Genomic DNA, 72,089 nt, shown 5'->3' on the forward strand with positions numbered 1-72,089 from the left:
AAATTTTATGATAAGAAGATATATGAGTCTAGTTTCAAGAAAAAATTATGGATTTAAATTTCAAGTTTCATAACTTGAGTTATAATTAAATTAGTGACTCTCATGCAAGTGGATAGTTTTATTGTAAATAGTAAAATAAATTAATTTGATTTGTTTAAGTATTCAGAAAATTTTTAATGTTCCCGATTTGGACCCGAACCGTTTTTGTTACATTTTTTAGGGTCTCGAGGGCCCTTTTTAGGGACATATTGATTGGACATGAGCGAATTATTTTTAAAAGAAAATTTTTATGCTCCGAACTAGTAAGTTAAGTTAAGTAACGCCTCGTGCTCGACTCTGGCAACAGTCTCGGGTAAGGGGTGTTACAACTCGAATATCAATGTATTAAATTTAAAAATATGGAGCGAAAGATTTGAGAGTTAGGGTAGATGGTGATCCTTCAAAAGCCGAATATTGGCTATTAGACACAAAGAGAGTTTTTGCAGAAATTTTATGCACCCCTAAAGATTACTTGAGATGTGCGGTGTCCTTACTAAAAGACGAGGCATATCTATGGTGGGATACCTTGGGCATGATGGTATCGAATGATTCAATTAATTGGCATTTCTTCCAGAATGAATTCAAGAAAAAGTATGTTAGCCGGTTATTTATCAACTGGAAAAAGAAAGAACTTGTCAAATTAAAATAAGGAAACCGAACTATAGCTGAGTATGAACAAGAATTTGTGTAATTAAGCAAGTATGCTTGTAACATCATATCAACTGAGGAGGAAATGTGTATCATACTTGAAGATGGGTTGAACGATGAGATCTGGTTGGCTATAGTACTACCGGTGGAAAACAAGGAAGAAGTCCCTGTGAGGTTACCAACCACGTTGATAGTTGCTGGCGATGAGATCCTGACTGGGAAAAGAACAGGAAGAAGTTGTCCAACTGTGTCCCTGGATTTGCTCGTGGTACTACCGGTGGAAAGGCTGGTGAGTTTTACATGGTCACTAACCCTATTGATAATGCTACTGACCCCAAGCATAGAACTCTGCTTCATGCTATCACCCAACCTAGATCACTTTGGATCACTTTCAAAGGGTCTATGACCATCACGCTGGAATCGGACCTCATTGTAACAAGTGATAAGACCATTAATGCAAGGGTAGCAAACGTGGAAATTTGCAATGTGCTGGTATTACTGTCCAATTTATGAAGAACGTCATTATCCATGGCCTTCAAATCCATCACAATATTCCCGCCAAGGGTGGCAAGATCAAGGATGGTGAAAACCACCATAGGTTACGGGGTGCCAGCGACGAAGACGAGGTCTCTCTTTTCAAAGATACCAACATTTCTTTCGACCATCTTTCCCTTCACCATTGCACCGATGTCATTCAAGAATTCACTGCAGTTACCATTTCTAATTGCCATTTCACTGACGACAACGATGTAATCTTACTTTCCTTTCTATTTTAAACTAGGCACAATGAGGAATTTTTTGATAGAAAAAAATAGTACAATTGAAATGAAAAAAATTCTAGGTGATGTTGTTGAACAGCGTTATTACGATCGAAACGTGAAGATGCAGGTCAATGTTGGTTTGAACCACTTCGGTAAAGGATTGGTAGAGAGGATGCCTAGGTGCCGATTTAGTTTTATTCATGTCATCAACAATGACTACAATCACTGGTTCCTGTATGCCATTGGCAGTACCAGCCACCCTACAAATATCAGCCAGGGCAATAGGTATCTGCGTGAGACACCTTCGGGGCTATGGAGGTGACCTGTAGGGGACTCTGAAAGACAACACAGTGGAAGAATTGGAACTGGGTATCACAGGGTGACCACTTCGAGAACGGTGCCTTCTTTACACCATCTAGTAATCCAAGTGCCAGCAAGCAATTTGGCGCCAACAAAATGATGCCTTTCAAACCCGGTCAAATGGTCCTCGAACTCACAAAGTATGCCGAACCACTCAGCTACACAATTGGCTGTCCTTGTTAAAAACACTATTTTTATATGCATGTGTCCTCCCTTTTTTACTTACAACATTTCATACCCAAGCATAGTACATTTGGGATTTTTTTGAATGATCGTCACTAAATTTTTTATGAAATTCCACCACATTCTCTTCTTCTCTCCTACTAATACATAATTAGAATTTTTTTCACATGCGTATCTGTGGAAATCGTAAATTTAGAATATAAATATTTGTTTGAAAATAACATTTAATGAATAATGAAATATGTGGTTTGAAACAAATTAACAATAATAACATTGATTATCATGGTGGTTTCATCGATCTTAAGTTGGTGTGGGCACCAGATCAGTCAAATACATTAATCTAACATATCTAGTATATACATTCTATTGCACGGTTTTGTTGGATTTGTGGAAACCTTCAGGCTTAAGTGAGTTTAGAATCCGCTATGTGTCACCAATCATTTCATGACAGGTATGGAAATTAATGAAAGTAAATATTTTGTTAGAATTAAAGTTGTATAATTAATTAAAGATTTTCACAATCTTGAGACCATTTAGATTTTATAAATTTTGTATGTCCCAACTTACATATTTGGGTACTCAGTCATTTTCAAAACACATCAAATCGAGAAAGAGAGAAAGAAGAATCATAAGTGTTCCTCATATAGTAATATTCCTATTAATGTAATTGCAATGGTGATTCCTCTCGGTGTTCTTACATCACCATGGATTAAGTTGATTTTTTACTACAACATATAATGGAGACATCAATTATACTTTTAAGGTGGTGTATGAGTTTGATTTCTTTAAGGCTCAGTAAGGGTCGAGGAGCCGTCCAAGGGCCCTAATACTTTTAAAAGATCTTTTTAAAGAAGTTCACTTGATAGGTTTGAGCTCCCACAAATGACGTTGCTTTTACCGGTATAGAGTCAAACACTGAAGTAAAAAAACTTGCAAAGCCGAGAGGACATAGGACTAATAATTCGACATCTATGTTTTGAGTTGATCCTTAGTTGAAGCGTGGTATCAACTTATTGAAGGGCTTAAATAATTGTATAGATGTTTATAATTGATGTAGGTAATAAAGTATGCGTGAAAAATTGAAATTCATAAAAGAATATTAATGTTTTGGAACAGTATGAAATTTAAGCTTTTACTAAACTAATAATTGATGTGGATTCAAATCCCTACAACAACATATTGTATATTCTTTTAAAATAATAAGAACTAAAATAGCCTTTAATAATATAACTTATTTTAAACATGAAAGAAAAATATTTCGAATTTCCGTAATAGGGTCGGTGCCTAATCGACTCATGTCACCGAATTAGTTAAGGACTTCTATAAAAGTTAGTGTAGATTGTAACGATAATGAAATATGCATTAAAAAGCACCATAGAGGTTCAATTTTCCCATGAATCTCAGTACTCTTTTAGACTTTTAAAATTTGAATACTTAGTACTTTTATAGTCGAAGGTAAAAGTAAAAAGTTAGAGTCCAATTCATATCAAATATTCAGAATTAAGAGAAATCAATGAACTTCCTTACCAATTGAAATTTTATTTTTTAAATTAGCCAAGTGGAAGGACTAAAATCTTGAAATTGAAAGCAGAGAGGTTTCATTTGGAAATGTTGAAGAGTAAAAGGATTGGAGGATAATTAGAGAATTTTTTTTTTGTAATTTCTGAAATTAGACGTTTAGAATGGCATAAAAAATGCAAGAAAACCTCACCTGTTTCTATCCAAAAAAAAAAAGAAAACAAAACCCAAACATTTTTTACGCACTTGCAACACTAGTAGCCAAGTGTGTTTTTGTAAATTTGGCAATTTTAATGAATCCCGGTGTACTATAAAAAGAGACATAATGATGGTGTTCCAAGAAAATTAAGCTCGAGTTCAAGTTTTTGGTGCCGTAGCTTGTCTCTTAGTTTCATAGAATTATCAATAAGTATTAATACATTGAATAAAATAGTTGATTTAACAATATTGTATAATGTGTAGTAATATTTAAACTATATTAGTCTTAAGTAATTCCATTAGCATATATAGATTCTATAAATTTAAGGCAGTCAAGAAAAAAAGACTGTTTAATTAAATTGAAGTTAAGATGATCCATAGTGACTTATAATGAATTAAATATGTTTATGAAAATATAATGGATGACATAATAAGTTGCGTAAAAATCTAAATTTTATAAGATGCATGAATTTATGGTTAATATTTAAATAATTATTTGTTCAAGCAAATTATGGTTTATAGATTAAAATACCATATGTTAAATCTCATAAGAACATATTTAATTAAAGAAAATATCATAATAATAATTTCTAATGTAAGACGGTTATTAAACTGTTTATAGATTATAATGTACAATTATAGATTTAAATCCAATTGTAATCACATAATATTACTTTAAACAAGATTAATATTAATAATTACTTATTAAATCTAAAATTTATAATTTATAATATTATCTTACAATATAAATCAATACAATTGATTTTAAAATAAAAAATGAAATGAACAAGGTTTAAATTAAAGGAAGGATTAATTAAATTTGAAATATGATTATATTAGAATGTATATATAGTTAATATCTTAGAATATTTAATATTCAATAACATTTTAACAAAAAAATAACATTTTATGAAAAAAAAATTCATTTTGTAATAAGAATGTGATATTAAGATTTTAATCTTTGAGCTTAAATATTGGTCGATAATCTTTCCAGAAATTTATCCAAGTTTTTTAGCATCTTAAAATAGTTCAAGGTCTTTGTATTAAATTCATAGGATTTCTTAATAATCACTGGTTCAATGCTTATGATCATGCATCTTTGAAGACCGAATTGGCCTATCAAGAACCTATCACATGACCAACCCGGAGGGTCATTAAATGACACTCCTGGATTAGTTTTCCAAAGGTTGGGAAACCTAAAGTCCGATTGAGAATACTCGACGTTGTTAAACGGAAGAGTGATCGATGGAAAAGGCCGGAAAGTTGCATTGCTGACTTTGCGTGATCACCGAAAGAAGTGAGTTTAGTGGCCCGATTACCAATGTACTACCCAATGCGACTGCGATTTGTCAATAGACCACTTAGATCATTCAATCGATTGACCATCAACGTGAAAGGAGTTGTTACAAGTATGCCATTGTCGAGACATATGTCGAAATTGAATGTCTGGTATCAAGTCCATTGAATATCTAAAGCTCATAATCATAAACCACGGTGCAGCATTGAAAGAATGGTGAACCATGGTTCGGTGCAATACGAATGGTTCATCTTTCAAGCAACCAACTTGTTGACCTACATGTCCTTACATGAATGCCTTTTTCGTTCAAGACAATGTCTTGTTTCTACCCCTTACCACAACGATGTACCTTTCATTTCTATTAATTTAGATATTCACATTAAAGATTTTGATGAAGAACACTTTAATTTAAATAAAAAATTGGTGATGTTGTTTGACAATGGATACATTAAAATGAAGTTGCTTGATCGATTGGTAACTGTCTATGGTACATGAAATGTTCTGGTTCTGAATGCCTTGGACAGTGAGAATCCTGTGCCATTGTCAGTGCACATATGTCAAAGGTGCCAGAGCCTTAATAGCCCACAAATAGATGGAGGTTGGGTAGGTTGCCAGAGGTGCACAATTTACAAAGCCTACTAAATGCCAGGAAATGGTACACGAAATGCTTCAACCAGTCAACACAATATGGTCTTTAAAATCCCAAGATTTGGCCATTACAGAATGTGCCAAATGATGCATTTTCATCAATGCCTCTAAGATTATTTGTCCATCTTGACGCATAATGTAACAGTAGTTTTTAAACTATATATGATTTTTGTCATTATTTTCTCTATTTTACAAATATACATTTTTTTAAATATGAAAATTTTAACATTGTTTTTGATCATAAATTTTTTAACTTGTTTAATAGATAAAATAGACATTTTATATGGAATATAAATATTGTTAGAACAAATAGAATTTTAAAATATTAATGATATGATACTTATCGTTTAGAATTTGTTACGTAAATATAAATTGTCACAATCAATTTATCAAATATTATGATCTCAAGATATTTGGATTGAAACTCATTAGTGATTTAAATTTTAGCTTTATAAAATATTTTAGTATAATGTAAATATTTAGAATAATGTGTATGAATAAATTTAACATATGAAATTAAATAATTATTTAACTAATCCATGAACATTCAAAGTTAACTAATAAAATTAAAATTATGTAACAGTGTATCGATCATTAAGGTATAATTTGTATAAACTAATGATGAATGAAAATATGCTAAGATATTGTCAAATATAAGAATTCAAGTAAGACATAATAGTGGCATTCGCCATATATTTACGCATAATATCAATATTTGAAAACATTTATATTTTTGAACACAACTAAATTGATTTTTAAAACATTTAAATAGAATAAGTATGTAAAGGTTTGTAAGTGATGAATAATTGACTTGACAAATTGAAACGAAATATCAAAAGAAGTGTCAACATCTTTCGGAATTTAATCATAATTTTGGTAATCTTAAAGGGCTATTAATTCTAACTAAGTTGATGACTCGATATTGACTTTATAACTGAAGGGTTAACATTAACGAATGTGATTCATAATGTAAGACTAATAATGTTAGAATGTACAATTTAATATCATAAAATGTTGTGTTAAATCCAACTAATATTGAGTTCATTTAATAATGACATTTGATAAAAGTAAAATTATTAATCAACAATTAAATAATCATTAATACATAATTAATTGATTTTTGATCAACATGAGGTAATCTAATTAGTATAGAGGTCTGAACACGTTGTGCACCAAATTGGAATGGATTTTTCAATGGGTCAATTACCGTTACAATGTCTAACCTTCAAGATACATTCTTTTATTAAAAAGGACAATAGAATTGATTGACCAGTCAATTGATTTATAATTATCAAAGAGGTCAAAATCCTCGGTCTTCAAGTTGACTGTTTCCTTTATAGGTTGGAATCAATGGATGTATCTCATTCATTAACATGGTGATCAATCAGTAGTATGCAGTTCTGCTTGTAGAACAAGCAAATCTTGACACAGTATTTCACTATAAATTGGGACCATGAGACCATTAATCCTAGTTCAATCAACCACCAATCATGACATGCTCCTGCACCAAGTTTCAAGCAAGTCTTGTCTATCATGGCCATGATTTGATGTACTTTAGATTGTAATTACATTACAAAAAGAATAATTGATTCCAGACGGAGTATGATTGAGTATCAATTAGATGTAGATTGTCTATTCCGTTTGTTGAACCACCAATTTTCACATAACTAAGGTCCTTGATTGACATTAAATTAGACAAGTGTAACATATTACATGTGAATTTATCGGTTATGCATTGGAGATCACAACCCTAAATTCAGATGCAATAATCATTGGGGCCAAACACTGGAGATTAAGAATCAGTGGAAGTTCACTGAACGGTGACTTGTTACGACCGTCTTTTCATGTCAAGAATTGACTAAAATGCTTCCTGCATGGTTACGAAAGTTAGTCATTTGACTTGACAATATGCATAGTAATTTAGAAACTTCTAAAATGTACGATTTGTTCTATAATTTGTACTGTGTTACATCAATTTTTGTAAATCATCATTTTATAAGTAGTACATGACCTATATTTTTTCCGTAATGGATCAATACAATTTCTGATATATTGATCAATCTAAAGTTTGACCAAAAATTATTGGATCACTACTTCAAAGGTGTTTCAATTTTACAATCAGTGACGAGGAATCATTTACAATATCTAAACTATGCAGTCAAAATTGCAATTTATAATACTTTGATAAACTGTTCTATTTTAATGAATGTTCACATACTTATTTCATGAAATTATAAATAATTGGTTGCAATATAATAATTAATAACATATCTTGCTAATGATTATGCATAATTTATTTTCATATCGCACACATTTCAATAAGTATAATTAGAAATGCCGTTCTACATATAGTTATATTTTAAATAAGAAATAATTATCTAATTTATCAATGGTGAACAAATCATGACAAATTTGTTAAATCTACATTTTATTGTTAACTAGTAGAATTTTATGATCAAAATCACAGTCAAGATTTGAATAAAAAAACTAGAATAATTAAAATTTGCAATAAGTAATTTATATACGATCAAATTTGGTCCATTCTGTTACATATGTAAAATGTAATCTAAATTGAATAAACAGATTTTAATCGTAATGAATATAAATGTTAATTGAAAGTTTAAGTATATTATTTAAAGAACATTAAATTTAGAATATTTTATCAAGTATAGTTAATTAAAAAATATTTCTATGCAAAAAGATCTAAATAAGTGAACTTAATTAAGCAATAAGTTTATTGGTATTAATTGGTTTCGATAGGATGTACCATAGCTTAAAATCTGTCACATATTTTATTGTGATAAAGCTTATTACATAATTAAATCAATGTTCATGAAATTAAGCTGTATCATAATTAATTGAACTATGTATTCACTTATATAATTATTCTATTAGTTCAATATTAATTTAAAGTATATTTGAATTATCTAATAATTAAGTTCGATAAGGACTATCGAACAAAAAACCAATTTCTCATACCGAGAAGTTCCGCATTAAATTACCATTTTAAGGCATGTATTCATAATCAAAGTTGGAATATAGCTGGTTCAAATTGAGTGCACTGTAAGGACTTGGTACATCTTGAAAGGATGCTTATACTTAAAATATAGTATCAATGGATTTATCTATGAATAGAATTCTTGTCACAATATCAAATTGCATATAACAACAGAGTCATTATCAATGTAAAGTATGAAAGGCATTGCAGAATGTGAACATTATTTTGAAAGTAATTCAGCTGAAATATCCTAATTACAATGACAAGTTAATCCATAGTTTGAAGTAGAAACATTCTTAGATAGCATTGCGTAATGAACTTTAATTCGGTCATTTGCTTAAATTTCTTACCTTAAGCAACGATATCATTGTTCTACCCTTATTCAAACACACAATGACACAAATTGATTATGAACAAATGGGAATGTGTTTAAATATATTGACATATTCAAATCTCGTTAATGTAAATTTAAGCATATAGGCGACCAAGTGGATTGTTGTCTTCTATCTAAATTGAAAAGTCAACTGGTTTGTATTACATATGGTTCAAATATCAAATTTTTCAACAGTGACCACTATGATTACGAAAAGGCCGGAGAGGTTGAGCACAACACCTCTTAACCATTAGTAAAGTTGGCATGGTTACAGTGTTCCACGAAAGCGTCCATTTACCATCATGAACCAATGCGAAGCTTGTATTCAATTCAAATCGGAAACGAATAAGATCTGACAATACAAATACGTGCAATCTTTTAGTCACATGAGTCCTCTTGCAAAATGACTTTAACTTGTCTTGTGAGCAATATTTATCCATATTTTTCGTAAATGTTATAATAACGTATATCTATTGACAATGATAAATATGCACAAGTTTCAGGATTGAATAAAGTTAATAATGTGGTTCAATAATTTGAAATAGAATGTGTGTTTCCGGGAAATCAGAATTGAACCATATTATAAATATATCCTTTTATAAAATTTGAGTACCTAAACATAATCCTTATGAAAATAATCAGTAAATTACTTTGACAATTTTCTAATTTATTCTATACATGACAATTTAGTTAAATTGACTTCAAATACGTATTGGAATTAATGTAAAAATTGATTAGAACTAAGATAGATCATTCCATTTTTTCTTCCAATTAAACTTTCCATTGTCTTAAAATATTATACAACATTATTTGTATAAACATGATAAATGGAAAGTGAACTGAATGATTATCATTGAATTACATCGAAGTGGTTACACCATCCAAGAACATACAATCATTTTTCTTAAATATAATGGAAACATAGAAATTTGCATTAATGTGTACAGCTTACAATGATAATTAATTCTTTTAATAGATATCTATTAGATTCTAATGATAAATTCATAAATCATTCTTACATCGTGACTAATAGATTAAAAATTTCAATCAAGAATAATTTAGTTAAAGTTATCATTTAAATTGATAAGAGAAAGTATTTAAATAGTAAAATATTAAATTATGGTATTTATAAGTATGGATAATCTCAAATATTATTAAACATAAAGAAATATCAATAGTTTAGATAAGTGGTCATTGAATTGTTTAAGGTTAGCATAAATTGATGACGTATGGATTTAAAAAAATAAAAGTAATTAATTAACTTTTACGAAATTCTAAAACTTGATTACATACAATGTAGAAATTAGATCAAATATAGTGAATATCTTTTAATGATTATTACGGTCTAATGAATTATAACTATGTTACAAATTTGATGATTATCACAATAGCTTTAATCAATTGTTTAAGTCATGTTTTGATTTTAAATAGGTTATTCCTATTATTGCGTGCAATCTTATTATTCAGTTATATATTCTAAAATATAAGAATATAGCATTAAATAAAACTAGTTCATCATTATGTTGAATCAGTCATTACGGAATATAACGTCCCAATCAAATCTAGATATGTATTGAAATACATTAATATCATTAAAACCAGTTTTATTTCACCATATAGGTCTACAATAATTAGGGTTCACAATTCAATGTAGTATTTTAAATAAGAATGAATGCTTATATTATTTACTGAATAGGTGAAAGTAATTGAAGCACGTCCAAGATTTATGAAAGAATAATGTATAAATCAAACGTATTCTTAATCCAACTTAGCATCAATCATGATAATGTAAATTAATATTTGAGTTACAATTGATTTATAATGGTATTTGGACTACAATCAAAGATAGTCTCAAATAAACATGTTTCGAATGAGATAAGTTGATTATAAACAATTTAGTAAAAATGAAAAGTATCTATTTGAGAAAATTCTTTACAATTTCTACATTTACTCAATTAGCAAATTCAAATCTTACATTTTTAATGTGAATTCAAGCGACTAGGTGTGTCTATAAATAGAAAGTTAATTTATGCCAATCATGGTTTATAAAAAGTTTCTTGAAGAGCTCTACAGTTACCAAGTCGTGTGTTTTTGTATGTTTAATTGTAAAAGTTGCATTGTCTCATATCTGAGTAATCTACTTCGTATCTCAGTCTAACCAAGGCTGCATTTATACCATTTCTATAGGAATTATGTACACATTGCTAAGTTATGATTATCAATTGTATGTATTGTACACTATGAAAACTAAGCCAATTGCATCGCATTCCATGGTGATTGGTGCAAAATGGAAGATTTTGAACTTCGAGAACCGCGTTTGCTCAAAATCATATTACGTCCCAACAGCATTGATTCAAGGCTGACCTAATTGGATATGATGTGACAATTGGTACTTCATTTGAGACCAGTCATTTCTTAATTTCGAATTTGCGATGCTCTAGGATCATCATAGCCATCTAATGCACTCAAGATATACATAAAAGTGCTTTAAATTCATAAAACACAGATAAATGGTTTAGTTTTGACAAATGAAACTTCACTGATTAATTCTACTATAAATCAGAGGTATGGAGTGACATCCTTGTTAATGAGTTGGAATTTGGCTTCTTACATTCTCATTAACTCTATCCATTATATGGCACAGATTTATAAAATTTCATGAGAATGTTCATAATGTTAGTGCCACTATTATACCATTAACTCTAAGAAAAATATACAATTTAAATTCTACATCCGGTGATCCAGTTGATCAAGTAACTTCGATGGACAAATTGTCTTGGGAAAATTCAACAAAGTTGTGCATGATTGGATCCTTGTTACAATATTCTAGCAAATATTACATGATCTTCGATCATTTAAGTACACCACATAGTTACAGGCATAATAGAAATTCGCAAAGTGACCTTATAGGATTCAAATCGCTCAATGATATCATTTTCAGCGTTAATTGTAAAAGATGTTGAAACTTTAATATTTAAATAGTATGTGTATAATGCTCAATGTCTTAACATTTAATCAGTTGTACAGTTTTAATATCAAATTTTTTAATTATTATTGTTCATACCTTTCATAAGATAATTAATTTTAATTAAGAACTTAATACATAATTAACATTTATCATATTGAAAATTTGTTATGAATTTTACATATATTCAGGTTAACTATTTCATGGTATTCAAAATAATAATAATATTAGATAATTGTAATTAAGTTTTATTTGGAAACTTAGTTTAAGTGCATTCACAATTTATGTATCTAATTAATTTTATGCATTAAATATGATCTAATTTTAAAATTACAATGCATTAGTTTATAATTGTTAAAATTCATTTAAATTGATGCAATAAAGAATTAGAATATCTGTGTTCTTATCAAATGGTCCCTGAACTCACAAAGTATGCCGGACCACTAAGCTGCACAATCGGCCGTCCTTGCTAAAAACGCTATTTTTATATGCATGTGTCCTGCCTTTTTTACGTACAATATTTGATACCCAAGCATAGTACATTTGGTATCTTTTCTGAATGATTGTCAGTAAATTTTCTTTTATGCGATCCCACCCTCTTCTCTTTTTCTCTCCTACTAATAGATAATCACAATTTTTTTCGCACGCGTAACTGTGGAAATCATAAATTTAGAACATAAATGTTTGTTTGAAAATAACATATAATGAATAATGAAATGTGTGGTTTGAAATAAAGTAACAATAATAACATTGATTATCATGGTGTTTTCATCAATCTTTAGTTGGTGTAGGCACCAAATCAATCAAATACATTAATCTAACATATCGTGTATATATATTCTATTGCAAGGTTTTTTTGGATTTGTGGAAACCATCAGTTTGAAGTGAGTTTAGAATTTGCTATGCGTCACCAATCATTTCATGACAGGAATGGAAATTAATGAAATAAAATATTTGGTTAGAACTAAAGTTGCGTAATTAATTAAAAATTTTAACAATCGCGGGACCATTTAGCTTCTAGAAATTTTGTATGTCCCAACTTACATATTCACGTACTTAGTCATTTGTCAAAACACATCAAAGTGAGAAAAGAAAGAAACAAGAATCATGAGCGTTCCTCATATAGTAATATTCGTAATAATGCAATTGCAACGGTGATTCCACTAGGTGTTCTTGCATCTCCAAGAACTAAATTGATTTCTTAGAACAACATTTATAATGGAGACATCAAGTATGTATTTAAGGTTGTGTATGAGTTAGATTTCTTTAAGACTCGGCTAGGGTCGGGGAGCTACCCAAGACATTACTGTTACCAATATAAAGTCAATTACCGAAGTAAAAAAACATGTAAAACCGAGAGGACATAGGATTAATAATTCGGCATCTATGTTTTGAGTTGCTCCATAGTTGACGCGTGGTATCAGCTTAGTAAGGGCTTAAATAATCGTATAAATATTTATAATTGATGGACATAATAAAGTATGTGTAACAAATTTGAAATTCATAAAAGAAAATCAATGTTTTGGTACAGTGTTAAATTTATGGTTTTACTAGCATAATAATTTATGTGGGTTCAAATCCCTTCGACAACATATTTTGTATTCTTTTAAAACAAAAAGAATTAAAATAACCTTCAATAATTTAACCTATTTTAAACATGAAAGGAAAGTATTTCTACTTTCCGTAATAGAGTCGATGCTCGATCGACTCGTGTCACCGAATTAGTTAAGGACTTCAATAAAAGTTAGTATAGATTGTAACAATAATCAAATATGCATTAAAAATCACCACAGAGGTTCAATATCCACATGAATCTCTGTACTCTTTTAGACTTTTAAAATTTGAATAAATACTACTTTTATATTCAAAGGTCCAAGTAATAAATTAGAGTCCAATTCATATCACATATTCAGATTTAAGAGAAATAAATAAACTCTCTCACCAATTGAACTTTTATTTTTTAAATCAACCAAGTGGAAGGATTAAAATCTTGAAATTGAAAGGAGAGAGGTTTCATCTAGAAATGTTGAAGAGTAAAGGGATTGGAGGATAATTAGAGAATTTTTTTTTTGTAATTTTCGAAATTAGACGTTTAGAATGGTCTAAAAAATGCAAGAAAACCTCAACTGTTTCTATCCAAAAAAAAACAAAATCCAACCATTTTTTACGCACTTGAAACACTAGTAGCCAAGTGTGTTTTGTAAATTTGGTAATTTTCATGACTTCCAGTGTACTATAAATAGTGACATACTGATGGTGTCCCAAGCAAATCAAGCTCGAGTTCAAGTTTTTGGTGCCGTAGCTTGTCTCTCCTATCCTATTAGGGTCCTGTTTGCATCCAACCAGTTGTTTCCAAGAGCTAGGCTTTGATACTTAAAATAAGAACCACTATGGGTATTTCTAGTTATAGTTTCTTTCTGTTTTTATTTGTTGTCATAATCCCAACCCTAGAAGCTCATATCGCTGAGTATGACGAGTACTGGACGGCACGAGAATTGGAAGCCATTGAGAACCTGGACAAGGCCTATCACTCCAACCCGGAGGAGGTGGTCCGCCATTACAATGACCACTTCTCTAGAACCATGCTCGAGTTTTATATCACCAAAAGGGTGTTGGCAGAATCGAAAAAGGGTCCCTGTGAGGTTACCAACCACGTTGACAGTTGCTGGAGATGTGATCCTGACTGGGAAAAGAACAGGAAGAAGTTGGCCGACTGTGCCCCTGGATTTGCTCGAGGTACTACCGGTGGAAAGGATGGTGAGTTTTACGTGGTCACTGACCCTATTGATAATGCTGCTGACCCCAAGCCTGGAACTCTGCGTCATGCTGTCACCCAAACTGGACCACTTTGGATCACTTTCAAAGGGTCCATGACCATCAAGCTGCAACAGGAGCTCATTGTTACAAGTGATAAGACCATTGATGCGAGGGGAGCCAATGTGGAAATTTGTAATGGTGCTGGTATCACTATCCAATTTGCAAAGAATATCATTATCCATGGCCTTCAAATCCATCACATTATTCCCGCCAAGGGTGGCAAGATTAAGGATGGTGAAAACCACCATGGGTTACGGGGTGACAGCGACGGAGATGGGGTGTCTATTTTCGGAGCAACCAACGTTTGGCTTGACCATCTTGCCCTTCACCATTGCGCCGATGGCCTTATCGATGTCGTTCAAGGATCAACTGCCGTTACCGTTTCTAACTGCCACTTCACTGACCACAACGATGTAAGCTTACTTTCCTTTCAATTTTAAACTACGCACGATGAGGAATTTTTTGATTGAGAAAAATAATACAATTGAAATGAAAAAAATTACAGGTGATGTTGTTTGGAGCAAGCGACTCTTACAGTGCCGACAAGAAGATGCAGGTCACTGTTGCTTTGAACCACTTCGGTAAAGGATTGGTAGAGAGGATGCCTAGGTGCCGATTTGGTTTTATTCATGTCGTCAACAATGACTACAATCACTGGTTCCTGTATGCCATTGGCGGCACCAGCAACCCTACAATTATCAGCCAGGAAATAGGTATTCAGCGCCAGGCTTTGGGGCTAAAGAGGTGACCTGTAGGGGCCTCTTAAAGCCGGGACAGTGGAAGAATTGGAATTGGGTATCACAAGGTGACCACTTCGAGAACGGTGCCTTTTTTACACCATCCGGTAGTCCAAGTGCCAGCAAGCAATTTGGTGCCGACAAAATGATGCCTTTCAAACCCGGTCAAATGGTCCCCGAACTCACAAAGTATGCTGGACCATTAAGCTGCACAATCGGCCGTAGTTGCTAAAAACACTATTTTTATATGCATGTGTCCTGCCTTTTTTACGTACAATATTTGATACCCAAGCATAGTACATTTGGTATCTTTTCTGAATGATTGTCAGTAAATTTTCTTTTATGCGATCCCACCCTCTTCTCTTTTTCTCTCCTACTAATAGATAATGACAATTTTTTTCGCACGCGTAACTGTGGAAATCATAAATTTAGAACATAAATGTTTGTTTGAAAATAACATATAATGAATAATGAAATATCTGGTTTGAAATAAAGTAACAGTAATAACATTGATTATCATGGTGTTTTCATCAATCTTTAGTTGGTGTAGGCACCAAATCAATCAAATACATTAATCTAACATATCTAGTATATATATTCTATTGCAAGGTTTTTTTGGATTTGTGGAAACCTTCACTTGGAGTGAGTTTAGAATTTGCTATGTGTCACCAATCATTTCATGACAGGAATGGAAATTAATGAAATAAAATATTTGGTTAGAACTAAAGTTGTGTAATTAATTAAAAATTTTAACAATCGCGAGACCATTTAGTTTCTATAAATTTTGTATGTCCCAACTTACATATTCACGTACTTAGTCATTTGTCAAAACACATCAAAGTGAGAAAAGAAAGAAACAAGAATCATGAGTGTTCCTCATATAGTAATATTCGTAATAATGCAATCACAACGGTGATTCCACTAGGTGTTCTTGCATCACCAAGAACTAAATTGATTTTTTAGAGCAACATTTATAATGGAGACATCAAGTATGTATTTAAGGTTGTGTATGAGTTAGATTTCTTTAAGACTCGGCGAGGGTCGGGGAGCCGCCCAAGACATTTCTGTTACCAATTTAAAGTCAATTACCGAAGCAAAAAAACTTGCAAAGCGGAGAGGACATAGGATTAATAATTCGGCATCTATGTTTTGAGTTGCTCCATAGTTGACGCGTGGTATCAACTTAGTAAGGGCTTAAATAATCGTATAAATATTTATAATTGATGGACATAATAATGTATACGTAACAAATTTGAAATTCATAAAAGAAAATCAATGTTTTGGTACAGTGTTAAATTTATGGTTTTACTAGCATAATTATTTATGTGGGTTCAAATCCCTTCGACAACATATTTTATATTCTTTTAAAACAATAAGAATTAAAATAACCTTCAATAATTTAACTTATTTTAAACATGAAAGGAAAGTATTTCTAATTTCCGTAATAGAGTCGATGCTCGATCGACTCGTGTCACTGAATTAGTTAAGGACTTCAATAAAAGTTAGTATAGATTGTAACAATAATGAAATATGCATTAAAAATCACCACAGAGGTTCAATATCCACATGAATCTCAGTACTCTTTTAGACTTTTAAAATTTGAATACATACTACTTTTATATTCAAAGGTCCAAGTAATAAATTAGATTCCAATTCATATCACATATTCAGATTTAAGAGAAATAAATAAACTCTCTTACCAATTGAACTTTTATTTTTTAAATCAACCAAGTGCAAGGATTAAAATCTTGAAATTGAAAGGAGAGAGGTTTCATCTGGAAATGTTGAAGAGTAAAGGGATTGGAGGATAATTAGAGAATTTTTTGTAATTTCTGAAATTAGACGTTTAGAATGGTCTAAAAAATGCAAGAAAACCTCAACTATTTCTATCCAAGAAAAAGGAAACAAAATCCAACCATTTTTTACGCACTTGAAACACTAGTAGCCAAGTGTGTTTTGTAAATTTGGTAATTTTCATGAATCCTGTACTATAAATAGTGACATAATGATGGTGTTCCAAGCAAATCATGCTCGAGTTTAAGTTTTTGGTGTCGTAGCTTGTCTCTCCTATCCTATTAGGTTCCTGTTTGCATCCAACCAGATGTTTCCAAGAGCTAGGCTTTGATACTTAAAATAAGAATCACTATGGGTATTTCTAGTTATAGTTTCTTTCTGTTTTTTTTGTTGTAATAATCCCAACCCTAGAAGCTCATATCGCTGAGTATGACGAGTACTGGACGGCACGAGAATTGGAAGCCATTGAGAACCTGGACAAGGCCTATCACTCCAACCCGGAGGAGGTGGTCCGCCATTACAATGACCACTTCTCTAGGACCATGCTCGAGTTTTATATCACCAAAAGGGTGTTGGCAGAATCGAAAAAGGGTCCCTGTGAGGTTACCAACCACGTTGACAGTTGCTGGAGATGTGATCCTGATTGGGAAAAGAACGGGAAGAAGTTGGCCGATTGTGCCCCTGGATTTGCTCGAGGTACAACCGGTGGAAAGGATAGTGAGTTTTACGTGGTCACTGACCCAATTGATAATGCTGCTGACCCCAAGTCTGGAACTCTGCGTCATGCTGTCACCCAAACTAGACCACTTTAGATCACTTTCAAAGGGTCCATGACCATCAAGCTGCAACAGGAGCTCATTGTTACAAGTGATAAGACCATTGATGCGAGGGGAGCCAATGTGGAAATTTGTAATGGTGCTGGTATCACTATCCAATTTGCGAAGAATATCATTATCCATAGCCTTCAAATCCATCACATTATTCCCACCAAGGGTGGCAAGATTAAGGATGGTGAAAACCACCATGGGTTACGGGGTGACAGCGACGGAGATGGGGTCTCTCTTTTCGGAGCAACCAACGTTTGGCTTGACCATCATGCCCTTCACCATTGCACCGATGGCCTTATTGATGTCGTTCAAGGATCAACTGCCGTTACTGTTTCTAACTGCCACTTCACTGACCACAACGATGTACGCTCACTTTTCTTTCAATTTTAAACTATTCACGATGAGGAATTTTTTGATTGAGAAAAATAATACAATTGAAATGAAAAAAATTACAGGTGATGTTGTTTGGAGCAAGTGACTCTTACAGTGCCGACAAGAAGATGCAGGTCACTGTTGCTTTGAACCACTTCGGTAAAGGATTGGTAGAGAGGATGCCTAGGTGCCGATTTGGTTTTATTCATGTCGTCAACAATGACTACAATCACTGGTTCCTATATGCCATTGGCGGCACTAGCAACCCTACAATTATCAGCCAGGGAAATAGGTATTCAGCGCCAGGCTTTGGGGCTAAAGAGGTGACCTGTAGGGGCCTCTTAAAGCCGGGACAGTGGAAGAATTGGAGTTGGGTATCACAGGGTGACCACTTCGAGAACGGTGCCTTTTTTACACCATCCGGCAATCCAAGTGCCGGCAAGCAATTTGGTGCCGACAAAATGATGCCTTTCAAACCCGGTCAAATGGTCCCCGAACTCACAAAGTATGCCGGACCACTAAGCTGCACAATCGGCCGTCCTTGCTAAAAACGCTATTTTTATATGCATGTGTCCTCCCTTTTTTACGTACAATATTTCATACCCAAGGATAGTACATTTGGTACCTTTTCTGAATGATTGTCAGTAAATTTTCTTTTATGTGATCCCACCCTATTCTCCTTTTCTCTCCTACTAATAGATAATTAGAATTTTTTTTCATACGCGTAACTGAGGAAATCATAAATTTAGAACATAAATGTTTGTTTGAAAATAACATATAATGAATAATGAAATGTGTGGTTTGAAATAAAGTAACAATAATAACATTGATTATCATGTTGTTTTCATCAATCTTTAGTTGGTGTAGGCACCAAATCAATGAAATACATTAATCTAACATATCTAGTATATATATTCTATTACAAGGGTTTTTTGGATTTGTTGAAACCTTCAGTTTGAAGTGAGTTTAGAATTCGCTATGCGTCACCAATCATTTTATGACAGGAATGGAAATTAATGAAATAAAATATTTGGTTAGAACTAAAGTTGCGTAATTAATTAAAAATTTTAACAATCGCGAGACCATTTAGTTTCTATAAATTTTGTATGTCCCGACTTACATATTCGGGTAATTAGTCATTTGTCAAAACACATCAAAGTGAGACAAGAAAGAAACAAGAATCATGAGCATTCCTCATATAGTAATATTCGTAATAATGCAATCGCAACGGTGATTCCACCAGGTGTTCTTGCTTCACCAAGAACTAAATTGATTTTTTAGAAGAACATTTATAATGGAGACATCAAGTATGTATTTAAGGTGGTGTATGAGTTAGATTTCTTTAAGACTCGGCGGGGGTCGGGGAGTCGCCCAAGACATTGCTTTTACCAGTATAAAGTCAAATACCGAAGCAAAAAAACTTGCAAAGCCGAGAGGACATAGGATTAATAATTCGGCATTTATATTTTGAGTTGCTCCATAGTTGACGCGTGGTATCAGCTTAGTAAGGGCTTAAATAATCGTATAGATATTTATAATTGATGGACATAACAAAGTATGTGTAACAAATTTGAAATTCATAAAAGAAAATCAATGTTTTGGTACAGTGCTAAGTTTAAGCTTTTACTAGCATAATAATTGATGTGGGTTCAAATCCCTTCGACAACATATTTTATATTCTTTTAAAACAATAAGAATTAAAATAACCTTCAATAATATAACTTATTTTATACATGAAAGGAAAGTATTTCTAATTTCCGTAATAGAGTGGATGCTCGATCGACTCGTGCCACCAAATTGAGAACCTGGACAAGGCCTATCACTCCAACCCGGAGGAGGTGTTCCGCCATTACAATGACCACTTCTCTAGGACCATGCTCGAGTTTTATATCACCAAAAGGGTGTTGGCAGAATCAAAAAAGGGTCCCTTTGAGGTTACCATCCACGTTGACAGTTGCTGGCGATGTGATCTTGACTGGGAAAAGAACAGGAAGAAGTTGGCCGACTGTGCCCCTGGTTTTGCTCGTGGAACTACAGGTGGAAAGGATGGTGACTTTTACGTGGTCACTGACCCTATTAATAATACTGTTGACCCGAAGCCTAGAACTCTACGTCATCCTGTCACCCAAAATGGACCACTTTGGATCATTTTCAAAGGGTCCATGACCATCAAGCTGGAACAGGAGCTCAATGTTACAAGTGATGAAACCATTGATGCAAGGGGAGGCAATGTGAAAATTTGTACTGGTGCTGGTATCACTATCCAATTTCCAAAGAACGTCATTATCCATGGCCATCAAGTCCATCTCATTATTCCCGCTAAGGGTGGCAAGATCAAGGATGGTGAAAACCACCACGGGTTACGAGGTGACAGCGACGGAGATGGGGTCTCTCTTTTCGGAGCAACCAACGTTTGGCTCGACCATCTTTCCCTTCACCATTGCACCGATGGCCTTATCGATGTCGTTTAGGGATCAACTGCCGTTACCATTTCTAACTGCCACTTCACTGACCACAACGATGTAAGCTTACTTTCCTTTCTATTTTAAACTAGGCACGATGAGGAATTTTTTGATTGACAAAAATAATACAATTGAAATGTAAAAAATTACAAGTGATGTTGTTTGGAGCAAGCGACTCTTACAGTGCCGACAAGAAGATGCAGGTCACTGTTGCTTTGAACCACTTCGGTAAAGGATTGGTAGAGAGGATGCCTAGGTGCCGATTTGGTTTTATTCATGTCGTCAACAATGACTACAATCACTGGTTCCTGTATGCCATTGGCGGCACTAGCAACCCTACAATTATAAGCCAGGGCAATAGGTATTCTACGCCAGGCACCTGTAGGGGCCTCTTAAAGGCAGCATAGTGGAAGAGTTGGAACTGGGTATCACAGGGTGACCACTTTGAGAACGGTGCCTTTTTTACACCATCCAGTAATCCAAGTGCCAGCAAGCAATTTGGTACTAACAAAATGATTCCTTTCAAACCCGGTCAAATGGTCTTCGAACTCAGAAAGTATGCCGGACCACTCAGCTGCACAATCAGCCGTCCTTGCTAAAAATGCTATTTTTATATGCATGTGTCCTCTCTTTTTTACGTACAATATTTGATACCCAAGCGTAGTACATTTGGTATCTTTTCTGAATGATTGTCAGTAAATTTTCTTTTATGTGATTCCACCCTATTCTCTTCTTCTCTCCTACTAATAGATAATTACAATTTTTTTCACACGCGTAAATGTGGAAATCATAAATTTAGAACATAAATGTTTGTTTGAAAATAACATATAATGAATAATGAAATGTTTGGTTTGAAACAAAGTAACAATAATAACATTGATTATCATGGTGTTTGCATCAATCTTTAGTTGGTGTAGGCACGAAATCAATGAAATACATTAATCTAACATATCTAGTATATGTATTCTATTGCAAGGTTATTTTGGATTTGTGGAAACCTTTAGTTTGACGTGAGTTTAGAATTCGCTCTGTGTCACCAATCATTTCTTGACAGGTATGGAAATTAATGAAATAAAATATATGGTTAGAACTAAAGTTTCATATTTAATTAAAAATTCTAACAATCGTGAGACCATTTAGTTTCTATAAATTTTGTATGTCCCAACTTACATAGTCGGGTACTCAGTCATTTGTCAAAACACATCAAAGTGAGAAAAGAAAGAACGAAGAATCATGAGCGTTCCTCATATAGTAATATTCCTAATAATGCAATCGCAACGGCGATTCCACTCGGTGTTCTTGCATCAGCATGAACTAAATTGATTTTTTACAACAACATTTATAATCGAGACATCAACTATGCATTTAAGGTGGTGTATGAGTTAGATTTCTTTAAGACTCTGTGAGGGTCGGGGAGCCGTCCAAGACATTGCTTTTACTAGTATAAAGTCAAATACCAAAGCAAAAAAACTTGCAAAGCCGAGAGGACATAGGATTAATAATTCGGTATCTATGTTTTGAGTTGCTCCTTAGTTGACGCGTGGTATCAGCATAGTAAGGGCTTAAATAATCGTATAGATATTTATAATTGATGGAGGTAATAAAGCATGCATAACAAATTTGAAATTCATAAAAGAAAATCAATGTTTAGGTACAGTGTTAAATTTAAGGTTTTAGTAGCATAATAATTGATGTGGGTTCAAATCCCTTCGACAACATATTTTATATTCATTTAAAGTAATAAGAATTAAAATAACCTTCAATAATATAACTTATTTCAAACATGAAAGGAAAGTATTTCTAATTTCTGTAATAGAGTGATGCTCGATCGACTCATGTCACCGAATTAGTTAAGGACATCTATAAAAGTTAGTATAGATTGTAACGATAATGGAATATGCATTAAAAGTCACCATAGAGGTTCAATTTCCCCTTGAATCTCTATACTCTTTTAGACTTTTAAAATTTGAATACATAGTACTTTTATATTCACAAGTCCAAGTAATAAATTAGAGTCCAATTCATATCACATATTCAGATTTAAGAGAAATCAATAAACTCTCTTACCAATTGAACTTATTTTTTAAATCAGCCAAGTGGAAGGATTAAAATCTTGAAATTGAAAGGAGAGAGGTTTCATATTTGAATGTTGAAAAGTAAAGGGATTGGAGGATAATTAGAGAATTTATTTTCTGTAATTTCTGAAATTAAAGGTTCAGAATGGCGTAAAAAAGGCAAGAAAAACCTCAATTGTTTCTATCTAAAAAAACAAGGAAACAAAATCCAAAATTTTTTTACGCATTTATAACACTAGTAGCCAAGTGTGTTTTGTAAATTTGGTACTTTTAATGAATCCCGGTGTACGATAAATAGCGACATAATGATCGTGTTCCAAGCAAATCATGCTCGAGTTCAAGTTTTTTGTGTTGTAGCTTGTCTCTCCTATCCTATTAGGGTCCTGTTTGCAACCAACTAATTGTTTCCAAAAGCGAGGCTTTGATACATAAAATAAGAACCACTATGGGTATTTCTAGTTATAGTTATAGTTTCTTTCTATTTTTATTTGTTGTCATAATCCCAACCCTAGAAGCTCATATCGCTGAATATGACGAGTACTGGAAGGCACGAGAATTGGAAGCCATTGAGAACCTGGACAAGGCCTATCACTCCAACCCGGAGAAGGTGGTCCGCCATTACAATGACCAGTTCTCTAGGGCCATGCTTTTGAGGTTACCAACCACATTCACAGTTGCTGGCGATATGATCCTGACTGGGAAAAGAACAGGAAGAAGTTGGTCGACTGTGCCCCTGGTTTTGCTCGTGGTACTACTGGTGGAAAGGATGGTGAGTTCTACGCTGTCCCTAACCCTATTGATAATGCTGCTGACCCCAAGCCTGGAACTCTACGTCATGCTGTCACCCAAACTGGACCACTTTGGATCACTTTCAAAGGGTCCATGACAATCAAGCTGCAACAGGAGCTCATTGTTACAAGTGATAAAACCATTAATGCAAGGGGAGCCAATGTGGAAATTTGTAATGGTGCTGGTATCACTATCCAATTTGTGAAGAACGTCATTATCCATGGCCTTCAAATCCATCACATTATTCCTGCCAATGGTGGCAAGATCAAGGATGGTGAAAACCACCATTGGTTACGGGGTGACAGCAACGGAGATGGAGTCTCTCTTTTTGGAGCAACCAACATTTCGCTCAACCATCTTTCCCTTCACCATTGCACCGATGGCCTTATCGATGTCGTTTAAAGATCAACTGCTCTTACCATTTCTAACTGCCACTTCACTGACCACAACGCTGTAAGCTTACTTTCCTTTCTATTTTAAACTAGGCACGACGAGGAATTTTTTGATTGACAAAAATAGTACAATTGAAATGAAAACAATTACAGGTGATGTTGTTTGGAGCAAGTGACTCTTACAGAGCTGACAAGAAGATGCAGGTCACTGTTGCTTTGAACCACTTCGGTAAAGGATTGGTAGAGAGGATTCCTAGGTGCCGATTTGGTTTTATTCATGTCGTCAAAAATGACTACAATCACTGGTTCCTGTATGCCATTGGCGGCACCAACAACCCTACAATTATCAGCCAGGGCAATAGGTATTCTGCACTAGGTACCTTCGGGGCTAAGGAGGTGACCTGTAGCGGCCTCTTAAATCCGGCACAATGAAAGAATTGGAACTGGGTATCACAGGGTGACCACTTCGAGAACGGTGCCTTTTTTACACCATCCAGTAATCCAAGTGCCAGCAAGCAATTTGGTGCCGACAAAATGCTGCCTTTGAAACCCGATCAAATGGTCCCCGAACTCACAAAGTATGCCAAACCACTTAGCTGCACAATTGGCCGTCCTTGCTAAAAATGCTATTTTTATATACATGTGTCCTCCCTTTTTTACGTGCAATATTTGATATCCAAGCATAGTACATTTGGGATTTTCTGTGAATTATTGTTAGTAAATTTTCTTTTATGCGATTCCACCCTATTCTCTTCTTTTCTCCTACTAATAGATAATTACAATTTTTCGCACACGCGTATCTGTAGGAATCATATATTTAGAACAGATATGTGTGTTTCAAAATAACATATAATGAATAAGGAAATGTGTGGTTTGAAACAAAGTAACAATAATAACATTGATTATCATGGTGTTTTCATCAATCTTTAGTTGGTGTAGGCACCAAATCAATCAAATACATTAATCTAACATATCTAGTTTATATATTCTACTGAAAGGTTTTGTTGGATTTGTGGAAACCTTTAGTTTTAAGTGAGTTTGGAATTCGCTATGTGTAACCAATCATTTCATGACAGGTATGGAAATTAATGAAATTAAATAATTTGTGAGAACTAAAGATGCATAATTAATTAAAAATTTTAACAATCGTGAGACCATTTAGTTTCTATAAATTTTGTATGTCCCAACATACATATTCGAGTACTCAGTCATTTTTCAAAACACATCAAAAAATCGAGAAAAGAAAGAAAGATGAAACATGAGTGTTCCTCATATAGTAATATTCTTATTACTGCAATCGCAATGGTGATTCATCCTGGGGTTATTGCATCACCATGAACTAAATCGATTTTTGACTACAACATTTATAATGGAGACATGAAGTTTGCATTTAAGGTGGTGCATGAGTTTGATTTCTTTAAGGCTTAGCGAGGCTCGGGGAGTCGTCCAAGGCCCCTAATACTTTTAAAAGATTTCGTTAAAGAAGTTCAATTTATAAGTTTGAGCTTCCACAAATATCGTTGCTTTTACCCGTATAGAGTCAAATACCGAAGCAAAAAAACTTGCAAAGCCGAGAGGACATAGGATTAATAATTCGGCATCGATTTTTGAGTTGATCATTAGTTGACGCGTGGTATCAACTTAGTCAAGTGCTTAAATAATCATATAGATATTTATAATTGATGGATTTAATAAAGTATGCGTAACAAAATTGAAATTCATAAAAGAAAATCAATGTTTTGGTACAGTGTTAAATTTAAGGTTTTATTAACATAATAATTGATGTGGGTTCAAATCCGTTTGACAGCATATTTTATATTCTTTTAAAATAATAAGAACTAAAATAGCCTTCGATAATATAACTTATTTTCAACATGACAGGAAAGTATTTCTAATTTACGTAATATAGTCGTGTCACCGATTAGTTAAGGACTTCTATAACAGTTAGTATAAATTGTAAATATATTGAAATATGCATTAAAAATCATCACAGAGGTTCAATTTCCCCTTGAATCTCTGTACTCTTTTAGCCCTTTAAAATTTCATCGTCCTATTTTTAAAATTACATGAATTTGATGCTTTACTTATTCAGTTTAATATAATTTTGGAAAAAATCAAATTGATAGCACTACAAAAAAAATTTTGTTAAATTTGAATACTTAGTACTTTTATATTCAAACGTCCAATTAAAAAATTAAAGTCCAATTCATATCACATATTCAGATTTAAGAGAAATCAATAATCGTTCTTACCAATTGACCTTTTATTTTTTAAATCAGCTAAGTGGAAGGACTAAAATCTTGAAATTGAAAGCAAAGAGGTTTCATCTGGAAATGTTGAAGAGTAGAGGGATTGGATGATAATTAGAGAATTTATTTTTCTAATTTCTGAAATTAGACGTTCAGAATGGCGTAAAAAATGCAAGAAAAACCTCAGTGGTTTCTATCGAAAAAAAGGAAAAGAAAATCCAAACATTTTTTACGCACTCAAAACACTGGTAGCCAAGTATGTGTTGTAAATTTGGTAATTTTAGTGAATCCTGGTGTAGTATAAATAGCGACATAATGATGGTGTTCTAAGCAAATCAAGCTCAAGTTCAATTTTTTTCTCGTAGCTTGTCTCTCCAATCCTATTAGGGTCTTGTTTGCATCCAACCAGTTGTTTCCAAGGGATAGGCTTTGATAGTTAAAATAAGAACCACTATGTGTATTTCTAGTTATAGTTATAGTTTCTTTCTATTGTTATTTGTTGTCATAATGCCAAAACTAGAAGCTCATCTCGCTGAATATCTCAAGGTCTATCTCCCCAACCCGGAGGAGGTGGTCTGCCATTATAATAACCATTTCTCTAGGACCATGCTCGAGTTTTATATCACCAAAAGGGTGTTGGCAAAAATGAAAAAGGGTCCCTGTGAGGTTACCAACCACGTTGATAGTTGCTGGTGATGTGATCCTAACTAGGAAAAGAATAGGAAGAAGTTGGCTGACTGTGCCCCTGGATTTGCTCGTGGTACTACCGGTGGAAAGGGTGGTAAGTTTTATGTGGTCATTGACCTTTTTGATAATGCTGCTGACCCCAAGCCTGGAACTCTGCTTCATGCTGTCACACAAACTAGACAACTTTGGATCTCTTTCAAAGGGTCCATGACCATCACGCTGAAATAAGAGCTCATTGTTACAATTCATAAGACCATTGATGCGAGGGGAACCAATGTTAAAATTTGCAATTGTGCTAGTATTACTGTCCAATTTACGGAGAACGTCGTTATCCATGACCTTCAAATCTATAACATTACTCCTGCCAAGGGTGGCATGATCAAGGATGGTGAAAACCACCATGGGTTATGGGGTGGCAGCGACGGAGATGGGGTCTTTCTTTTCGGAGCAACCATCTTTCCCTTCACCATTGTGCCGATGGCCTTATCGATGTCATTCAAGGATCCACAACCGTTGCCATTTCTAACTGCCACTTCACTGACCACAACGATGTAATCTTACTATTCTTTCTATTCTAAACTAGGCACGATGAGGAAATTTTTTATTGAGAAAAATAGTACAATTCAAATGAAAAAAATTACAGGTGATGTTTTTTGGAGCAAGGAACTCGTACAGTGCCGACCAGAAGATGCAGCTCACTGTTGGTTTGAACCACTTCAGCAAAGGATTGGAAGAGAGGATGCCTAGGTGCCGGTTTGGTTTTATTCATGTCCTCCAAAATTACTACAATCACTGGTTCTTGTATGCCATTGGCGGCACCTGCCACCCTACAATTATTAGCCAGGGCAATAAGTATTCCGTGCCAGACACCTTCGAGGCTAAGGAGGTGACCTGTAGGGGCCTCTTAAAGCTGGCACAGGCTGATCACTTCATAAAAGGTGCCTGCTTTACACTATCCGATAATCCAAGTACCAACAAGTAATTTGGTGTTGACAAAATGATGCCTTTCAGACCCGGTTAAATGGTCCCCAAACTCACAAAGTATGTCGGACCACTCAGATGCACAATCGGCTGTCCTTGCTAAAACACTATTTTTATATGCATGTGTCCTCCCTTTTTTACGTACAACATTTGATACCCAAGCATAGTACATTTGGGATTTTTCTGAATGATTGTCAGTAAATTTTCTTTTATGCGATTCCACCCTATTCTCTTCTTCTCTCCTACTAATAGATAATTACAATTTTTTTCACACGCGTATCTGTGGAAATCATAACTTTAGAACATAAATATGTGTTTGAAAATAACATATAATGAATAATGAAATGTGTGGTTTGAAACAAATTAGCAATAATAACATTGATTATCATGGTGTTTTTATCAATCTTACGTTGGTGTGGGCACTAAATCAATCAAATACATTAATGGAACATATCTAGTATATATATTCTATTGCAAGGTTTTGTTGGATTTGTGGAAACCTTTAGGTTTAAGTGAGTTTCGAATTCGCTCTGTGTCACCAATAATTTCATGACAGGTATCAAAATTAATGAAATTAAATATTTCATTAGAATTAGAGTTGGGTCATTAATTAAAAATTTTAACAATCTTGAGACCATTTAGTTTCTATAAATTTTGTATGTGCCAACTTACATATTTGGGTACTCAGTCATTTTTCAAAACATGTCAAATCGAGAAAAGAAAGAAAGAAGAATCATGAGTGTTCCTCATATAGTAATATTCCTTTGAATGCAATCGCAATGGGGATTCCTCCCGGTGTTCTTGCATCACCATGAACTAAGTTGATTTTGTAGTACAACATTTATAATGGAGACATCAAGTATACTTTTAAGGTGGTGTATCAGTTTGATTTCTTTAAGGCTCAGCGACGGTCGATGAGCCGTCCAAGGCCCCTAATACTTTTAAAATATTTCTTTAAAGAAGTTCACTTGATAGGTTTGAGCTCCCACAAATGACATTGCTTTTAGCAATATAGAGTCAAATTCTGAAGCAAAAAAACTTGGACAGCTGAGTGGACATAGGATTAATAATTCGGCATCTATGTTTTGAGTTGATCCTTAGTTAAAGCATGGTATCAACTTAGTCAAGGGCTTAAATAATCGTATAGATATTTAGAATTGATGGAGGTAATAAAGTATGCGTAACAAAATTGAAATTCATAAAAGAAAATCAATGTTTCGGTACACTGTTAAATTTAAGGTTTTACTAACACAATAATTAATGTGGGTCCAAATCCTTTCGACAGCATATTTTATATTCTTTTAAAATAATAATAACTAAAATAGCCTTCAATAATATAACTTGTTTTAAACATGAAAGGAAAGTATTTCTAATTTTTGTAATAAAGTCGGTGCTCAATCGACTCGTGTCACCGAATTAGTTAAGGACTTCTATAAAAGTTAGTATAGATTGTAACGATAACGAAATATGCATTAAAAATAACCAAAGAGGTTTAATTTCTCCTTAAATCTCTGTACTCTTTTAGACTTTTAACAGTTGAATACTTTGTACTTTTATATTCAAAGGTCCAAGTAAAAAATTAGAGTCCAATTCATATCACATATTCAGAGTTAAGAGAATTCAATCAACTCTCTTACCAATTGAACTTTTATTTTTTAAATCAGCCATGTGGAAGGACTAAAATCTTGAAATTGAAAGCAAAGAGGTTTCATCTGGTAATGTTAAAGAGTAAAGGGATTGGAGGATATTAGAGATTTTTTTTTAATTTTTTAAATTAGACGTTCAGAATGGAGTAAAAAAGGCAAGAAAAACCTCAACTGTTTCTATCAAAAAAAGGAAAACAAAATTCAAACATTTTTTATGCACTCGAAACACTGGTAGCCAAGTGTGTTTTGTAAATTTTGTAGTTTTAATAAATCTCGGTGTAGTATAAATAGCGACATAATGATAGTGTTTGTGGCACCCCAAACCTGACCTAGACGTTATGGCCGTATCTGGTGTGTCACATTGAAGTTTCTCTCGAAAAATTAGCTTGTTGACAAACTCATTTCTTATTTTTTAGGAAACCTCTTATTAATAACTAACGGAGCACTTATTCATATGCTTGCCTTGTTAACTGCTTTTTGTTATATTAAGTTGATTTAAAACGCGGAAGCATTTTAATAACTCTAACGTTTAAAGCTCGTGTATTTGAAAACCGTAATTATTTTCAAAATTCGTTTTCAAATAACTACCAGTATAAAACATAAAAGTACAAACCCAATTAAAAATTTAAAACCAAATTAAAAGGCCTTTTTACAAAAACCAAAACCCACCTCATTAATTAAAATAAAAATAAAAGCTAAAGTGAACAGCAGTGACTGTGTGGCCACCTCTGAGTCCCTCGCTGCACCAAACTGCCTATGGCTGAGGATTACCTGTACAGTTAGAAGAGAGGGTGAGTTTACGAACACTCAGTGTGTAATCCTCTACCAAACAATCAGCATGCAACATGTAGAATCAGTCTGGGCCTGAGCCCTATATAGTAACAGAGTGTGGGCCTTAGCCCAATAGAGTATCAGAGTGTGGGGCTTAGCCTAATACAGTTACAGAGTGTGGGCCTTAGCCCAATATAGTAACAGAGTGTGGGCCTTAGCCCAATATAGTAACAGAGTGTGGACCTTAGCCTAATAGAGTAACAGTGCAAATGCAGTAATGCAACCCATCCCAATCCAGCCAACACACCACTCCATACCATCAACGTACCATATGGGGATAAAATCAACCTAGCGAGCCAACACACCAATATCGCAGCAAAGCTGGCAGTAATAGTAACGAAGCAAAGCTGCCAGTAACACTATTTGTGACAAAGCCACCACTATAGTATACTTCTCCTATATTAGAATTCCAACCCCATGCAGCATGTCATGTCATAAATCATACGTGTATGCAGTATGTCATACTCAGTAACAGTCGTATATATATCATAGAACAAGTCGGTCATACACACATTTCAATTCTTAGGGGTATAACAGTCATTTTACCCTATGGGGATATTTCGATCATTTTACCCTTCGGGGGTATTTCGGTCATTTTACCCTTCGGGGGTATTTCGGTCATTTTAGAGGCCTATTTTGGCCTAAGCCCATGATAACGCTCATGAGGGCCTCTATAGTCCCACACTGGGTTTAGTGCCTCGGTTTACCACACGAGCATTCGCACGCCCTTACGGTCTCAGCGCCGTCTTTTTTGGCTTTTCGGCTTTTACCGATTTGCAGTTGAAAGAGAGTGTGATTACACACTTGTTTACGAGAAGAGTAATATTTCCACGAACGCCCACCTAGAAACAAACATGTCCCACAGTTAGTTCATAATCGTTAGGGTACAACGCCCTCTTAAAAGCACTTAAACCCAATCACCCTGCTTACCTTGATTAAATGTTGAAGCCAAGATTGATTATTTCAACAACTTGCAAACCACTACTCCTCGAAGGAACCCTAAAACCGCAACGAGCAACACCATAAAAGGAAGAAAACAACCAAAGGCAATTAAAGGTTAAGGAAGAGTATTCGGTTTTGAATAGGAAGGAGAAGAACAAATATACTCAAGTGATAAGTAAAACCACATACCGAAAGTCAGAAACCTATAGCAGAAAAACATGAAAAGAAGCAGAGAGAATCAATGTAGTGAACGATATAGTGAATGATAACGTTCAGCTACACCACCCTCAAAGAAAAAGGAAAAAGTCTCAGTCAAAAAGGAATATAGAAGATAGAAACACAAACAGTAAGGGAAGATTATTCGGTCAGTGGAGAAAATGAGAAAAGAAGAAAGGTTCGGCTAGAAGAAAAGAGAAAAGGAAAAGAGAGTATAGGAGGATTCAACAAATGGGGAAAAAGAGAAGAAAAAGCAGCAAAGAAACGAAAAGTGATCAATCCCTAAATGTACTTTCGAAACTAACTGAAACTTAAGCAAACTGAGAGAGTACTCCAAAGAAATAAAAATCGAAACTGAAACCTTTGACGAAAAATAACTAAATTCAGCACAATAACCTTCCCTAGCCGAATTCTCACTGTTAGAATACCCCCAAACGACACAACTCCCCCTCACTCTCAAACTCCTTGATTTTCTTCTAAAATCCCTCCCCTTATCCCTCTTTGATTTTCTCCATCATATCCTTCCTCAACTCCCTCCATACCAGTTCAAATTCCTCTCAGCAGTATTCTAGTCCAACTCCACCACCTATCCAGCTTAAGTAGCAAAATAAATACTCCATTGCGCAACCCAGGACTTCAACCTCAAACCTCCCAGTTACTCAACACACCACCTTGCCACTAGATCATAAGCTTTTCTTGTGACATAAAACTATCACTAAAATTTATAAGACCTACATGCCTATGTTAAGGTTCATTTAAGAGCAAAAATTAAAAATTTTGCCAAGGCCAAGACTTGAACCCAGGCTCATCAAACACTCCTAAACACACCTAAATCACTTAGCCATTAGAGTAAACAAGCGATCAGTGTCAAAACATGCAAAAATTAGAGACTTATATTTTGGGGCGTTACAGTGTTCCAAGCAAGTCAAGCTCGAGTTCAAGTTTCTGGTGTCGTAGCTTGTCTCTCCTATCCTATTAGGGTCCTATTTGTATCCAACCAATTGTTTCCTAGAGCTAAGCTTTGATAGTTAAAATAAGAACCACTATGGGTATTTCTAGTTATAGCTATGGTTTCTTTCTATTGTTAATTGTTGTCACAATCCCAACCCTAGAAGCTCATATCGCTAAATATGACGAGTACTGGAAGGCACGAGAATTGGAAGACATTGAGAACCTGGACAAGGCCTATCACTCCAACCTGGAGGAGGTGGATCGCCATTACAATGACCACTTCTCTAGGACAATGATTGAGTTTTATAACACTAAAAGGCTGTTGGCAGAATCGAAAAAGGGTCCCTTTGAGGTTAACAACCACGTTGACAGTTTTGGCGATGTGATCCTGACTGGGAAATGAATAGGAAGAAGTTGACTTACTATACCCCTAGATTTGCTCGTGGTACTACCGGTGGAAAGGGTGGTGAGTTTTACGCGGTCATTGACCCCATTGATAATGCTGCTGATCCCAAGCCTAGAACTCTACGTCATGCTATCACCCAAACTGGACCACCTTGGATCACTTTCAAAACGTCCATGACCATCAAGCTGGAACAGGAGCTCATTGTTACAAGTGATAAGACCATTGATGCGAGGGGAGCCAATGTAGAAATTTGCAATGGTGCTGGTATTACTATCCAATTTGCGAAGAACGTCATTATCTATGGCCTTCAAATCCATCAAATTTTTCCCGCCAAGGGTGGTAAGATCAAAGATGGTGAAAACTACCATGGATTACGGGGTGCCAGCGACAGAGATGGGGTCTCTTTTTTCGGAGCAACCAACACTTAGCTCGACCATCTTTCCCTTCACCATTGCGCCAATGGCCTTATCGATTTCATTCAAGGATCAACTGTCGTTACCATTTCTAACTGCCACTTCACTCACAACAACGATGTAATCTTACTTTCCTTTCTATTTTAAACTAGGCATGACGAGAAATTTTTTAATTGACAGAAATAGTACAATTGAAATGAAAAAAATTACAGGTGATGTTGTTCGGAGCGAGCAACTCTTACTTTGAGCCACTTCGGTAAAGGATTGGTAGAGAGGATGCCTAGGTGTCGATTTAGTTGTATTCATGTCATCAATAATGACTACAATCACTAATTCTTTATGCCATTGTTGGCACCTGCAACCCTACAATTATCAGCCAGGGCAATAGGTATTCTGCGCTAGGCACCTTCGGGGCTAAGGAGGTGACCTGTAGGGGCCTCTTAAAGCCAGCGCAGTGGAAGAATTGGAACTGGGTATCACAGGGTGACCACTTCGAGAACGGTGCTTTTTTTATGCCATCCGGTAATCCAAGTGCCAACAAGCAATTTGGTGCCGACAAAATGATGCCTTTCAAACCCGGTCAAATGGTCCCCAAACCTACAAAGTATGCCGGACCACTCAACTGTATAATCGGTCGTCCTTGCTAAAAACACTATTTTTATATGCATGTGTCCTCTCTTATTTATGTACAATATATGACACCCAAGCACAATACATTTGGGTTTTCTTGTGAATGATTGTCAATAAATTTTCTTTTATGCAATTCCACCCTATTCTCTTCTTCTTTCCAACTAATGGATAATTACAATTTTTTTCACATGCGTATCTGTGAAAATCATAAATTTAGAACATAAATGTGTGTTTGAAAATAACATATAATGAATAATGAAATGTGTGGTTTGAAACAAAGTAACAATAATAACATTGATTATCATGGTGTTTTCATCAATCTTTAGTTGGTGTAGGCACCAAATCAATCAAATACATTAATCTAACATATCTTGTATATATATTCTATTGCAAGGTTTTGTTGGATTTGTGGAAACCTTCAATTTTAAGTGAGTTTAGAATTTGCTATGTGTCACCAATCATTTCATGACAGGTATGGAAATTAATGAAATTAAATAATTTGTTAGAACTAAATTTGCATAATTAATTAAAAATTTTAACAATCGTGAGACCATTTAGTTTCTATAAATTTTGTATGTCCTAACTTACATATTTAGGTACTCAATCATTTTTCAAAACACATCAAATCGAGCACAGAAAGAAGAAGAAACATGAGTGTTCCTCATACAATAATATTCCAATTAATGCAATCACAATGGCGTTTCCTCCCAGTGTTCTTGCATCACTGTGAAGTAAGTTGATTTTTTACTACAACATTTATAACGGAGACATCAAGTATACTTTTACGGTGGTGTATGCGTTTGATTTCTTTAAGGCTCAGTAAGGGTCGGGGAGCCGTCCAGGGCCACTAATACTTTTAAAAGATTTCTTTAAAGAAGTTCACTTGATTGGTTTGAGCTCCCACAAATGATGTTGCTTTTACCAGTATAGAGTCAAATACTGAAGAAAAAATACTTACAAAACCGATAGGACATAGGATTTATATTTTGGCATCTATGTTTTGTGTTGATCCTTAGTTGAAGTGTGGTATCAACTTAGTCAAGGGCTTAAACAATCGTATAGATATTTATAATCAACAGAGTTAATAAAGTGTGCGTAAAAAAATTGGCATTCATAAAAGAAAATCAATGTTTTGGTACAGTGTTAAATTTAAGGTTTTCCTAACATAATAATTGATGTGGGTTCAAATCCTTTCAACAGCATATTTTATATTCTTTTAAAATAATAAGAACTAAAATTGCCTTCAATAATATAACTTATTTTAAACATGAGAGGAAAGTATTTCTAATTTCCATAATTGAATTGGTGCTCGATCGACTCGTGTCACCGTATTAGTTAAAGACTTCTATAAAAGTAAGTATAGACTGTAATGATATTGAAATATGCATTAAAAATCACCGAAGAGGTTCAATTTCCCCTTGAGTCTCTGTACTTTTTTAGACTTTTAAAATTTGAATACTTAGTACTTTTTTATTCAAAGGTCCAAGTAAAAAATTAGAGTTAAATTCATATCACATATTCAGATTTAAGAGAAACCAATAAACTCTCTTACCAATTGAACTTTTATTTTTAAAATTAGCCAAATGGAAGGACTAAAATCTTGAAATTGAAAGCAAAGAGGTTTCATCTGGAAATGTAGAAGAGTAGAGGATTGGAGGATAATTAGAGAATTTTTTTTTGTAATTTCTAAAATTAGACGTTCAGAATGGCGTAAAAAAGGCAAGAAAAACGTCAACTATTTCCATCCAGAAAAAAAAGAAAATGAAAATCCAAATATTTTTTACGCACTCAAAACACTGGTAGTCAAGTGTGTTTTGTGAATTTGGTAATTTTAATGAATCACGGTGTTGTATAAATAGTGACATAATGATGGTGTTTCAAGCAAATCAAGCTCGAGTTCAAGTTTTTGGTGTCGTAGCTTGTCTCTCCTATCCTACTAGGGTCCTGTTTGCATCCAACCAATTGTTTCCAATAGCTAGGCTTTCATAGTTAAAATAAGAACCACTATCGATATTTCTAGTTATAGTTATAGTTTCTTTCTGTTGTTATTTGTTGTCTTAATCCCAACCCTAGAAGCTCATATCGCTGAATATGACAAGTAATAGAAGGCATGAGAATTGGAAGCCATTGAGAACCTGGATAAGGCCTATCCCTACAACCCAGAGGAGGTGGTCCGCCATTACAATAACTACTTCTCTAGGACCATGCTTGAGTTTTACATCACCAAAAGGGTGTTGGCAAAATAAAAAATGGGTCCCTATGAGGTTACCAAGCACTTTGACAATTGCTGGTGATGTCATCCTGACTGGGAAAAGAATACGAAGAAGTTGGCTGACTGTGCCCCTGGATTTGCTCCTGGTACTATTGGTGGAAAGGGTGCTGAGTTTTACGTGGTTACTAAACCTACTGGTAATGCTGCTGACCCCAAGCCTGGAACTCTACGTCATGCTGTCACCCAAACTGGACCACTTTGGATCACTTTCAAAGGGTCCATGACAATCAAGCTGGAACAGGAGCTCATTGTTACAAGTGATAAGACCATTGATGCGAGGGGAGCCTATGTGGAAATTTGTAATGGTACTGGTATCACTATCCAATTTGCAAAGAATGTCATTATCCACGGCCTACAAATCCATCACATTATCCCCGCCAATGGTGGCAAGATCAAGTATGGTGAAAACCACCATAGGTTACGGGGTGACAACGACAGAGATGGGGTCTCTCTTTTTGAAGCAACCAATGTTTGGCTTGACCATCTTTCCCTTAACCATTGTGCCAATGGCCTTATCGATGTTGGTCAAGGATCAACTACCGTTACCATTTCTAACTTCCACTTCACTGACCACAACGATGTAAGCTTACTTTCCTTTCTATTTTAAACTAGGCATGACGAGGAATTTTTTAATTGACAAAAATAGTACAATTGAAATGGAAAAATTTACGGGTGATGTTGTTCGGAGCGAACGACTCTTACAGTGCCGACAAGAAGATGTAGGTCACTGTTGCTTTGAACCACTTCGGTAAAGGATTCGTAGAGAGGATGCCTAGGTGTCGATTTGGTTTTATTCATGTCATCAACAATGACTACAATCACTGGTTCCTGTATGCCATTGGCGACACCAGCAACCCTACAATTATCAGCCAGGGCAATAGGTATTTTGTGCTAGGCACCTTTGGGGTTAAAAAGGTGACCTGTAGGGGCCTCTTAAAGCCAGCACAGTGGAAGAATTGGAACTAGGTATCAAAGGGTGACCACTTCGAGAACAGTGTCGTTTTTACACCATCCGGTAATCCAAGTCCTAGCAAGCAATTTGGTACCGACAAAATGATGCCTTTCAAACCTGGTGAAATGGTCCCAGAACTCACAAAGTATGCCGGACCACTCAGCTGTACAATAGGTCGTCCTTGCTAAAAACACTATTTTTATATGCATGTGTCCTCCCTTTTTTATGAACAATATTTCGTACCCAAGCATAGTACATTTGGGATTTTTTCTGAATGATTGTCAGTAAATTTTCTTTTATGCGATTCCACCCTTTCTCTTCTTCTCTCATACTAATAGATAATTACAATTTTTTTCACACGCGTATCCGTGGAAATCATAAATTTAGAACATAAATGTGTGTTTGAAAATAACATATAATGAATAATGAAACGTGTGGTTTGAAACAAAGTAACAATAATAACATTGATTATCATGGTGTTTTCATCAATCTTTAGTTGGTGTAGGCACGAAATCAATGAAATACATTAATCTAACATATCTAGTATATATATTCTATTGCAAGGTTTTGTTGGAATTGTGGAAACCTTCAGTTTTAAGTGAGTTTAGAATTTGCTATGTGTCACCAATCATTTCATGGCATGTATCGAAATTAATGAAATTAAGTAAATGGTTAGAACTAAAGTTGTAGAATTAATTAAAAATTTGAACAATCGTGAGACCATTTACTTTTTATAAATTTTGTATGTCCCAACTTACATATTCAGGTATTCAGTCATTTTTCAAAATACATCAAATAAAGAAAAGAAAGAAAGAAGAATCATGAGTGTTCCTCATATAGTAATATTCCTATTAATGCAATGGCAATGGCAATTCCTCCCGGTGTTCTTGCATCACCATGAGCTAAATTGAAGTATGCATTTAAGGTGGTGTATGAGTTTGATTTCTTTAAGGCTCAGCGAGGGTCAGGGAGCCGTCCAAGGCCCCTAATACTTTTAAAAGATTTCGTTAAAGAAGTTCACTTGATAGGTTTGAGCTTCCACAAATGATGTTGCTTTTACCAGTATAGAGTCAAATTCCGAAGAAAAAAAATTTGCAAAGCCGAGAGGACATAGGATTAATAATTTGACATGTATGTTTTGAGTTGATCCTTAGTTGACGCGTGGTATCAACTTAGTCAAGGGCTTAAATAATCGTATAGATATTTATAATTGATGGAGGTAATAAAGTATGCGTAATAAAATTGAAATTCATAAAAGAAAATCAATGTTTTGGTACAGTGTTAAATTTAAGGTTTTAGTAACATAATAATTGATGTTGGTTCAAATACCTTCGACAACATATTTTATATTATTCTAAAATAATAAGAACTAAAGTAGCCTTCAATAATATAATTTATTTTAAACATGAAATGAAAGTATTTCTAATTTCTGAAATAGAGTCAGTGCTCGATCGACTCGTTTCACTGAATTAGTTAAGGACTTCTATAAAAGTTAGTATAAATTGTAACGATAATGAAATATGCATTAAAAATCACCACAAAGGTTTAATTTCCCCTTGAATCTTTGTACTCTTTTAGGCCTTTAAAATTTCATTGTTCTATTTTTAAAATTACATGAATTTGATGCTTTACTTATTCAGTTTAATATAATTTTGGAAAAAAATATCAAATTGATAGCACTACTAAAACAATTCGTTAAATTTGAATACTTAGTAATTTTATATTCAAAGGTCAAATTAAAAATTAGAGTCCAATTCATATCACATATTGATTTAAGAGAAATCAATAAACTTTCTTACCAATTGAACTTTTATTTTTTAAATCAGTGAAGTGGAAGGACTAAAATCTTGAAATTGAAAGCAAAGAGGTTTCATCTTGAAATGTTGAAGAGTAGAGGGATTGAAGGATAATTAGAGAATTTTTTTTGTAATTTCTAAAATTAGACGTTCAGAATGGCGTAAAAAATGCAAGAAAAACGTCAAGTATTTCTCTCCAAAAAAAAAAAGAAAAAGAAAATCCAAACATTTTTTACGCACTCGAAACACTAGTAGTCAAGTGTGATTTCTAAAATTAGATGTTCAGAATGGCATAAAAAATGCAAGAAAAACGTCAACTATTTCTATCCAAAAAGAAAAGAAAAAGAAAATCCAAACATTTTTTACGAACTTGAAACACTGGTAGTCATGTGTGTTTTGTAAATTTGGTAATTTTAATGAATCCCGGTGTAGTATAAATAGCGACATAATGATGGTGTTCCGAGCAAATCAAGCTCGAGCTCAAGCTTTTGGTGTCGTAGCTTGTCTCTCCTATCCTATTAGGGTCCTGTTTGCATCCAACCAGTTGTTTCCAAGAGCTAGGCTTTGATAGTTAAAATAAGAACCACTACGTGTATTTTTGTAGTTATAGTTTCTTTCTATTGTTATTTGTTGTCATAATCCCAACCTTAGAAACTCATATCACTAAAAATGACGAGTACTGGAAGGCACGAGAATTGGAAGCCATTGAGAACATGGACAAGGCCTATCACCCCAACCCAGAGGAGGTGGTCCGCCATTACAATGACCACTTCTCTAGGACAATGCTCGAGTTTTATATCACCAAAAGGGGTTGGAAGAATCGAAAAAGGGTCTCTGTGAGGTTACCAACCACATTGATAGTTGCTAGTGATGTGATCCTGACTAGGAAAAGAACAGGAAGAAGTTGGCCTAGTGTGCCCCTGGATTTGCTCGTGGTACTACCAGTGGAAAGGGTGGTGTGTTTTACATGGTCATTGAACCTATTGATAATGCTGCTGACCCCAAGCCTGGAACTCTGCATCATGCTATCATCCAAACTGGACCGCTTTGGATCACTTTCAAAGGGTCTATGACCATCAAGCTGGAACAAGAGCTCATTGTTACAAGTAATAAGACCATTGATGCGAGGGTAGCCAACGTGGAAATTTGCAATGGTGCTGGTATTACTGTCCAATTTGTGATGAACATCATTATCCATGGCCTTCAAATCCATCACATTATTCCTACCAAGGGTGGCAAGATCAAGGATGGTGGCAACCACCGTGGGTTATGGGGTGCCAGCGATGGAGATGGGGTCTTTCTTTTCGGAGCAACCAATATTTGGCTTAACCATCTTTCCCTTCACCATTGTGCCGATGGCCTTATCAATGTCATTCAAGGATCCACTACCGTTACCATTTCTAACTACCACTTCACTGAGCACAATGATGTAATCTTAGTTTCCTTTCTATTTTAAACTAGGCACGACGAGAAATTTTTTGATTGACAAAATTGTACAATTGAAATGAAAAAAAATTACAAGTGATATTGTTCGGAGCAAGCGACTCTTCCAGTGTCAACAAGAAGATGCAGGTCACTGTTGCTTTGAGCCACTTCGATAAAGGACTGGTAGAGAGGATGCCTAGGTGCCGGTTTGGTTTTATTCATGTCGTCAACAATGACTCCAATCAGTGGTTCCTGTATGCCACTGGCGTCACCGGCAACCTTACAATTATCAATCGGGGCAATACATATTCCGCTCCAACCACCTTCGGGGCTAAGGAGGTGACCTGTAGGGGCCTCTTAAAGCCAACACAGTGGAAGAATTGGAACTTGGTATCAAAGTTTGACCACTTCGAGAACGGTGCCTTTTTTACACCATCCGGTAATCCAAGTGCCAGCAAGCAATTTGGTGCCGACAAAATGATGCCTTTCAAACCTGGATTTTTTGTGAATGGTTGTCAGTAAGTTTTCTTTTATGCAATTCCACCCTATTCTCTTCTTCTCTCCTACTAATAGATAATTACAATTTTTTTCACATTCGTATCTGTGGAAATCATAAATTTAGAACATAAATATGTGTTTGAAAGTAACATATAATGAATAATGAAATGTGTGGTTTGAAGCAAAGTAACAATAATAACATTCTTTATCATGGTGTTTTCATCAATCTTTAGTTGGTGTAGGCACCGAATCAATCAAATACATGAATCTAACATATCTAGTGTATATATTCTATTGCAAGGTTTTGTTGGATTTGTGGAAAGCTTCAGTTTTAAGTGAGTTTAGAATTCGCTATGTGTCACCAATCATTTAATGACAGGTATGGAAATTAATGAAATTAAATATTTGGTTAGAACTAAAGTTGCGTAATTAATTAAAAAATTTAACAATCTTGGGACCATTTAGTTTCTATAAATTTTGTATGTCCCAACTTACATATTCTGGTACTCAGTTATTTTTCAGAGCACATGAAATCAAGAAAAAGAAAGAAAGAAGAATCATGAGTGTTCCTCATATAGTAATATTCCTATTAATGCAATCGCAATGGTGATTCCTCTTGGTGTTCTTGCATCACCATGAACTAAATTGATTTTTTACAACATCATTTATAATGGAGACATCAAGTATGTATTTAATGTGGTGTATGAGTTAGATTTTTTTAAGGCTCGGTGAGGGTCGGGGAGTCATCCAAGGCCACTAATACTTTTAAAAGATTTCTTTAAAGAAGTTCACTTGATAGGCTTGAAATGCCACAAATGACGCTGCTTTTACCAGTATAGAGTCAAATACTGAAACAAGAAAACTTGTAAAGCTGAGAGTACATAGGATTAGTAATTTGACATCTATATTTGGAGTTGATCCTTATTTGACGCATGGTATCAACTTAGTCAAGGGCTTAAATAGTAATATAGTTTTCTATAATTGATGGAGGTAATAAAGTATGCATAAAAAATTAAAATTCATTAAAGAAATTCAATGTTTTGGTAGGGGTTAATTTAAGGTTTTACTAACTGAGGAATTGATGTGGGTTCAAATCCCTTCGAAAGCATATTTTATATATTTTTCGAAATAATAAAATTTAAAATATCCTTGAATAATATAACTTATTTTAAATACGAAATAAAAGTATTTCTAGTTTCTGTAATAGAGTCGGTGCTCGATCGACTCGTGTCACTGAATTAGTTAAGGACTTCAATAAATGTTAGTGTAGATTGTAACGAGAATGAAATATGCATTAAAAATCACTCAAAATGTTGAATTTCACCTCTAATCTCTGTACCATTTTAGACTTTTACAATTTCATCCTTCTATTTTTAAAATCACATCAAGTTACAGGTTTACTTACTCAATTTAATATAATTTTTAAAAATATATATCATTGATAACACTACTAACAAAATTTGTTAAATTTGAATACTTAGTACTTTTATATTCAAAGGTCTAATTAAAAAATTACAGTCCAGTTCATATCACATATTCAGATTTAAAAGATATCAATAAACTCTCTTATCGATTGAAGTTTTATTTTTTAAATCAGCCAAGTGGAAGGACTAAAATCTTGAAATTGAAAGCACAGACGTTTCATTTGGAAATGTTGAAGAGTATAATGAGTGGAGAAGAATTAGAGAATTTATTTTTCCAATTTCTGAAATTAGACATCCAGAATGGCGTAAAAATTCAAAAAAACCTCAACAAGTCCTATCCAAACAAAAAAGGAAATGAAATTCCAAACGTTTTTTACGCACTCGAGACACTAGTAGCCAACTGTGTTCTATAAATTTGGTAATTTTAATTAATCCCGGTGTAGTATAAATAGCCACATGATGATGGTGTTCCAAGCAAATCAAGCTCGAGTTCTACTATTTCTTGTCATAGCTTGTCTCTCGTATCCTATCAAGGTCCTGTTTGCATCCAACCAGTTGTTTCCAAGAGCTAGGCTTTGATAGATAAAAGAAGAACCACTGTGGGTATTTCTAGTTATAGCTATAGTTTTTTTCTGTTGTTATTTCTTATCGTAATCCCAACCTTAGAAGCTCACATCATCGACTATGAGGAGTACTGGAAGGCACGAGAATTGGAACGCATTGAGAACCTGGACAAGGCCTATCACCACAACCCAGAGGAGGTGGTCCGCCATTACAATGACCACTTCTCGACGACCATGCTCGAGTTTTATATCACCTAAAGGGTGTTGGTGGAATCAAAAAAGGGTCCATGTGAGGTTACCAACCCCGTTGATAGTTGTTGGCAATGTGATCCTAACTGGGAAAAGAATAGGAAGAAGTTGGCCAACTGTGCCCCTTGATTTACTCGTGGTACTACCAATGGAATGGGTGGTGAGTTTTACGTGGTCACTGACCCTATTGATAATGCGGCTGACCCCAAGTCTGGAACTCTTCATCATGTTCTCACCAAAACCAGACCACTTTGGATCACTTTCAAAGGGTCGAAGACCATCGAGCTAGAACATGAGCATATTGTTACAAGTGATAAGACCATTGATGCGGGGGGAGCCAATGTGGAAATTTGCAATGGTGCTGGTATTACTGTCCAATTTAGGAAGACTATCATTTGCCATGGCCTCCAAATCCATCACATTATGCTCGCCAAGGGTGGCAAGATCAAAGATGGTGAAAACCACCTTGGGTTACAGAGTGCCAACAACAGTGATAGGGTCTCTATTCTCGGAACAACCAACATTTGGCTCGACTATCTTTCCCTTCACCATTGCGCCTATGGTTTTATCGATGTCATTCAAGGTTCCACTGTCGTTATCATTTCTAACTGCCACTTCGGTTACCACGACAATGTAATCTTACTTTTCTTTTGTATTTTAAATTAGGCACGATGAGGAATTTTCTGATTGAAAAAAATAGTATAATTAAAATGAAATAAATTACAGGTGATGTTGTTCGGAGCAAGTGACTCCTACAATGCCAACGAGAAGATGCAGGTCACTCTTGCTTTGAACCACTTCGGTAAAGGATTGGTAGATAGGATGCCAAGGTGCCTTTGGTTTTATTCATGTCGTTAGCAATGACTACAATGACAGGTTCCTGTATGCCATTGGTGGCACCAACCACCCTACACTTATCATCCAACACAACAGGTATTTTGTGTCGGGCACCTTCGCGGCTTAGGAGGTGACTTGTAGGGGCCTCTTAAAACTGGCACAGTGGAAGAATTGGAACTGGGTATCACAGGGTGACGACTTCAAGAATAGTGCCTTTTTTACTCCATCGAGTAATCCGAGTGCTAGCAAGCAATTTGGTGCTGACAAAATGATGCCTTTCAAACCCGGTCAAATGGTCCCCGAACTCACAAAGTATGTCGGACCAGTCAGCTACACAATCGGTCATCCTTGCTAAAAACACTATTTTCATATGCATTTGTCCTCCCTTTTTTACATCCAAAATTTGATACCCAAGCATACTACATTTGTGATTTTTTGTGAATGATTGTCAATAAATTTTCTTTTATGCCATTCCACCCTATTCTCTTTTTCTCTCCTAATAAGAGATAATTACAATTTTTTTGCACACGTGTACATGTGTAAATGATAAATTTAGAACATAAATGTGTGTTTGAAAATAACATATAATTAATAATGAAATGTGTGTATTGAAACAAATTAACAATAATAACATTGATTATCATGGTGTTTTCATCAATCTTATGTTGGTGTGGGCACCAGATCAATCAAATACATTAATCTAACAAATCTAGTGTATATATTCTATTATAAGGTTTTGTTGGATTTGTGGAAACCTTCAGTTTTAAGTGAGTTTAGAATTTGCTATGCATCACCAATCATTTGATGATAGGTATGGAAATTAATGATTGTCTGCTTTAGTGGTTTAGTGATTTAGGAGTGTTTGGAAGTGTCTGAGAAGTCAGGGGTTCAAGTCTTGATGTGTAACCAGCCCACTGTAACAGTAGAATGGCAAAAGCCGAAAAGCCAGAAATACGGCTTTGAGACCACACCAGCGTGCGATCACTCGTGTGGTAAGCCAAACCCATGAACAATGGGTGATAAACTGTGGAGGCCTCCATGAGCATTTTCATGGGCTTAGGCTGTAATGGACCACGTTAGGCTAAAATGGGCCGTGTGGGCTCAATAGGCTCATGGGCCCCACACAGACGAAATTCACGATTTGTGGCAAATACTGGACTAGGCTATGTAAATCTCATACCCATGGCGAGATCTAGGCTGAGCGGGCTGCACGAGCGTGTGGGCCCACTTGGGTCGAGTAATAGGCCTTGGGCCCATTTACGCTATTATGGCCATTTAGGGTACCTGAGTCATACGAGGCCACTGCGAACCTTTCGAGAGGTCGATATTTGCATCGAGACCCCCACAGGGTAAAATTACTGAAATACCCCCGTAGGACAAAATGACCGAATTACCCCTATAGCGTAAAATGACCAAATTACCCCCATAGGGTAAAATGACCAAATTACCCCCATAGGGTAAAATGACTGAAATACCTCTATTAGGTAAAATGACTGTTATACCCCTAGGAGATGAAATGGCTGTTATGGCTTTATGTTATGACTGATTTCCTCTATGATATGTATGACTCTGATTGAGCATAACATTTTGTATACACGTATGATATTATGTCATGACATATTGTATGGGGATGAGTTGTTACATTTGGAGGAGTGTTCCCTACTGATAAGGTTGCACGGGTCGCCCAAGACGACTGTGGACCTACTGATGGCTATATGCCATTTATTTTACTGGCAGCTTTGCTGCGATATTGGTGTGTTGATGGTACGAAGTGGTGTGTTGGTTGGATTGGGATGGGTTGCATTACTGCACTGTACCGACACTGTATTGGGCTAAGGCCCACACTGTTACTGTATTAGGTTAAGGCCCACACTATTACTGTATTGGGGAAAGGCCTACATTGTTACTGTATTGGGCTAAGGCCCACATCGTACTATTACTGGATAGGGCTCAGGCCCAGACTGTCACTACTTGTTGTATACTAATTAACTTATAAGGGATTACACACTGAGTTTTAATAAACTTACCCCTCTGTTTAGTTGTGCAGGTAATCCCCAGTTGTTGGCGGGTCGGTGCTGCGGGGGACTCGATGATGGCCACACAACCGCATCAGCTTTGTTTTTATCTTTCGATTTATAAGTAACTAAATTTGGGTAGTTTTTTTGTAAAAAAGCCTCTTTAAAGTTATAAACTGCTAGTCGTAGAAAAAGACAGGTTTTCAAATGGTAACTATTTTTAAAGACACCACGTTTTCGTAATATTTCCTAAATCAAAACTTATACAATAAATGAGATCTTGGAAAATTTATAACTTTTTAAAAGTGATTAGCTTTCAATGATGCACGCTTGGAAATGAACAACCCGTTTAATAACAAAATGATTAATTGATTTTAAGGATTTTAACGACAACAAGGTTTGCGCTAAGCACCTCAATGTGACACTGCCAGATTCGGCCATAAATCCTAGGCTGAGTTTGGGGTATTAAATTTAGTGGTATCAGAGCCAGGTTTCAAAACTTAGTTGTGGAATGGGTTTTTAAACTTTGAATTTCTAAAAGTTACTTTTAAAAATTTTGAAATGTTCTGAAAGGATTTCGTAATTGTGTGGCACACCGAGTCTCCAGCGCCGAATCCGTAAGTTTTCTTTATACTGTACACTGCTTGAACTGAAATGCACTGAAAGACTACTATAGATAGTAGGACTGTACTGAAACTCTTTAGTGAGATTAAACTGAAACTGTAGGGAGACCTTGATTTGCGAAAACAAAACTCTGATTACTACTTTTGATAAGACATCTGTTAATAATTACTGGAACTACAAACTAATACATAAAACTTCGTAAATAGATAATACGTTATTTGATATGAGCATAAGAGGTACACATGGACGAGGTAAAAGAGGCCATGGTAGAGGCCGTAGAGGTGCTCGAGTTGGGTCATCGTCGTTTGGCCATATTCCTAATTTGTAACTAGAATGCACAACAGAAGCGTAGTGGTGGAGCCTATGTTATGCGATTGATCTGATAATTGGAAATTTTGAGGACGAAATTTCTTTAATGAGGAGTGATTTGTAACGCCCCAAATTTTGGGCCTAGAAGAAATAGGTTTTGAACAAGGGAATAATTAGGAGACTGCACATAAATATTTAGTTGTGCAAGGAAGTGACATAAATGAATATCTGCTTTAGTGGTTTAGTGATTTAGGAGTGTTTGGAAGTGTCTGAGAAGTCAAGGGTTCAAGTCTTGGCTCCTGCAGAATTTTTAGTTTTGCTCTTAAATGAATCTGGACACTTGCATATAGGCCTTATAAATAATAGTGCTTGTTTCATGGCACAAAAAAAATCTTGTGGTCTAGTGGCAAGGTGGTGTGTTGTGTAACTGTGAAGTCTAAGGTTCAAGTCTTGCGTTAAGCAATGAAGTATTTATTTTGCTGCTTAAGATGTGTAGGTGGTGGAGTTGGACTGAAACACAGTTGAGGGGAGTTTGAATAGAATTTGAATGGAGTTGTTGGGGAGTTGAGGAGGAATCGGTGGAGTGATTTAAGGAGGGATATTTGGAGACATTTGAAGAGAGAATATTGGGATTTGGTGAGGTTGTTGTTGTGGAGAGCTATATATCATCTCATTTGTTCCTTGTTCTCGATGGGAGATCAGCGAGGTTTTCAAGGTTTTCGTCGCTTTCTCCAACCTGCATTGCTTCCATTCCTAACTGGTGGTGGTCGAGGTTAATTGGCACATTTCTTGCAAACCAAGGGTGCGATGATCATTGATTTTCGGAATAAGAGTGTTCGGAACAAAGGGAATCTGCAAATCGCATCAGGTGTGTAACCAACCCACTGTAACTATAGAACGAAAAAAGCCGAAAAGCTAAAAATACGCCGTTTGGTAAGCCAAACGCACGAACCATGGGCGATACACTGTGGAGGCCTCTATGAGCATTTTCATGGGCTTAGGCCTTAATGGACCACGTTGGGTCGAAATGGGACGTGTAGGCCCAATAGGCGCGTGGGCCCTACATGGACGAAATCCACGATTTGTGATAAATACTGGACTGGGCTATGTAAATCTCATAGCCGTGGCAATATCTGGGCTGAGTGGGTCACACAAGCGTGTGAGCCCACTTGGGTCGAGTAATGGGCCTTGGGCCCATTTACATTATTTTGACCATTTAGGGTACCTGAGTCGCACGAGGCGACTACGGACCTTTTGAGAGGTCGATGTCTGCACCGAGACCCCCATAGGGTAAAAAGACCGAAATACTCCCATAGGGTAAAATGACCAAATTACCCCCATAGGGTAAAATGACCAAATTACTTCCATAGGGTAAAATGACCGAATTACCCCTATAGGATAAAATGACCGAATTACCCCTATAAGGTAAAATGACCGTATTACCCTTATAAGATAAAATGACTGAATTACCCCTATAGGTAAAATGACCAAATTACCCTCATAGCGTAAAATGACCGAAATACCCCTATAGGATAAAATGACTGTTATACCCCTAGGAGATGAAATGACTATTATGGCCTTATGTTATGACTAGTTTGCTCTATGATATTTATGACTCTGATTGAGCATGACATTTTGCATACACATATGATATTATACCATGACATATTGCAAGGGCATGGGCTATTATATTTGGAGGAAGTGTACCGTACTGAAAAGGTTGCATGGGTCGCCCAAGACAACTGTGGACCTACTGATGGCTATATGCCGTTTATTTTACTGGTAGCTTTACTATGATATTGGTGTGTTGGTTAGATTGGGATGGGTTGCATTACAGCACTGTACGGATACTGTATTGGGCTAAGGCCCACACTGTTACTGTAATGGGGTAAGGTCCACATTGTTACTGTATTGGGCTAAGGCCCACACTGTACTGTTACTGAATAGGGCTCAGGCTCAGACTGTCACTGCTTGTTGTATACTAATTGACTGATAGGGGATTACACACTAAGTTTTTGTAAACTCACCTCTCTGTTTAATTGTGCAGGTAATCCCCAGTTGTAGGCAGGTCGGTGCTGTGAGGGACTCGATGATGGCCACACAACCGCATCAGCTTTCGTTTTTAGCTTTTGATTAATAAGTAACTAAATTTGGGTATTTTTTGTAAAAAAACCTCTTTAAAGGTATAAACTGCTAGTTGTAGAAAAAGACGGGTTTTCAAAAGGTAACTATTTTCAAAGACACCACGTTTTTGTAACATTTCCTAAATCAAAACTTCCACAATAAATGAGATCTTTAAAAATTTATAACGTTTTAAAAGTGATTAGCTTTCAATGATGCACGCTTGGAAATCAACAACCTGTTCTGGAATCACCGTTTAATAACTAAATGATTAATTTATTTTAAGGATTTTCACGACAACAAGTTTTATGCTAAGCACCTCAATGTGACACTGCCAGATTCAACCATAACTCCTAGGCCAAGTTTGGGGTGTTACATGATAAATTTATAACATAAATGTATGTATAAAAATAACATATAATAAATAATGAAATGTGTGGTTTGAATCAAATTAACAATAATAACATTGATTATTGAAAGTCAGTAATGATAATTTATTGAAAAAAAAGAAAGAAAAATAAAGAACCACGGGAAACCCTTTGGGGAAATAAACCACGGGCAGAGGAGAAGATAATTCACTACGTCAAATTCGAATGATTACAGAGGAGTAGACTATGTCTATTTATAGGTTTGTAAAACCATACTCTAATAGGAGTGTAGTAAGATTGAAACACCTTATCAATATCAAATAGATGGAGCTTAATAAGGTTTAAAAAACCTTATTCTAAAATAAAATAAAACAAGTGTATTTCTATATGGATTTTACTTTTATTTTATTTTACCAATGTATTTTATTTAAATAAGGATTCGCGTCACTTAATTCTAACAATCTCCACCTTGACACGAATTCTCAATGAACAAGTTCTTTATCGCGAACTCTCAATGAACAAGTTCTCCACCTTTTTTATAAAACCCCTGAAGGGTTTAACTTTGACAATGAAAACCAACCAAGTTTAAGCAATGCTGAAACTTGGTTATAGGAAGTGACTTAGTCATCATATCTACAGAATTTTCATGAGTACTAATTTTGCTCACAACAATGTCACCACGAGCAATAATATCACGAACAAAATGATACCGAATGTCAACGTATTTTGTTCTCTCATGAAACATTTGATCTTTTGTAAGGAAGACAGCACTCTAACTGTCACCAAATACTGTATTGATTTGAAGGTTTTCATTGAGTTCACTAAAGAGTCCCTTTAACCAAATGGCTTCTTTACAAGCCTCAGTAATTGCTATGTCCTCAGCTTCAGTGGTAAACAAAGCAACTGTATTTTGCAAAGTGTCTTTCCAACTGATTGCACAACCTCTGATAGGAAAGACATAACCTATGAGAGATCTTCTTCTATCAAGGTCTCCAGCAAAATCAGTATCAACATACCCAATGATTCCATCTCTAGTTCTTCCAAACTATAAGCAAACATCAGCAGTACCTCGTAAGTATCTTAAAATCCACTAAACTACTTTCCAATGTTCTTTACAAAGATTTTCCATGTATCTACTAATTGCACTAACTACATATGATAAATCTGGACATGAACAAACCGTAGCATACATGAGAGATCCCACTGCACTAGAGCATGAAACATGTGACATGTACTCAGTCTCATCATCTGATTGTGGAGTTAAAGCCGATGAAAGTCTGAAATGGGCTGCTAAAGAAGTACTAACAGGCTTAGCATTCTACATATTGAATCTACAAAGAACATTCTCAATGTACCTCTTTTGACTTAGGTACAATTTACTTGTTTTTCTATCTCTGTGAATCTCCATATCAAGTATCTTCTTTGCTGGTCCAAAATCTTTCATCTCAAATTCTTCACTTAATTGGGCCTTGACGTTTCTTATCTCTCATTTATCTTTCGTTGCTATCAACATGTCATCAACATAAAGAAGTAGATACACAAAAGAACCATCACTGTTTTTCTTAAAGTAAACACAACTGTTAAAGCTACTTATTTTGAAATCATGAGAAGTCACAAAGGAATCAAACCTCTTGTACCACTGTCTTGGAGACTATTTCAAACCATAAAGGGACTTTTTCAACAAGTAAACATAGTCCTATTTTTCTTTGCCTATAAAACCCTCTAGTTGTTGCATTTAAATATCCTCCTCAAGTTCTCCATGCAAAAATGTAATTTTTACATCTAACTGCTCAAGCTCCATATCATGCATGGACACAATACTAAGCAAAGCTTGAATTGAACTCTACTTCACAACTAGAGAGAACACATCTGTGAAATCCACTAATGGAATTTGACTGTAATCCTTTGCAACAAGTCTTGCTTTATATCTGGGTTCTTCAACTCCTAGAGTCCCTTCTTTCTTTTTAAACACCCATTTACAATGAACAACATTTTTACCTTTAGGAAGTTTCACAAGATCCCATGTTTTGTTTTTGTGGAGTGATTTCATCTCCTCTTGCATAGCAAACATCCATTTTTCTTAGTCTTCACAACTAACTGCCTCAGAATAATGAGATGGCTCTTGGTTTGCATCTATATCTTCAGCCACATTTAAAGCATAAGCAACTAGATCAGCCTCGGCATACTTCTTTGGAGGTTTAATTTCTCTTCTAGTTCTATTTTTAGCGATAGTGTATTGTGGTGAAGAAGCAACTCTATTCTAAATTTTTGTACTAGCTTGAGGAGTCGACTCTATTGTAGATTCTAGATTAATCTGATGTTCCACCTGCTTTTGATTTTCTTTATTGGAAGAGCCTTTAAGAGATAAGTTAGGTAGCATAGCAGTTTCATCAAAAACAACATCTCTGCTAATCACAACTTTTCTATTTTCAGGACACCATAACTTATACCCTTTTACACCAGTTTTATAACCATGAAAAACACATTTAGTGGATCTCGGTTCCAATTTTCCATTATCAACATGAGCATACGCAGGGCACCGAAAGATCTTTAAATTAGAATAGTCAGCAGGATTACCAGACCATACCTCTTGTGGAGTCTTTTTCTCAATGGCAACAGATGGAGATCGGTTGATAAAAAAATGCAATAAAGACTGCTTCGGCCCAAAATGACTTTGATAAGTTGGCATTTGACAACATACATTGAACCTTCTCCATGATCGTTCTGTTCATTCGTTCTATAACGTCATTCTGTTGTAGAGTATGATAAACTATCAAGTGTCTCACGATCTCTTCTGACTTGCACAATTTATTAAACTCATCAAAACAAAACTCTAAGTCATTGTCTGTGCGAAGGTATTTTATTTATTTTTCGGTCTATTTTTCAATCATAGTTTTCCAAGACTTAAATACGAAAAACACATTGCTTTTCTACTTCAGGAAGAACGCTCACACTTTTTTGGAAAAATCATCAATAAAAGTTAGCATATAATTAGCTCCACGTCTCGAAGGCACTCTGGATGCCCCCTATGGATCAGAATGAATATTCTCCAGCATTCCCTTCATGTTATGGATTCCTCTGGTGAATCGAACTCTCTTTTGCTTCCCAAAAATCGCAGTGCTCACAGAACTTTAGTTTGCAAATTCCTTGCCCATCAAGAAGTCCTCTTTTGCTAAATTCTGCCATGCCATTATGACTCATATGCCCTAGGCGCATATGCCAAATTTTAGTAATATCATCATCTGACAATGAAGAGGATGCGATAGCTGCATCACCAGTAATAGTAGAACCCTGCAAAACATATAACTTGGCAGTCTTTCTTTGCCCTTTCATCACAACGAGGGAACCTTTGAAAATCTTCAAAACCTAACTTTCAACTGTATATTTGTACCCTTTTGAATCAAGGATACTCAACCAAATTAAATTTCTCTTCAATTCTGGAACATGTCGTATGTCACTAAGTGTTTTGACAACTCCATCAAACATCTTAACTTTAATTGTTCCGACACCTCCAATTCTACATGAAGCATTATTTCCCATCAAAACAACACCTTTAGACACTGTTTCGTTGGTTGTAAACCAATCCCGACTGGGACTAATGTAGAAGGTGTAGCCCGAATCAAGGATCCACTCCTCGCTCACTTTAGAATTGTTGAAAAAAGTGACTAGAAGTTCACCATCGCTGTAGTCTTCTACAACATCAACTTTACCAGAATTTTCTGGTTATTTTTCATTTTGATTCGCAGCCTCCCTTTTGATTTTGTTTTCTAGCTTATAACACTCAGATTTAATGTGCCCTTTCTTCTTGTAGAAATTACAAGTTTTACCTCTGTTTGAAGATTTCAATCTACCCTTAGATTTACCGCGAGGATTCTGTTCCTTTGTCCTTCCACGATCATCATCAGCATTCTGATATTGTCTTCCATGAACAATGAACCCTCTCCCTGAGAGTTAGTTTCAACCATAAGATGCTTCATCTTATCATACGAGGTTAAATAATCATAAACCCCATCAACTGTGAGAGACTCGCAGCTATATAAAATCGTATCTCTAAAGGTTGAATAAAACGGGGGCAATGAACAAAGTAGAATCAACCCTAGATCTTTCTTATCATATTGAACCTCCATGGCCTCCAAGTTTGAGAGAATTTCTTTAAACACTATTAAGTGTTCGTGCACAGATGCACATTCCTCCAAACGATGATCATAAAGACGCTACTTCATATGCAGCTTGCTAGTTTGAGTTTTTGAGATACTTATTTGTTCCAACCTCTTCCATAATCCAGCTGCAATCTGGTCCTTCATCATATCCTGAAAAATTTTGTTAGACAAATGCAGATGTAACTATGTTAATGCCTTTCGAGCCTTGCGCTTCTTCTCTTCCTTCGTCAATGTTGAAGGAATCTTATCTACCCCTAGCAAGGCTTCCTCTAAGTCCATCTGTGCAAGAACTGCCTACATCTTTATCTGCCACAACGTGAATCTGGTGTTGTGATCCAACAGCGAAATTTCATACTTCAAAGATGCCATTACCATGATTGATATGAACAACCCAGAAGCTCTGATACCAATTTGTAAAAATAAAACGTCGGCAATGATAATTTATCAAAAAAATGAGAAAAATGAAGAACACACAAATTTTACGTGGAAACTCTTTCGGGAAAGAAACCATGGACAGAGAAGAAGATAATTCACTATGTTGAATTCGAATGATTAGAAGAGGAGTAGACTATGTCTATTTATAGGTTTGTAAAACCATATTCTAATAGGAGTGTAGTAAGATTGAAACACCTTATTCTAATCAATAACAAATAGATTCAGCTTAATAAGGTTTAAAAAACCTTATTCTAAAATAAAATAAAAGAAGTGTAGTTCTATATCGATTTTACTTTTATTTTATTTTACCAATGTATTTTATTTAAATAAGAATTTGCGTCACTTAATTCAAACAATTATCATGGTGTTTTCATCAATCTTAAGTTTGTGTAGGCACCACCTCAATCAAATACACTAATCTAACATATATGGTATATATATTCTATGGCAATGTTTTGTTGGATTTGTGGAAACATTCAATTTTAAGTGAGTTTAGAATTCGCCATGTATCACCAATCATTTCATGCCAGGTATGGAAATTAATGTAATTAAATATTTGGGTAGAATGAAAGTTGTGTAATTAACTAAAATATTTAACAATCATGAGACCATTTAGTTTCTATAAATTTTGTATGTCCCAACTTACATATTCGGGTACCCGGTCATTTTTCAAAACACAACAAATCGAGAAAATAAAGAAAGAAGAATCATGAGTGTTCTTCATATAGTAATATTCCAATTGATTCAAACGCAATGGCGATTCCTCCTGGTGTTTTTGCATCACCATGAACTAAATTGATTTTTTTTACAACATTTATAATGGAGAGATCAAGTATACATTTAAGGTGGTGTATGAGTATGATTTCTTTATGGCTCAACGTGGGTCAAGGATCCGTCCATGGCCCCTAATACTATTAAAAGATTTCTTTAAAGAAGTTCACTTGAGAGGTTTGAGCTCCCACAAATGACACTCCTACAAATGACGTTGCTTTCACTAGTATAGAGTCAAATACTAAAGTAAAAAAACTTACAAAGCCGAAAGTACATAGGATTAATAATTCGGCATCTTGTTTTGAGTTGATCCTTCGTTGACGCATGGTACCAACTTAGTCAAGGGCTTAAATAATCATATAGATATTTATAATTGATGAAGGTAATCAAGTATGCGTAACAAATTTGAAATTCATAAAAGAAAATCAATGTTTTGGTACAGTGTTAAATTTAAGGTTTTACTAACAGAATAATTGATGTGGGTTCAAATCCCTTTGAAAGCATATTTTATATTTTTTAAAATAATAAAAACTAACAGAATAATTTAAGGTTTTAGAATAATATAAATTATTTTAAATACGAAAGGAGAGTATTTCGATTTTAAATAATATAGTTAGGTGCTCGATTAACTTGTGTACTCTTTTAGACTTTTAAAATTTCATCCTTTTTTTAAAATTAAATGAATTTACTACTTTACTTATTCAATTTAATATAATTTTTAAAAATCTAATTGATAACATTACTAACAAAATTGTTAAATTTGAATACATAGTAGTTTTATATTCAAAGGCACAATTAAAAATTATAGTCCAATTCATATCACGTATTCGTAATTAAGAGAAATCAATAAACTCTCTTACCAATTGGAATTTTATTTTTTAAATCACCAAGTGGAAGGACTAAAATCTTGAAATTGAAAGCAAAGAGATTTCATCTTGAAATGTTGAAGAGTAGAAGAATTGGAGAATAATTAGAGAATTTTTTTTTGTAATTTCTTAAATTAGAAATTCAGAATGGCATAAAATTTGCAAGAACAACCTCAATTGTTTCTCTAAAAAAAAAGGGTAAGAAAACCCAAACGTTTTTTAGGCACTAGAAACACTGGTAGCCAAGTGTGCTTTGTAAATTTGGTAAATTTAATAAATCCCGGTGTACTATAAATAGCGACATAATTATAGTGTTCCAAGCACGTCAAGCTCGAGTTCCACTTTTTGGTTTCGTAGCTTGTCTCTCCTATCCCATTAAGGTCCTTTTTTCATCTAACTAGTTTGTAACACCCTAACTCGTATTCGTCGTTGAAATAGGGTTACGAACATTACTGAATATTTCAAATCAAAACAATCAAAAATTTGAAACATTTAATTCACATCATCAATTATAGAAAAATCCAATCAAAGACATACATATTGTCCCTTATTCGAGCCCTCGAGGCCCTAAAAACACATTACAAACATATCAGGACTAAATCAAAAAATGATAAAATTTTTCAAAAAAAGGTGAAAATTTTCAAACAATAGGGGTCACACGGCTGAAACACACGCTTGTGTCTCAAGCCATATGGGCATTCGAAGTAGGGACACACGGTCGTGTCCCAACTCGTGTCCGAGCCTGTGTAACTCTCTAACTTAGGTCACACGGCCAAGCCACACACCCGTGTACTAGGCCGTGTACCCTTCAAAATGGCCTCACACGTCCGTGTGCTAGGTCGTGTAACTGCCTGACTTGCAACCTTTTGTAAGCTACAGGGGACATGCGGCCGTGCCACACACTCCTATGTTAGGCCATGTGGACAAGAATTAGGATATTTTCAAGCCAATTCTTTCACCCAAAATGTGCACACTTGTGCAACTCAAATGCACCTAATTCAAGTTTAAAAAATGTACCTAAAATGTGAATAGTCAAGCTAACACAATATGATACTAATTATACGACCAATATGCCCTAAGGCACCTCAATTTACATGACATTAAACATATCCAAACACAAGCATAATATAGTCATTAATAACTTAACATACACAATCTAAATTCTATACCATTTCATACCACATTTGCCACATTCAAACACATCAAAATGGTCATCCAAAAGATGTATTCACTTGACCACTCCAACACATACCATTCAAGTACCAAAATGCCAAAACATTTACAATCATAAACCATATATACATACTAACAAAACCACCAAACCTGTAATAGACATTTTCAGTGAAATCAGAATAGTGGTTTCAGGACCACAAGTCTAAAGTTAAAAAGTTTATTTTATTATTATTTTATTGCATACAACATTATAGTATTACCATATAAAAAATTTTAAGAAATTTTACCGTTTACATGCTCAATTTGATAAAAATGACTAAATCGCTTAAAGTGCAAAAGTTGAGTTCTAATAGCTAAAGGTATTAAATAGCTATAGAACCTTAGAGTAAGAGTCCTTATATGGTAATTATACCATTTATAGTGGATGAGCATGGCTTGGCATTTGTGTAAATTTGCTTAATTTTTAAGGTTAATTAAGTAAATAGGTAAATAATGATAAAAACTAATGAAATAAAATATGCTATCATCTTTTATTCTTCATCATGAATCAAAAATTAGGTTTTGGGAAGCCATTTTGGTGCTTAAGCTTGCGGCAACTTCATCTTGCTCTTATGTAAGTGATTTTTGTCTCCTTTTTAATGATTTCTACGTTTTCGAGATCGTTGTAGCTTAATCTAGCTAGCCCGGGGACTAATTTGTGAAACTATGAAAATATTAGGGTTTTTCCATTGATGAAAATACATGATTTTTGATGTTTGATGATATAAAATGGATGGTTGTAGTTAGATAAACAACTTTTCCTAAGAGATTTTTGAAGAAATTGTCAAATAGGGACTAAATTAAAAAATAAAAAAATATTACATGGTGAAATTGCTAAATAATTAAAGTATAGGGCATGCTAGGGACCTAGTTGATATTCAGCCATAGTGGATTCTGGTGAAATTGCATAAATTTCCATTTTTATGAGCTAGGGACTAAATTGTAAAGAAATTAAAAGTATAGGGGCAAAATAGTAATTTTTCCAAAATGTGATTTTGGCCTAAGTTGAATAAGTTGTGTATTAAATTTAGTTAAATTTATCCATATAGATCAAGACAAACCTTGTACAGAGTTAAATCGAAACAAAGGGAAAATATCAGATTTCCATATCTAAGTATACTCATCGAGGTAAGTTCGTGAAATTAAATCATTTTTATATGTTTTATATTGAAATATATATGTTATGAATTGTCATACATAATTACTAATTGCATACCCAACGACGTACGATGATTACCAAGCCCAGTTTGAACCTTAAGAATCCGTAGGATACAAATGATATGTCATTAAGGTTTACATGATTTGGGTATTGGTCCTGAACATCCTACCGATGGCTGAGGTCCTGTATGTGTTACAGATACTCCATATCTTGTGTGAGCAACATCGTGTAGCTACATTTTGACCCACAACTCGTGTAAACATACTGATTTATAGCTCATGAGAGCATACTGATCTACAGCTCGAGTGAGCATATCGATCTACAGCTTGAGTGAGCATACCGATTCACAGCTCGTATGAGCATCCATGTACATGAATTGAAGAATTACAGTTATATGAGTTAGCACACTATGTTTGAGCTATCCTGGGTATCCAACAATATTCTAAACGGTTCAACGGGCAATGTTCCAATACGAATTGATAAGATTTTGATACGAACTATTACAGGTATATACATGAATTACATGGAAATGTTATTACATGGTATATAGAAACTTGAATTGGTCGGTACGTGTACTTGGAACTTGACCAATTGTTGTATTCATCCATGTTTATTGGCTTATATATTTGTTTACATGGCTAACTTGGGTGGTGAATATGTGCGTAGGCATTTGGCCAAATTGTGTTGGAATATGCTTGGTTTACTTACCTATTATATGATTAAATGGTAAGTTATATTCTTAGTTATACGAACTTACTAAGCTTAAATGCTTACTCTGTGTTATTTTCTATGTTTTATAGTGAATCAAAAGCTCGTTCGAGTTGGAAGCTTGTTGGAGCTATATCATATTATCCATCGGCTCTTTTGGTACATTCGATTGTTAAATTTTGGTTATAATGGCATGTATAGGTATTTTGGCTAATGTTGGTCTATATGTTTTGTTGTGGATATGGCAATTTGATTTGGCTTGTGTTTTGGTATGTATACCAGTAGCCTTAAAATGGTTGATGAATGACTTAATATGGTTGAATGATGGAAGATGAGGTGATAGATGAATATGCATAATATATATGGTGTAACACCCCTTACCCGAGACCGTTGCCGGAGTCGATCATGAGGCATTACTTGACTTAACTTATAAGTTCGGGGCATAAAAATTTACTTTTAAAATTTATTTCACTGTTCACCATAATGTTGTGCACTTGCGCAGCAGTCACTAATTTAATTATAACTCAAGTTAAAAAACTCAAAATTTAGGTATGTAAATTTTCCCTTAAACTAGACTCATATATTTTCTTTCCATAATTTTTTTATAATTTTTTGTCCATCCAATCAGTACAGTTTATTAGTTAAATTCTACCCTATTTCACTATCTGAGTGTCCTGCCCTCTCATCACTAAAAATTAATTATCTTATTCTAAAGACTTTATATGGTGCTTCCACTTGTGTCTAATAAAATAGACTCACTAAGGATTCTATACATATAAATTATAACTCATAATTCTTTCTATACAATTTTAATGATTTTCTAAATTCAGAACAGGGGACTTGAAACCATTTTGACCCTATCTCACTAAAATTCAAATAACTCATAATATAAAATTTATTTGTCTACAATGTTTCTTTCATATGAAGATAGACTCAATAAGATTTAATTATATATCTCATTCACTCTCTAATTCCATTTCTAATAATTTTGGTGATTTTTCAAATTCACATCACCGTAGTTGTCCAAAAACTATACCATTGCAAATTTTACTCTTTTATAATTTCTTTGTATTAATCAACATTTAAACATCCATAATACCAAACATGTTCTTAGTTAACCATTTGAATAGCAAATCATTAGCCCTATCATATGAACACACTCAAAATTACTAAGTCCCTGTACATGCCATAGCTTTACACGTTCGAAATTTCATAATATCGAGATGTTTGTGGATAGTGTGAGACGAACTCCGACGTCCTTGTGATCCCCAACTGACTTGGCGATTGTATAAAAATAAGGAAAATAAATAAATTAAGCATAAAGCTTAGTAAGTTTACAAGTAAATAAATAACAACATTTATCATAAACCATCATACTCATAAATTTTCATCAAGCACTCGGATCTTTACTTTCTTCTTTACTTACTCACTTGTTTACTTACTTGCTTGCTTAAATAACTCACGATTATAACTTACTCTTCACTTACTAAAATTCTTTTTCTCAACTGATAATTGAGATATTTTCAATCCTTTATAACTCACCTGAATCTAGTTATCATGCTTTTGCTTGAACTTTCATGTAACTTAATTCATTTTCTAGCTCGTTGAGTCACTGGGAATACTAAGGATACTCGGGTCTCTTGTCTGAATCTAACATGCCAAAGCTATGTTCCAAACATAGTCTTACATAGGATGTTTCCTGTACTGCCAATGCCATATCCTAGATATGGTCTTACATGAGATTTCTTATATCGGTGCCCATTCCATGTCCCAGACATGGTCTTACGAGGGACCTCTCATCTCGGTTCCAACGCCATGTCCCAGACATGTTCTTACATGGGACCTCTCATAATCTCAATGATGCCAATGCCATGTCCAAGACATGGTCTTACATGAGATCTCTTTACCCAAATGTCAGGACATTTGTATCCAATACATTCTTAATGTTTCAACGGGGCTTGTATCACTAATTCTCTGTCATCTCATACTTGAGTCAACATTAGATATTTTCATGAAATAAATACATAATTGCTAGAAATAAAAATATTAATAATAATTATTAAAATATTGTATTTATTTACCGTAAACTTACGTCGGTACCAAATTTGACCAAATCTAGCAATTTAGTCTTCAATATTTTTCTTCCTCAGTCTAACTCCGGATTTCATTCTTCTTGATCCATAACTGAAAATTTAGCTTATTTAATATTCATATTTATCAAAACAATCCTTGACTCAAACTTTGGCAAAATTACAATTTTGTCTCTAAACTTTTGCATATTTACACTTTTTCCCCAAAGCTCGGATATTAAAATTCATCTCTTATTCTTATGTTTTATGACATGATGAACATTTTTCCCTTCTATGGAAACATCAAATTCTCACTCTAACACTTACTTTTGAACATTAGGTATTTTTACCAATTATGTCGCTTTACTTGTTTTCACTAAAAATCGGCTAGCAAAAGTTATTAAACATAATTTCAAGCTTCATATTCTACCATAAAACATCAAAATAAACACATTTCACCTATGGTTATTTTTCCAAATATAAACCCTAGGTTAAATTATTGCTAGAATAAGCTAAATCAAGTTATCGTTACTCCAAAAACGTAAAGAACATTAAAAACGAGGCTTGGGATCACTTACTACAGAGCTTGGAAGCTTTAAAACCCTAAATATGGCTTCCCCCCTTGCTAATTTTGGCAAAATGAAGAAGATGAACAAAAATTGGCTTTAATTTTGTTTTTAATTCATTTTAATAACTAAATGACCAAAATGCCCTTAATGAAAATCTTTGGAAACAAGCCTAACCATGTCCCTTTTTGTCCACCAACTTAACCAATGGTCTAATTACCATATAAGGACCTCCAATTTAAAATTTCATAACAATTGGACATCTAACATGTAGAACTCAACTTTTGCACTTTTTGCAATTTAGTCCTTTTAACTAAATTGAGTGCCCAAACGTCAAAATTTTGTGAATGAAATTTTCACAAAATTATTCTGTGAAATCGTAGACCATAAAAATATAATAAAAATAAATTTTATCATGTGGAATTTGTGGTCCCGAATCCACTGTTTCGATTAGGCCCAAAATTAGGATGTTACAGATGGCTTGTGACTTGTTGAGAATTGGTACTTTGTTTGAATAGCTTAAATGACTATTGATACTAATTATAGAATGACATTTTGGTACCAAATGGTTGTGTTTTGGTAAGTAAATTATTTGGTATGTATTGGTCAAATTGAATACATGGTTAGGCATGTTTATATATTGTCATTTGAGGTGCCTAAGGGCATATTGGTTGTATGATATTATACCATATGTATAAGAATTTTTTATCCTTGATTTGGATGCCTTGTCATGGCTTGTAAGTAAGTGCAATGTTGTGTTTAGGTACATGCTACATTGGGTGAGAAAAATGGGTTGCGAAATGGCCTACTTTCGTCCACACGGGTAGAGACACGGGCATGTGTCTTACCCGTGTGTGACACACGGCCAGGTGACACGGCCGTGCGTCCCTTGTAGCTTTCAAAGGATTGTAAGTCAGGCTATTACATGGCCTAGCACATGGCCTGGCACACGGGCATGTGGGGTTACTTCGAAGGGTACACGGCATGGCACACGGGCTTGTAACATGGCTATGTGACCCAAGTCAGTGAGTTACACGGGCACGTACACGAGCTGGGACACGGCCGTGTGTCGTTGTTTCGAATGCCCATACACCCTGAGACACGAGCATGTCTCCTGGCCATGTGAGTCACACATATTTAGGGCCTCAGAGGCTCGTATAAGGGACCATTTGTATGTTTTGAACTGGTTTTAATATGTTTATTGATATGATTTGAAATGTTTGAAATTTCTATTCGTTTGAATTGTAAACTTTGGTAACGCTCCGTAACCCTGTTCCAACGATGGATACGGGCTAGGGGTGTTACAAAACCTTTCAACAAGGATACTATAATTACAAGCCAAAACATAATGTGATACGCCCTCGCCTCGTTAATGAATTGAGTCGTAAAAATTGGTCGATCGTGAATTAGGAGTAAATCGAAAGCTTTACAAAGTAGGCTTAGAAGAAAGGATTATTTAGGCTCAAAAGAGTTTGTTGGTTGAGGAAATGAATTCAAATTTCAATGGATGCAATTTGGCTAAGGATTCAAAGTCGAACTAACACAATAGTAATGTGTTAACCCGTAACTTATGAGAATGCTTAGGTTGGTAAGGTGTTGATGGAAGGTTTGTTAAAAGGATAGAAACTTCGCCCACTATCAAAGATGATAGGAACCTTAGTATGAATTCGAACGCCACACTTTTAGGATTAAAGTGATAAGTTCGGGTAGAAACAAAGACAAGTTTGACGCCACAAAGATGCTTGATAAGTCTCACTAGTCTTTGGAGAATATCGAGAATTGAAAACAACTTCACAATTTAGCAAAGCCATAAAATTGTTCATTAACCTCAAAATGTGAATTACATGGCCTATTTATAGGATGGACTAAGGCAGCCAAATAGCCTATGAAACCAGATTCTTATGCCTTAAGTTTCTTTAGGAAACTTCCTAGAATTTTCCTAGATACATTCATGAACAAAATCTGAAAATTATCCTTCTAGAAAAGATGATTCGGCTTGCCCTTTTAATGGTGAAAATTCACATTCAACTAATGCTTTAAAAGAGCTTAATTGCTGTTTCGGAGAAGAGAAATGGTCAGCTTGAAAAATTATGCTTCTTTGGCCGAATATGAGTAGCCATCAAGTGAATTGGCTGCTGGAATTTATGAAGCACTCTTTGGCCATTGCTCTCCACGAAATTGACCCTTGGAGAAGCTCAAAACAGCAGCTTGAAGTCCATTGAGCTGTACGAAAAGTTAGCTGGAAACACAAGGCAGCTACACTTTAAATGCCGTCCATGCATATGCCCAAATACATGTTCCTTCTTTATTAGCTTCCTTTGCCATTAAGCTAGCTGATTCATCTGAAAAATACATCAAATAAATGGGGTTAAGACATGTTTAATACTCATGAAATCAGCAGCTAGACACATTAAAAATTCTGCACATTAATTCGGCTAAGACAAATTAATTAGCAGCCACTCATAAATTTGTCTTAATTAAGACACATTAAAACTTTGTAATTAAACTAAACATATTTAATTTATGACTTAATATGGATATATTAATGGCATGTACTAAAATAAAACACATTTAATAAGCTGAATTAAAATGTCCAGATTAAGACACATTTATTTAATTAAATGATGTGAGCTGATTTTAAACTAGCACAACTAATTTAAATTTATTCAAAATGAATATAATCAGCTCCTTGAACTATTTAAGTGCCGAATTGAGCTGAATTGAGCTGACACGAGCTAAAACCAGCTTGTAGGAAGGTGCGGATCGAACTAGTTGAGCTGGGCGTTTTATGTGCAATCAACCCATCACTCCACAATCGAGCAATATAACTTGCTACGGCATCTTGGAACTTCTTGGCACGTGCTCGAGTAATTTGCCCCAAAGGCAACTCCATGGATTCGGTACCTATCTTCATGGGCAAGCTCATATCATCGTCCCTCTCTTCGAAGTGATTCGTCCTTGAATCGTCACCTACATTAAAAGGAGAGGATCAGCAACGTTAAAACTTGCACTTACTCCATACTCACCTGGTAGGTCAATCTTGTAAACGCTATCGTTAATCCGTTCCAACACTTGAAATTGACCATCACCCCTTGATTGCAATTTGGATTTCCTTTGTTCAGGAAAATTCCTTGCGCGTGTGGATCCAAACCCAGTCACCGAGTTCGAATACAACTCGTTTGCGTCCCTTATTAGCAGTTCAAACATATTGTTCAGTCCTCCTCTCGATATTATCTTTGACCTTTTTGTGCAATTGTTTGACAAAATCGGCCTTTCTTTTACCATCTACATGCACTAACTCATTAGTAGGCATAGGAACCAAATCAAGAGGGGTAATGGGGTTAAAGCCATATACTACCTCAAAAGGAGAAAATTTCGTAGCGGAATGAACGGTTCGATTGTATGCGAACTCCACATGAGGTAAGCAATCTTCCCACATTTTCAAATTCTTTTGCAAAATAGCTCGAAGCAAAGTTGATAGCACACGGTTTACTACTTCGGTTTGGCCATCCGTTTGAGGGTGGCATGTCGTCGAAAATAGAAGTTTGGTGCCCAATTTCCCCCACAATGTCCTCCAAAAATGACTTAGAAACTTTGTGTCACGGTCGGACACAATGGTTCGAGGGATTCCATGCAACCTAACAACTTCCTTGAAAAATAAATTGGCAACGTTAATAGCATCATCAGTTTTATTACAAGGTATGAAATGGGCCATTTTTGAAAAATGGTCTACGACAACAAATATTGAATCTCTTCCTCTTTTGGTTCTTGGAAGGCCTAGAACGAAGTCCATTGAAATGTCTACCCACGAAGCATCGGGAATAGGCAACGGGGTGTATAAACCATGCGGTTTGATTCGTGACTTTGCCTTCTTACAAGTGATGCAACGATCACATTTCCTTAGTACGTCGTGTTTCATTTTGGGCCAATAGAAATGTTTATGCAATATTGCTAGAGTTTTAGCAATTCCAAAGTGGCCCATAAGTCCACGCTATGAGCTTCTTCTACAAGGACGTTTCGCACCGATCCTTGAGGCACGCAAAGTTTTCCCTCACGAAAAAGGTAGCCTTCATGTTGAAAATATTTTTCGTGCGCACCATGCGAACAATTCTTAAAAATTTCACCAAAGTCAATATCAGACATATAAAGATCTTTTATAAACTCAAAACCAAGCAGTTTAGAATCCATTAAATTGACAAGTACGTACCTTCGTGATAGGGCGTCGGCTACAACATTTTCCTTACCCCTTTTATACTTGATCACGTACGAAAATGACTCCAAATACTCCACCCACTTGGCATGACGTTTGTTGAGCTTCGTTTGTCCTTTAAGATGTTTTAGGGCCTCATGATCGAATGAATTACAAATTCCTTCGGCCATAGATAATGTTGCCACGTTTCGAAAGATCGAATCAATGCATATAATTCCTTATCATACGTTGGATAATTCAGCGAAGCTCCGTTGAGCTTTTCACAAAAGTACGCAATAGGTCGTCCATCTTGCATCAAAGCAGCGCCAATGCCGATACCTGAAGCATCACACTCTTTCTCGAATGTCTTGTTAAAGTCAGGTAAAGACAACAATGGTGCATTAGTTAGAAATTCTTTAAGTTTATTAAAAGAATTCTCTTGTTCATCAGTCCACACAAAAGGAGAGTTTTTCTTAATTATACCTGTCAAGGGGGCAGCTACAGAACTAAAATTAGGTACAAACCTTCGGTAGAAACTTGCCAACCTGTGAAAACTCCTTACTTGGCTGATGTTAGTCAGATGCGGCCATTCGTTGATCGCTTTGACCTTTTCTTGGTCAACTTCTAAACCACGAGCACTCACAACGAAACCTAGGAAAACAACTTCATTAGTGCAAAAAGAACATTTCTTTAAATTGGCATAAAGTAACTCTTTTCGCAACACTTCAAGCACCGCACGTAGGTGTTGAATATGGTCTTCCAAACTTTTGCTATATACTAAAATATCATCAAAATATACTACGCAAAATCTACCAATAAAAGGTTTTAAAACGTAATTCATAGGCCTCATGAATGTGCTTGGGGTGTTTGTTAAGCCAAATGGCATAACGAGCCATTCGTAGAGCCCATGCTTCATTTTGAACGCAGTCTTCCACTCATCACCCTCGCGCATCCGTATTTGGTGATAATCGCTCTTAAGATGGATTTTTGAAAACAAACTCGCGCGACTCAATTCATCAAGCATATCATCTAATCGCGGTATAGGATGACGATACTTGATAGTTATTTTATTTATAGCACGGCAGTCTACACACATCCTCCATGTTCCATCCTTCTTCGGAACAAGCAAAATTGGCACGGCGCATGGACTAAGGGTTTCACACACATAGCCTTTTTCAAGAAGTTCATTCACTTGCTTTTGTAGTTCTTTCGTTTCTTCAGGGTTGCTTCGGTAAGCAGGTCGATTTGGAATTGCGGCTCCCGGCACAAGATCTATTTGGTGTTCAATTCCACGAATAGGTAGTAACCCACTCAGGATTTCTTCCGGGAATACATCTCAAAATTCCTGCAACACAGACAAAATAGAAGAGGGCAACTTGTCATCAAATTCGTTAGTACCGAGCAAACTCTCCTTGTACAAAAGAACCAACAATGGTTGCTTTAACAACATCGATTTCCTAACTTCTCTCTCTTTCATATACAAACTCTTTTTTTCATTTTCATCACTCGTTTCTTTTTCGTTTTCTTTTGAATCACTCTTTTTTTTATCACTCATCTTTTTGTTTTTCCTCTTTTCTCCACTCTTTTCTTTATTCTTTTCATTCTTTTGCTCTCGCTCATTTTCTTTTGATTTTTCAATAGAACTCCGCATTTTGAGTTGATCTTCATACACTTGTTTGGGTGTTAATGGAGCTAACGTAACCATTCATCCCATGTGTTTGAAAGAGAATCGGTTTGTGTATCCATCATGAATCGCTCGCTTGTCGGATTGCCAAGGCCGACCCAAAAGAAGATGCCCCGCATGCATTGGTACAGCGCCACACATCACTTCATCTTAATATTTTCCAATTGTAAACAAGATAAGCACTTGCTTTGTTACCTTCAATTCTCCACCATCGTTAAGCCATTGGAGATTATACGGATGGGGATGTTTGGTGGTGGCCAATCCGAGTTTCTCCACCATCATTGAACTAGCCACATTTGTACAACTTCCCCCAACAATTATAACGCAACAAATCTTACCTTGCACTAGACATTGCGTATGGAAGATGTTTTCGCGTTGTTGATCATTTTCGGCACCTTGCAAAGTAAGGCTTCTTTTCACCACCAATATTTCTCCATTTTCGGCTTGTTCAACATCCTCCTCGTCTTCGGTTTGTTCAATGGCCTTCTTCTCTTGTTCACTTTCAGATTCAATCTCGCCATCATCTCGAACAAACATCGCATTCCGAATTGGACATTAGCTCGCGATGTGGCCCCTTCCAAGACATTTGAAGCACTTTATGTCTTGGGATCTATTTGGTTGAGCATCCATCTTTCCTTTACTCGATTCGGCAATCGGTTTGTTGAACTTGGTGGCACCACTTACTTCTTTATTCCGACTCGGCATGTCACGTTTGTTGGTCCCTTGCCCCCACCTAGACAACGAAGAAGTATTAGGGAAAGTTCGTGACGTACCTTTTCTCTTTAGTTGCTTTTCAACCTTTATGGCCATATGGACCATATCAATGACCTCGACATAGTGGTGTAGTTCAACAATATTTGTGATATCACGGTTAAGGCCGTGAGAAATCGAGCCATGGTGGCTTCTCGATCTTCCTCCACGCTTCGTTGGCCTTGAGTTAGACTTTGGAGTTTTTGATACAACTCCCGGTGGTAATAAGCAGGAATAAATCGCTTTCTCATTATCGCCTTCATTTCTGCCCATGTAGACACGGGACGTTCTCCATTGCGTCTTCGACTCAACGTGAGTTGATCCCACCATATTATGGCATAGTCGGAGAATTCTATAGCAGCTAGCTTCACCTTCTTACTCTCGGAGTAATTGTGACACTCGAAGACTAACTCAACCTTTTTTCCCCATTCAAGATAGGCCTCGGGATCCGACCTTCCTTGAAAAGCAGGAATCGCCATTTTAATGTTCTTTAAATCATCATCAGGCCGCTCTCGATCTCTTTGTTCCCGTACTTGATGACCTCGTCTCCTTGCACTTTGTCGCGAACCTCGTTCACTTTCAACATCACTTGGTTCATATAAATCATTTGCATGTTGCCAAGGACGTTCTTGCTCTCTTCTCGGGATAGGAGGGGTGTTTGCACGTTGACTTCGTTCCTCCATTTATTCCATTCGTTCATTAAGGGAATCGAATTGGGGTTGGAACAAACGAGAAATTTCTCGCACTATTGCTTGAACTTAAAGGTCGGGCAATCCACCTCCGGGAACGTTTCTTCTCGGTTGAAGGTTAACTCCTCCACCAGCAGCATTCGAAGCTACTCCACTTGTTGATCTTCGTTCCGGGCTCCTAGACATGATGATTAAAATTAAGAAATTATCCTCACCACAAACCTCACAATTTCTCTCACAAGAAAAAAATTCACTCCTCTCGTGTTTCACTCTATTTTCGGCTTTTATCTTGATGTAACTCTCTTGCCTTTTACCTCTCAAATCCAACTCTCGATATTCTAGAAAGCTACTTTAGACTTATCCACATTTGTGGGCCGGCTTCAAGGGCTAAACAAGGGCAAATTGTATGGTTTAGGGTAGGTTCGAAAGAGAAAACGGTTTAAAGATGTGGCGTATAGAATAATCACTACTTGAAAAAGGAGAATCACTTGTTCGGAACAACAATCAACACTTGAAACTTTTTTTTCAATACGAATTTTTTTTAATTTTTTTTCAAATTTTTTTTCTTGTCGAATTTACAATTTACATACCTAATTTAACTAGCTCTGATACCAACTTGATACGCCCTCGCCTCGTTAATGAATTGAGTCGTAAAAATTGGCTGATCGTGAATTAGGAGTAAATCGAAAGCTTTACAAAGTAGGCTTAGAAGAAAGGATTATTTAGGCTCAAAAGAGTTTGTTGGTTGAGGAAATGAATTCAAATTTCAATGGATGCAATTTGGCTAAGGATTCAAAGTCGAACTAACACAATAGTAATGTGTTAACCCGTAACTTATGAGAATGCTTAGGTTGGTAAGGTGTTGATGGAAGGTTTGTTAAAAGGATAGAAACTTCAACCCACTATCAAAGATGATAGGAACCTTAGTATGAATTCGAACGCCACACTTTTGGGATTAAAGTGATAAGTTCGGGTAGAAACAAAGACAAGTTTGACGCCACAAAGATGCTTGATAAGTCTCACTAGTCTTTAGAGAATATCGAGATTTGAAAACAACCTCACAATTTAATAAAGCTATAAAATTGTTCATTAACCTCAAAATGTGAATTACATGGCCTACTTATAGGATGGACTAAGGCAGCCGAATAGCCTATGAAATCAGATTCTTATGCCTTAAGTTTCTTAAGTTTCTTTAGGAAACTTCCTAGAATTTTCCTAGATACATTCATGAACAAAATCTGAAAATTATCCTTCTAGAAAAGATGATTCAGCTGGCCCTTTTAATGGTGAAAATTCACATTCAACTAATGCTTTAAAAGAGCTTAATTGCTGTTTTGAAGAAGAGAAATGGTCAGCTTGAAAAATCATGCTTCTTTGGCCGAATATGAGTAGCCATCAAGTGGATTGGCTGCTGGAATTTATGAAGCACTCTTTGGCCATTGCTCTCCACGAAATTGACCCTTGGAGAAGCTCAAAACAATGACTTGAAGTCCATTGAGTCGCATTTAAAAGTCACTGAAACACAAGGCAGCTACACTTTAAATGCCGTCCATGCATATGCCCAAATACATGTTCCTTCTTTATTAGCTTCCTTTGCCATTAAGCTAGCTGATTCATCTGAAAAATACATCAAATAAATGGGGTTAAGACATGTTTAATACTCATGAAATCAGCAGCTAGACACATTAAAAATTCTGCACATTAATTAAGCTAAGACAAATTAATTAACAGCCACTAATAAATTTGTCTTAATTAAGACACATTAAAACTTTGTAATTAAACTAAACATATTTAATTTATGACTTAATATGGACATATTAATGGCATGTACTAAAATAAAACACATTTAATAAGCTGAATTAAAATGTCCAGATTAAGACACATTTATTTAATTAAATGATGTGAGCTGATTCTAAACTAGCACAACTAATTTAAATTTATTCAAAATGAATATAATCAGCTCCTTGAACTATTTAAGTGCTGAATTGAGCTGACACGAGCTAAAATCAGCTTGTAGGAAGGTGCGAATCAAACTAGTTGAGCTGGGCGTTTTATGTGCAATCAACCCATCACTCCACAATCGAGCAATATAACTTGCTACGGCATCTTGGAACTTCTTGGCACGTGCTCGAGTAATTGGCCCGAAAGGTAACTCCATGGATTCGGCACCTATCTTCATGGGCAAGCTCATATCATAATGGCTATAATATCAACCAAAGCACCTATACATGCCATTATAACCAAGACATAAAAATGTCAAAATCTACCGATATAGCCGATGGATAGTGTGATAGATCTCCGATGACTTTCCAACCCGAAGAGCTTCTGATTAACTATAAAACATATAAAAATACACAAGGTAAGGAGGTAATCTAAGCTTGTCACTACATTACACAATTTCGAAACACATATATATGTAGTCTAAGCTTGTCACTATATTACACAATTTCAAAACACATATAATTCAATGCATCATAATAATAGATAATACTTAAGCTTAAACATATGAATTCATGCTCTTCATTGTCATAAAAGCACACATTTCTTACCTTCCATCATAATAAGGTAAATTGCACTCAAAACTCTTATCGAAGCTCATACGAAGTTATTTCTTTTTACCAATAGATAACTGAAGCTAACTCATTTCATAATTCGATAGCCGAAGCTTTATATTTTCATAATCCGATAGCTGAAGCTATCCATTTTCATAGTTTGATGGTCGTCACCATCCCTTTCATTGTTTGATGGTCGTCACCATCCCTTTTTATAATTTGATAGTCGAAGCTATCCCTTTCCATTAGTCGATGATTATCGATATGCTGTTGGATTTTTCCACCGAGACACAATTGGGTATTATATAAAATAATAGCATTTAAAACATAATTTAAAGCGTTATTTAAACGTACGAACTTACCTCGACGATAAACGTAGAAATGGAGTCGCTTAATCCAAAGCTTTTTCTTTGCCTCGATCTAGAGCCATACATGGTCTATCTTGACCTAAACGAATAAATTCGATCAATTTAATAACTGTTCTATTCAGTTCAACCCAAAGTCACTTTTTAAAAATGTACGCTTTTGCCCTTAATGTTTTTATGTCTTTACAAATTAGTCCTTAGGCTCGTAAAATGAAATTCATGCAATTTCAACCCTACCCAAGCCTAGTCAAATTTT

General features: G+C 35.2%; 5 protein-coding genes and 5 pseudogenes across 5 annotated transcripts; all 10 read left to right on the forward strand.

The window, feature by feature from the left end:
* Positions 1–772: 772 nt before the first annotated feature.
* LOC128041045 (pectate lyase-like) lies at positions 773–1,770 on the forward strand. Its single transcript, XM_052630350.1, has 4 exons — positions 773–861; positions 918–1,149; positions 1,203–1,436; positions 1,546–1,770. Exons 1-4 carry the CDS (start codon positions 773–775, stop codon positions 1,768–1,770), a joined length of 780 nt encoding a protein of 259 aa, XP_052486310.1.
* Positions 1,771–14,277: 12,507 nt separating this feature from the next.
* Positions 14,278–15,890, forward strand: LOC105765931 (pectate lyase). The gene is given in 3 exon segments (XM_012585214.2): positions 14,278–15,218; positions 15,311–15,506; positions 15,509–15,890. Coding segments are annotated over 3 exon segments (1,302 nt in total). The 5' UTR covers positions 14,278–14,378; the 3' UTR covers positions 15,775–15,890.
* Positions 15,891–17,547: 1,657 nt separating this feature from the next.
* On the forward strand, positions 17,548–19,137 carry LOC105765932 (pectate lyase). Its single transcript, XM_052630351.1, is given in 3 exon segments — positions 17,548–17,553; positions 17,708–18,526; positions 18,619–19,137. Coding segments are annotated over 3 exon segments (1,290 nt in total). The 3' UTR covers positions 19,084–19,137.
* A 581-nt stretch (positions 19,138–19,718) lies between these two features.
* On the forward strand, positions 19,719–21,649 carry LOC105766998 (pectate lyase-like; annotated as a pseudogene).
* A 1,858-nt stretch (positions 21,650–23,507) lies between these two features.
* On the forward strand, positions 23,508–24,874 carry LOC105766725 (probable pectate lyase P59; annotated as a pseudogene).
* Positions 24,875–27,009: 2,135 nt separating this feature from the next.
* Positions 27,010–28,171, forward strand: LOC128041046 (pectate lyase-like; annotated as a pseudogene).
* Positions 28,172–33,155: 4,984 nt separating this feature from the next.
* On the forward strand, positions 33,156–33,590 carry LOC128041047 (probable pectate lyase 3). The gene has a single exon (XM_052630352.1). The coding sequence runs from the start codon at positions 33,156–33,158 to the stop codon at positions 33,588–33,590; it is 435 nt and encodes a 144-aa protein (XP_052486312.1).
* A 2,864-nt stretch (positions 33,591–36,454) lies between these two features.
* Positions 36,455–37,443, forward strand: LOC105766726 (probable pectate lyase 3; annotated as a pseudogene).
* A 2,230-nt stretch (positions 37,444–39,673) lies between these two features.
* Positions 39,674–41,172, forward strand: LOC128041048 (probable pectate lyase P59; annotated as a pseudogene).
* Positions 41,173–43,537: 2,365 nt separating this feature from the next.
* On the forward strand, positions 43,538–44,576 carry LOC128041049 (pectate lyase-like). Its single transcript, XM_052630353.1, has 4 exons — positions 43,538–44,017; positions 44,111–44,161; positions 44,261–44,317; positions 44,412–44,576. The coding sequence occupies exons 1-4, from the start codon at positions 43,538–43,540 to the stop codon at positions 44,574–44,576; spliced, it is 753 nt and encodes a 250-aa protein (XP_052486313.1).
* The last annotated feature ends 27,513 nt before the right edge of the window (positions 44,577–72,089 follow it).

This window comes from Gossypium raimondii, chromosome 5 (assembly GCF_025698545.1).
Source record: "Gossypium raimondii isolate GPD5lz chromosome 5, ASM2569854v1, whole genome shotgun sequence".
Taxonomy (NCBI): domain Eukaryota; kingdom Viridiplantae; phylum Streptophyta; class Magnoliopsida; order Malvales; family Malvaceae; genus Gossypium; species Gossypium raimondii.

Bases quoted from the DNA above. Each gene is read 5' to 3' on its own strand.
- LOC128041045 (XM_052630350.1), top strand. From the start codon at position 773: ATGTGTATCATACTTGAAGATGGGTTGAACGATGAGATCTGGTTGGCT. The intron at 862-917 runs GTTACCAACCAC...GGAAAAGAACAG, and splicing joins AAGGAAGAAGTCCCTGTGAG to GAAGAAGTTGTCCAACTGTG. The intron at 1,437-1,545 runs GTAATCTTACTT...GTTGTTGAACAG, and splicing joins ATTTCACTGACGACAACGAT to CGTTATTACGATCGAAACGT.
- LOC128041049 (XM_052630353.1), top strand. From the start codon at position 43,538: ATGGGTGGTGAGTTTTACGTGGTCACTGACCCTATTGATAATGCGGCT. The intron at 44,018-44,110 runs GTAATCTTACTT...AATAAATTACAG, and splicing joins ACTTCGGTTACCACGACAAT to GTGATGTTGTTCGGAGCAAG. The intron at 44,162-44,260 runs GTCACTCTTGCT...CTACAATGACAG, and splicing joins ATGCCAACGAGAAGATGCAG to GTTCCTGTATGCCATTGGTG.
- LOC128041047 (XM_052630352.1), top strand. From the start codon at position 33,156: ATGAATAGGAAGAAGTTGACTTACTATACCCCTAGATTTGCTCGTGGT.